At 47.8% G+C, this 70,694-nt stretch overlaps 4 protein-coding genes and 2 long non-coding RNA genes across 6 annotated transcripts in view; 3 read left to right on the top strand and 3 right to left on the bottom strand.

Annotated features, from left to right (window-relative positions):
* LOC120651076 overlaps positions 1–973 on the bottom strand; it is a 1,719-nt gene extending 746 nt beyond the window's left edge. Inside the window, exon 1 of the long non-coding RNA XR_005665919.1 lies at positions 1–973. This exon is cut by the window's left edge and continues 161 nt beyond it. This is a non-coding gene — a long non-coding RNA (uncharacterized LOC120651076).
* Positions 974–7,355: 6,382 nt separating this feature from the next.
* LOC120648102 (RING-H2 finger protein ATL73-like) lies at positions 7,356–7,782 on the top strand. Its single transcript, XM_039924863.1, has 2 exons — positions 7,356–7,480; positions 7,533–7,782. The coding sequence occupies exons 1-2, from the start codon at positions 7,356–7,358 to the stop codon at positions 7,780–7,782; spliced, it is 375 nt and encodes a 124-aa protein (XP_039780797.1).
* Positions 7,783–42,871: 35,089 nt separating this feature from the next.
* On the bottom strand, positions 42,872–48,004 carry LOC120656567 (T-complex protein 1 subunit eta-like). The gene is made up of 14 exons (XM_039934733.1): positions 47,852–48,004; positions 47,475–47,735; positions 46,414–46,539; positions 46,119–46,322; positions 45,223–45,392; positions 44,971–45,106; positions 44,770–44,886; positions 44,545–44,664; positions 44,368–44,466; positions 44,198–44,287; positions 43,716–43,797; positions 43,513–43,601; positions 43,351–43,425; positions 42,872–43,242 (listed from the first exon to the last, which is right to left on the bottom strand). The coding sequence occupies exons 1-14, from the start codon at positions 47,996–47,998 to the stop codon at positions 43,144–43,146; spliced, it is 1,815 nt and encodes a 604-aa protein (XP_039790667.1). The 5' UTR covers positions 47,999–48,004; the 3' UTR covers positions 42,872–43,143.
* A 3,409-nt stretch (positions 48,005–51,413) lies between these two features.
* On the top strand, positions 51,414–55,885 carry LOC120656487 (EH domain-containing protein 1-like). Its single transcript, XM_039934621.1, has 16 exons — positions 51,414–51,616; positions 51,718–51,797; positions 51,927–51,995; positions 52,099–52,156; positions 52,251–52,303; positions 52,389–52,431; positions 52,507–52,568; positions 52,699–52,818; positions 52,945–53,047; positions 53,152–53,201; positions 53,630–53,758; positions 53,835–54,086; positions 54,203–54,282; positions 54,865–54,991; positions 55,069–55,212; positions 55,430–55,885. Exons 1-16 carry the CDS (start codon positions 51,529–51,531, stop codon positions 55,613–55,615), a joined length of 1,644 nt encoding a protein of 547 aa, XP_039790555.1. The 5' UTR covers positions 51,414–51,528; the 3' UTR covers positions 55,616–55,885.
* A 948-nt stretch (positions 55,886–56,833) lies between these two features.
* Positions 56,834–57,951, top strand: LOC120656352 (ethylene-responsive transcription factor 3-like). Its single transcript, XM_039934452.1, has one exon. It carries the CDS (start codon positions 57,001–57,003, stop codon positions 57,592–57,594), a length of 594 nt encoding a protein of 197 aa, XP_039790386.1. The 5' UTR covers positions 56,834–57,000; the 3' UTR covers positions 57,595–57,951.
* A 619-nt stretch (positions 57,952–58,570) lies between these two features.
* Positions 58,571–61,881, bottom strand: LOC120656436. Its single transcript, XR_005667922.1, has 2 exons — positions 60,298–61,881; positions 58,571–59,239 (listed from the first exon to the last, which is right to left on the bottom strand). It is a non-coding gene; the product is annotated as an uncharacterized LOC120656436 (long non-coding RNA).
* Between the last annotated feature and the right edge of the window lie 8,813 nt (positions 61,882–70,694).

Below are 70,694 nucleotides of genomic sequence, written 5' to 3'. Positions count from 1 at the left end.
TAGCATCATTTCACAAATCCAGCCAAAAATGGGGAACACATAAAAATTTCAAGTGAAGGCATCTTAATTGTATAGTTTTTAGACGAAGCAGAAACATAGCAAGCAATGATTTTTTGTGCCAATCAATCAGGCAGACCCAATGCAGAAAGCCAACGCTTGACACAAGTAAGATGTGCAAGCAAAAAAACTCAGAATTGTGTGAGGCAAACGTTCGAACATGCCTTGTGCATAGGTTATAGGGGCGATTGACGGCATCCAGAGGACTTGAATCCACCAGATCAGCTGAAGGCTGAAACACAACGTACCAGATCAGCACGTCTACCGCCTCCTCCATCCTTCCTGCCTTCCATGCAGAGCTGCAGCTGGGTTGCAGCGGCGGAGTCCGCATCGGGGGTGGCGGAGATGGGGAGCACAGAGCTGGGCCTGTTGTGGCAGCGTGTGGGAGGAGCCGATCAGGCTGAGGCCGTGTCGGGTGCAGAAGGGGAGGACGGAGGCGACGTCTGTGTCCAAACTCGGAAGAGACCGGCGCAGACGTTGCGTCGGCAGCAAGGATGGATCGGACTGTGGCCGGCCAAGGCTCCGCGTGGCACCGAGCAGCGGGGCTTTGCCGTCACTCCACACGGCGTCGATGCGAGGTGGGCCGGGAGGCGCTTCGATCGAACGCGGCGGGGATGGCGTCGACCCGTGCGTCGTCAATGGGAAGGCGGCCGGGCGGCGCTCCGCACGCGACGGCGATGTCGTCGATGGAACGGAGGCCGGCAACGCTCCGCTCGTGGTAGGGATCAGGGATGACGTCTCGTCGCCAGGGAGAATGCGGTGGTGAGGAGCAACCGCGGAGGGAGGAGAAGCTCACCGCATTTGAGGGTAATGTCGGAGGGAGGCGGGCGTAGACGGCCAGGCAGGCTGCGCCGCAGTCGTGCGGAACGTGGGGAGCGGAACCGGGGATCGGCGGGCTGCGCTGCAGTCGTGCGGATCCTGGGAATAGGACGTCCAGCGTCACGAGTTGGCGATACGAAAACCACCGGACGAAAGGAAACAAAGAAAAGTATACCCCAATTGTTCCTTTTAGGAGTGGAGATTTGACAAATGCAATGTCTAACCATGGTTTTAAATAGCGGGCCTAGCCCGCTATAGCTCCGCTATAGCTTTTTTAGAAGATCCTTGCTACGCTATTTTTATTTGTGCCGCTATGGTAGCTATAGACGCTAAGTTGGGCTATAGCTGCGCTAAATGACATAGCTTTAGCGCCGCTATAGCTTTTTTCTTATCCCAGTGCTGCTCCTTTAGCCTTTTTGACAACTGGATATTTAATTATGTGAATTCTGTTGTATTTTCAACTTAAGTAATGTTCCCATAACCCTAGAAACATATTTATATTTATGAATTTTGTTAATTACTATATTTTTGTGCAACTATTACTTGTATTTTTCATGATTTAGTAGTAAACCACTATTTGTCATAGCCCGCTATAGCTTCTTAGTCTTGGGAAAAAATACGCCGCTATTTGTGATGTTCGAATAGCCTTGGGAAAAAATACGCCACTATATAAAGAGTTCACATATCTAATTTTTTTTACACAAATTAACATGTTATAAAATAACTTGTGCAAAAAGGTGACTAGCATGTCACAAATCTTATCTCAAATTACATCATTCTTGAGTAACACAATCAATTTGCTGCTTTTACCTTCTTGTGAAATGATCTGAAAGGCATTGAAAACAGAAAAACCAGGTTGTTTGAAGGCAGAGAAAAAAGCTGTAGTGGACGCTATGCTAGAAATTTCTTTACCACCAGAATAACAGCCATGACCGCAATCAACTCTTCGAAAGCAATGCTAGAAACTTCTTTACCACTAGAAGATTATGGCTGAGGTTCAACGTCTGCATAAATATCAAACAATAAACCACACAATAGACAAAAAGAGCATCAAATAGGCCATCAAAATACACATTCGCTGAGAAATACTGACAAAACCATGACAGAAGAAGTATGATTTTCATTGCACAAGTTTCAAAGATCATTACTTGTGAGAAGCTTCTAGAAGATTAGAGAGTATGCATGAACTATATGATTGTCATGCTTCATGGTAAAATATAGAATACTCTAGAAATATGCTTCATGGTAAAATATGGAATACTCTAGAAACTAGATATTTATATGGTGAGATAAGAATGAGAAAAATTTTAAAGTAAAATATTTTGTAGCAAGTGTCTAGATGATGGTATGCCAAAACTATATATGAGCCATGGAGTCCTGTAAATAGGGGTGCCCCCTCCCCCTTGCCATACAATGGTATAAAGGGTCACAAGTAGTAGATGACAATATTGCCATGTAGTATAGTGATATCATTGTAGGATAGCCACATAAAGAGTGTAAGTGTCTTCTCGTGTTGAATCAAGTTAAGTTGTGAATAAAAAATTGAGTTTCCTTGTAGAGAGTTGGTCTCCCATATTAGCGTTGGTGTGAAGGTATCCACAGAAAGTAGTGTGGCCAAGAATACACATAAGGAGTTCGTGCTAAGATTAGGGGTGTCAATTTCTCAATAGGAACAAATGTATAACTTACTATACAAAGCATAAGAGAGGTATGAAAAGCCAAGCTCAAAATGTTATGCAAGCGCCTTTATCAATGCTTCCTCATAAATTTCAGAACCTAAAAGCATATTTGTGAAAAGTAATTAGAGAGATACATAATTTTTCAACATAATTCCAAATAGCTCATCACAATAATATAATAAAACAAACAAATGAGTGAAATATCTAATGGACCAAATAATAAAATTCGGCGATTTGAGAAGAAATTTCTTGTAAACATTTCGTGAACTCCTTTTCAAGGCGCACAAATACAAATGACAAGTGCATTTCATTTGCAATCCCACTGCAAGATACAAACAATGATTAATATGAGAGAAGGTAATGTAACAAAAATAATGTTAGGGTTACTTTGCACCGAAGCTCGTTCTAGAATTTTGTGAGAAATATCGAGATAATAGAATACATGTTAAAGAAAAATCATGGATCATTATTTAGAACAATATATTACCTGACATAATACGGGGAGCTAGTAACTACAACTTCAAGTGGGCTAAGTATTTCTTATTGTCCATACTTAAAGGATTTCCGTCTTTCATCATTGAACAGAGGAGTAGCCTAGAGTTAACAAAAACACCAAAGCAGCTTGGCCGATTCCCCTCAATCTTTAACAACACCGTCCACACCCACACCAATAATCACCAGGAAACTTCAATCCCAACACAGATATTGCATTGTACAGCCTAATCACCCAAACAATGGAGGAATTCCTGATAACCAAATGCCAAGAACATTTAAGAAACTACACACTTCCCTTACTGAACCCAATAAGAAAGCTCAACGTGGTACCCCCAAGAACCCAAACGCCGAATCGTTTATCGACTGAACCACTATCAAATAGAATCATTGAAGCAGAATAATCTGATACAGGGGAGATGCGAAAAAGCACTAGCAACCAATAAACCCCCTCAAGAACCGCTGGAGATGTACCAGCGGGTACTACGATCGCTTCCTCGCCCAATCCCGCTGGGGCTGCTGTCGTTTCTGCAGTAAATGCTCCCCCACCACCATGGGCCCCGAACTCTCCGCCGATGCCGCGGCTGGCGCATTCTGCTTGGGCTCGGACGCCTCAGCCTGCATTATGCAAGCCATCCAGATCAATACGAACCGATATAGATTCCCGAGGAGGACGAGAAGGAGGAAGACGTCGATGAGGAGGAGGAGGACGATGACGACGGCGAGGTCCTTGGGGAGGCCGACGGGCGCCCCCTATCAATTCTCGCCGGGGCTGCTGTCGTTTCTGCAGTAAATGCTCTCCCACCACCATGGGCCCCGAACTCTCCACCGCTGCCGCTGCTTGGGCTCGGATGCCTCAGCCTGCATTATCAAAGCCATCTAGATCAATACGAACTGATATAGATTCCCGAAAAGGACGAGAAGGAGGAGGACAGCAACGAGGAGGAGGACGACGACGATGACGACGGCGAGATCCTTGGGGGGTGGGGGGGGGGGGGGGCGACGGGCGCTCCCCCTGGTGCACCAGCCCTTTAATACTCTATAGTTTCCATCGCCGCCCGGGATGCTGCTGCGGCGCTCTAGCAACTCGGCACCACCATGCTAGGAGAGCGGTTATGCTTTTCGAAAAAGGGAAGGAAGTCGAAGCAGAAGCCGGCAAGGATATGTTTTTTCTTTTAGAAAAATAGCGTAAGGGGACACTTTATTTATTGGGCGTGGGGTGGGCCCAAGCATGAATTCAGTCTGTTTGAGCGGATCACCGTGGCCTGAACTTTGTTTGGCCTAGAACCCTTGTGTTATACTCTCCATTCTGTGTTTTAATAGATATATTTCACCTTGATACAATAACCAAAGAAAATAATCTTAATTATCACATAATAAATGCAACACAAACTTTTTTGTAGGCCCTCCAATATTTTAACTTGGAACTCTTATATTTAGTAGTGCTACTTATTGTTACAGCCCATGCTAATAGCAAATATAGCTATCATTTATGAATATTTGAGTTTTTGAAATATAGCTATCAAAAGAGAATGGAGGGTTAAGAGACTATTTTTAATCAATCATCAGAAAGAATCAAATTGGGGATTAGAGTAATTTCTTCCACCGACTTTGGCGGTGTTTGTGCCGTAGGATCTTTACTAAAGTTTAGTACATTAACCTTTCAAAATCAGTTATTAAGAGATAGTTTTTAGAAATGGATTGCAAAATACCCTCTCCAATATTATCACATTGCCGTGTGAGCTTGTTTCATCGGTATAAGCGACTTTTCTCACTACTATAACTAAAGTTTAGCTTATATATCCAAATAGAACAGAACCAGCTAAAATTAGACATCTAAACTTTAGCCATACCATTAGACCTAAACTTTAGTTCATTAGACGATCCAAATAAAAGATAAAAGATGGACAAAACATTAATCGCACCCCAACTAGCCATTAGTTCACTAATTCTCCAAACCATCTAATTCACACTAAAAACAGCTAAAAGGTGCCATCCATCCTAGAAATAATTAAATATCCATCCACATCATTCCTTCACGTATATGCCAAAAAAGAAAAATGATCTATCTGTGTCTCCTAGCTACCTTTTAGTTGTAGAACTTAAACAATATATGGACTACTTTAGTCATGTAACCCTGAAGATCTGCAGTTCTCTAAAACATATAGACTATTTTAGTCACGTAACCCTGAAGATTTGCAATTCTCTAGAAACCCGACCGAGGAGGGCAGGGGGCGCGCGTTATTTTATTAAGAGAAGGAAAAGTACATGTATACTCTGAAAATGCATACATGTACTTTGCAAGAATGTACTATAATGTCCATACCATACAGTCATGGTGTATATATACACTTAGATCTTGTGGGCGTATGACCCGAGGAGGGAGATTATATATTTTCTAGGTATTCTTATAATACATGCATACTTTGAAAATTTTATGCGGTGATACTTTTCTGAAAGTATCTAGAAGACGGTATACTCTAATTTGGAAAATGTATATTTAGTGAACCATTGACATTTATCCTCCCAGAACTGTCTGAAGAATATTATCAATAAATATTAGGATAAACTTCTTCATGTATGGAGAAAATATAGCATTCATGAAACACGCAGGTCTTATTTATTGAGATGATTTTTTGATTTTTATAAAAATTTGTTTAGATTGAATCAGACAGTGTTTCGAATGGAAAAGAAGAATATTTTATCAATTGAATAAATATATTATGGATTAGGAATACAAATCAGACAGTGTTTCAAATCAGACAGTGTTTTGGTTGAAAAGGAAGTTTGAAATGTATTTAAATTCAAATAGGATTCATTCAAATCTCAAGAATCATGTAAAATTTACAAATCTAAAAACCTACTATGTTTTCCCCCTTTTCTCTCTTGTTCACAAGGACAAAATCAAGCCCAGCCCCATTTGAAAATTTAGCAAAAACAGGCCTCTCTCAGCCAGGCCATACCCTTCTCCATCTCTGATTTTTTTTATTCACTCTTATACCATAAGTAAATGTCCCGTTGTAAATTTAGCAAAAACAGGCCTCTCTCAAAATCTTTACGGGTGACATAAATGTCACCACGTGAAATGGCTATAAATGAATGACGCGGTGAAGTCGTGACGCATTTTTTTTTTGTATGTGTATTGGTGTGGACATGGTTGTAGGACATATAGCCATCTCAGGTGGGCATGAATATTTCTAGTCAATTCTATTTGATGTTTTGAAACAATTTTCTCTACATTAGTAAAGTTCATAAAAAGAGAGGCTACTTTTGCAGATGTTTGAATAGGGGCATTTATGTTTGCAAAAAGGAAAAGGAAAAAAATTAAAATGTCCCCACGTCTACATGGGCCGCTAAAGCCCAGTTCGGACAGAGCGCCAGGCGTCCCCCTGGCATTTTTTGGGGGAAATCTATATATCGCATATGCGATTTGCTATCGATCCATCACAGAAGAGGAGGGCGGCGGCGCGGTGGCTCCTGTTCATCTTCTCCGTTGAGGTAAGCGGCGGCCGGAGCTTGGGGAGGGGGAGGGGGTGGTCGGGGAGGGGTGGTAGGTGGGGGGGGGGGGAGCGGCCGCCGGCGAGGTCGCCGGCGGCCGGGGTGGTGGAGGGAGGCGGTGGAGCTTAGGGTTCCGGGTTACCTGGGTTCGGGGAGCTCCATGGCCGCCGGCGTTAGAAGAGGAGGGGCCCCGGGTGGCGGAGGACGGGCGGCGGCGACGGTTCGGCCGGCGGAGGGCGAGGCGGCGCGGGAGCGCCGCCGGCCGGGCGGGGTAGGACCCCCGGTGGGCGGCGGCCGGCGGCGGGGGCGAGAAGAAGCCGGCGGCGCGGTGGCGACGAGCTTGGTTAGGGTTGGAGGCGGTGGAGGGCGGCGGCGGAGGCGCCGGGGGCGGCGCCGGAGCTTGGGGAGGCAGCGGATGGCGGGGGAGCAGTGGCGAATGCTTCTGCGATGCGTTTGTCGCCGCTCGCATATGCGGGGAATAGACTCCCCCATTTTTTGCCATCTGGTCTCGGTTTGTCAGTCTACGCTGTCCTCCTGACCCGCGGGTCCCAGAAGTCGGCGTCATCCTCCTCTACCATCTCGTCCCCCTCCCTGGCTGGCATCAGTTGCCGTTGAGCAATCGGAATCGAATGGAGCAGTCGTACGAGCTGCCGCCGGCGGCGGCTATAGATGCAAGTGGTAAACATCTTGATCCATCCATCCATCGATCCCTCCCATTGCGTTGCTGCTCCACTCGTTCCAGCGATACATAGATAGATCCGGCAGGCCGGCCGTCTTCAATTCTTCGAGCTCCTTTCCTCCGATGGAGCCATGGAGGTCGAGCTGTCGCAAGCCCAAAGCCCCATGCGGGTTATCGTTCTTGCGCCTGGCGAGCCTAATCCCTTCTCCGTCGCCGACGACCCGGACGTCACGCCCGCATGGGTGTCAATGGGGCTGTTTCTCCCCCTGGTTGTCAACAAGAACCCCGGACACCGATGATCATCGCAGCAGCAAGCGTGCTCGTGTCGCCGCCGCCAGCGAGGCCATCCTGCCGGAGGTGTCGGGTCGCTCCCGCGAGGGGGAGGAGTGCGCCATCTGCCTGCAGGACTTCGCCGCCGAGGAGACGCTGGGAGCGATGCCCTGCTCCCACGCCTTCCACCGCCACTGCATCTCCAAGTGGCTCTGCCGTAGCGCCGCCAGCTACCCGCCACTCCCGAGCCCGAGGAGCACGGCGACGACGAGGTGGTGGAATGGGTGACCACCAGAGACGAAGAGAGGAGAGGGGGATGTTGTAATCCGAAGAGAAATTAAGACAGGCGGCCTGTTTGTCATCTTCAGTTCAAAGCCTGAAATTCATGCTTGTGCCAGCATCGTGTTGTCTTCATTCAATTGATGATCTTCTTCATGTTAGAAACATGGCCTGTTTTGGAACGGAGGGGCCGGGGTAGCCTCGATGAATCCATTCGTATGTCCAACAAATGGGTTGCACAGTTAGAGACATGGTCTGTTTTGTGCCATGGATTCGACGGAGTAGCAGCAGCTCATCGTGCGGGCTCCTATCTATCTTCTGGATAGGTCATCCATCTTTAGAGCCTACTTTAACTTAATTATCTACTACAAACTGTTCAAAATTTTGATAGGATTAGCTCAATATTTTGTTAAACATATTCAATATTTTTCTTTTAAAATGTTAAAATAGTAAAGACAAAATGTTAAAATTGAAAACATAAAATGTTGAAAATACTAAGATGAAAATGTCGAACAGGGTTACTTCTCCGGCGGTGGCGTGCAGCAGGCGCAGTGGCGCAGCGCGCGGCAGGCGGCGGCGGCGGCGCATGGTGAGGAAGGAAGGAGGAAGAAGAAAGTTAGAGTTGAGGAGATCTAGTGGACGAGATAATTTATACGAATCGAAAAAAATTCTTGCGGAAGATTTATATGATTTCCTGCTCATCGGCACCATCTTGCAAACAAGAGATTTTCTGGTGGCAACTCGTGGCAGCTTTTTATTCTCATTCGTGGGCTGTCGATCGTTTCCTCGGGGCTCGGGCCGTTCTTTTGGTTGGCCGTTTTTTTTTGGAGTAATTACTAACAAGAGATTTTCCCTCTAAAAAAAAGAGAATTTTTATTCTATTAGCTTTAGTCAAAAGAAAATTTTGGTCATATGCCTTCTTAGTTCCTAACACAAATTTCATGTTATTGTAAAGTTATATCTAATATATGAACCACAAATTTTAAAATTGGATGGTGCGGAAATTAAACCGAATGTCATCAGGAGCCCCCTAAAGCACCTAGGATTTTTGCATAGACAATGTCCTTTAACCTGTTCTCTCTTCTAAGACAAGCATGCATACTGAGTGCACAGGCAGCTAAATTCAATGGTGGCTTTCCGGTAAAGGGCCACTGGATTGAAGAATTGCAGTGCCCAAAAGTTGTACAGATTCCAGATAGATTGGTGGACAGACAATTTTTTACTGAAGTGGGAAATTAGTAGTTTAGTATATGAAGCAGTAGACGCCCGCTGAAACCACACGTCGTCCAAGTCTTGAGTAAAAGGCAGTATGCTTGTTGGTGAGCACGAATTTTCTTGAAAGTTACCAGTGCTCGCCTTTAGTTGTTAGTTTAATGGGTCTTACACCAAAGTCGTTTTGGAACCGCGCATCATGAATCTTTCTTAGAGCAAGTTTCGTAGCAATTTCATTCCCATTAAATTATTTACATGTTGTTGTCGTCGAGGGAGGAACTACCGTACGTGCTCGATGCATTGCTCCAGTGGCTAGTGAGAACTGAGAAAGCGTGAGCTCCCGACTCTCGCTCAACCGGGCCTCACGACCTCACCTCATGCACGCAATGGCGGCGCAGGTGCAGCAACGCAGGCCCCATCCGTGGATACGCCTCCTCCTGCCACTCCTCATCGTGACGGCCGCCTCCGCGGCGGGAGCCTCGCCGGTGATGGGCGGCGACCTGTACGCGCTCTCCAAGCTCAAGTCCTCCCTACTCTCCCGCAGCGCCCGCGACAGCGCCTCGCTCGCTGACTGGGACGTCGCGACGCCGCCGCCATCGTCCCCAGCGAGCCATCATTATTATGCGAAAACACCATTCCACATGCCCATGCGACCACAGGTGCTATCGTGACCATCCATTGCATGTGTGGGCCCGGATATGATGTTCCTCCAACTACATCACGGTGGTTGAGATGTGTTCTTTTGACCGGGTTCTCGCAGGGGCATTTATGGGAATCAAAGGAGTACACGGGAACCTTATCCTTCCGAGACAGACTTTTCCCCAACGCGGCTTTCTTCTCCCTCTCGCTTTTGCGCCGCCTGCTATGCCAAGGCGTGCACCTCGCCCTCCCGCTCGGCGCGGGCCCTAGTGGCGGCGATGGAGACCGCCCGCAGCTTGTGCCACGCCGCGACGAGCGTGGCGGCGGACTGCTGGTTGTCGACGAGCAGCTCCTGGATGCCCAGATCCCAGTTGACGAGGCACTACTCTATAGCTCCGCCGTCCGCGCCGCCCATGCGCGCGCCCGCCCTGGAGCTCGCCGGAGCCCTCTTCTTCCCCAACTCCGGCGGGTTTAGAAGAGAAGGGGTTCGGGGAGGTCGGCCGACCAGGCAGTGGGGATGGCAGTAGGGCGTCTTTAGGGTTCTGGCGGTGGGGGAGGCGGTTGGGCCAGGTTGGGGCGGGGGCGCCCATGGCCGGAGCTCTGCGCGGAGGAGTACGAAGAAAGAGAGCTCGCTACATTTTCGTTTGAGGAGAAAGAACCAAGGAAGAAGAAAGAGAGCTGGGTACATTTCCGATTTTGCCCTTTCAGGCTTGTGCCGCACCGGACACCACCAAATACTGCGTGAGTCCATCTTGTTTCCCGAATCGCCATACAGAGCCAGCCTCCTGCGGTCACGATAAGCCTGGCGACCGCAGGGGCATCGGGAAAATCCTGGCCGAACTCGGCAACCTCAAAAACCTCGTGAGCATCGACCTCTCCTTTAACAAGCTTACCGGCGAGATACCTGCAAGCTTCGCCAATCTAACCAGATTGAAACTGCTCAATCTATTTGCGAACGAACTCCAAGGTGTGCTTCCAGAGTTCGTTGGGGAATTATCTCAGCTGGAAATTGTAACGTCCCGCCTCCCCGAGGCCGGGCCCGCTTACATCTGGCAGCTTTATAGGACATAGACTACCCTCACAGACCAATACAAGTTTTTTCTGCGCACTTTGTCCTCACTCGTGCGCACCCGGGAAGCTTCCCGGTCGGTCACCCATCCCGAAATTGCTCCAGGCCAAGCACGCTTAACTTTGGAGTTCTTTCGAGATCGTCTTCCGAAAAAGAAGTTGCAACTTGTTGACATGAGTATTCTATCAATCCTATTAAGTCCTGGGCCGGGATATCACATACCCACCCCCTTAAGAGACCGACGTCCTCGTCGGTCAATCCCAAACCAGGAACGTCATCTCTTGGCCACGTCCCGTACGTCCAGTGGCAACGGCCCATGTGCGACGTTCGTGTGTCCAGTGCCAACGGTCCCTGTGCCACGTCCGTGCGTCCAGTGCCAACGACGCATCCCAGATGCCCGCGCACTGACCCGCCACGCGCCCGTCCACATGCTGGTGGCATTTGCGCCCACACGCGCCCGTGCTCATGCCCGTGCACTTACGCCCATACGTGCCCGTGAAACCGCGAGAGTCGGCTCTGATACCATTCTGTAACGTCCCGCCTCCCCGAGGCCGGGCCCGCTTACATCTGGCAGCTTTATAGGACATAGACTACCCTCACAGACCAACACAAGTTTTTTCTGCGCACTTTGTCCTCACTCGTGCGCACCCGGGAAGAACTTCCCGGTCGGTCACCCATCCCGAAATTGCTCCAGGCCAAGCGCGCTTAACTTTGGAGTTCTTTCGAGATCGGCTTCCGAAAAAGAAGTTGCAACTTGTTGACATGAGTATTCTATCAATACTATTAAGTCCTGGGCCGGGATATCACAGAAATCCTACAAGCATGGGAAAACAATCTCACCGGAGAGCTCCCTGCCAACCTGGGCAAGAACGGTAGGCTATTGACGCTGGATGTCACGGACAACCAGCTCACCGGCGCCATATCGCCCGGGCCTCTGCGACGGGAGGCGGCTTCAGTTTCTCTTTCTGATGCGGAACAAGCTCTCCGGGCCAATCCCCGAAGACCTCGGCAACTGCAAGACGCTTGCAAAAGTTTGCCTGAACAGCAACTTCATGTCAGGGATCAGCTACCAGAGAATAGGCTGATGACAAGCAAGAGGCCAGGAAGCCCAAGACAAGATAGGAAACGAGTTGCCTGCGTGCACATACTTGGACCCAGCCCATGTAATCGTCTATAAAAGTGTTCCAATCGAGAGGAGAGGGATATGAAATAATTATGAACAAACACTTCTTCCTCATCAAGAACAAGCGGTCCTCGTGTCGTTCCTCTTTTGCTCCTGATCCCCAATTCCTGCTATTCTTCCCCAATTCCAATTCTCCCTTCTACTCCCCGCTACCCTGCTGCTAACAATTGGTATTAGAGGCATCGATCCCTGAATTTCACCTCTATCCTCCTTCCACAAATTCATCTGGACCTCGTGCCCAGACGACCACCACCTCCACCTGCCGGCGCCATGTCTCTCGACACCCAGCTCCTGCTAGACGAGATGAACAAGCTCGGTGACCGCTTTCACATTGGATTCCTGGAGTTTCTGCAGTGGGAGGTCAGGTTTGAGCAAGGGGAACAACCGTCAGATGAGTGCCCACAACCTGTTCGATGAAATGACCAAAAGCGATTTCGAGGAGTTGCGGTCACCAAGTTGCATCCTCGAGGTCACCATTCACAAGGTTTGCTACCCTATTACTAAATTTGTTCTTCTCCAAGTTTTTGGTTCATTTGGAGTGGTGGAGCAAGTACATGTGTTTGGGGGGCAACAGATGTTGTGTTGGCTCGAGTTGTGTTTGAGTCCAAGGAGGTTGCAGCATATGCTTTTGGGGAGTTGCATGGCCGAAACATCTATGATGGTTGTTGTCAGATGGAGATCAAGTGGGGATTATACCAAGAGTGCGAAGCAAGTCCAGACATAAGCTGTGGCACCATGGAGAGCTATTCTTCCAAGGTTGTTCCTGAGCTGCATTCATCTCCGGCGGGTTTCAGTGCGTCTGAGACATCCCCATCATCGTCCTCGACTCCGATCCCAACACCAGCGGCTTGAGGTGTAGAGGAGAGGACTTCCACTGCCATGCCCACAAGGTGTTCGAGTGAGTGCCTCTGCCACGACATCGACTTGTTGAAGCCCATCAGTGCTGCGACAATTTCCACCCCCGCACCTGTTGCTCCTCCGAGTACAGAGGAGGAGACCCCTGCCATCTCGCCCACAAGGTGTTCGTCAGATGCCACTGCGCACAAGCTGGTTAAGCAGGACATTCCCAAGCAGGTCAAGCACGTGCCAGTCACCAGGATGGCCATTTCAGCCGAGCTTTCATCCACTTTCATGGACGCTCAAGTGGTGTTTGAGGAAATGCCACAAAGATATATCAACAAGAGTACATTTGTGACGGAACCGCCAAATTAAAACTCTAAATTAATCTTAATGGCCGTCATTTGAACACATCGGGCGCATTAGCTTAATGGTTTAATTTGACGGTCCTTTCTCAACCCATGGCCCGATCGAAACAACACCGGTAGTCCCACGCGAAGGCGGTCGCATATGATACAAGCACGACAAAGACTTGAAAATATATCAAGGTGACAAACTAGGATACAAGAGTTTTCACAAACCGAGCTCAAATACACAATAGCTTACATAATGTACATAAATTACATGGTTTACAAATTTTACATCAGAAATAACCAAGTTCCAAAGGAAAAAGGACCTACAACTACATGAGTGTGCTGCCTCTGCCCAACCGGTCAGACCGGTTCCTCCAACCGGTCAGACCGGTCTGCATGGAAACCCTGCGCGAACACCGGTCAGACCGGTACACAGACCGGTCCGGCAAAAATAGAGGGCTGCACACTTAGCCCTCAAGTGTGCAACCCGCCGAGTCCCTAACCTAAGGGTCTCGCTCCACGACCTGCCACCCCTTTGTATACCGGCGAATGAACTTGACACAACAGGGACAGAAGTCGACGTCCTGGGGTCCTGAAATAATTTGGGTAGCAACAAACCCTGAGCATCTAATACTCAGCAAGACTTACTCGACCAGTGGGTATAACTTAGCTGAAGCGTCCCCTCATAAGAGAAGACTTAAATGTGATACAAAGCACCAGTCCCAGGAGGCTGATGCCACATTTATTACATCAGATGGTTCAAAACCGTACAAACCTTGGTGGACACTCGATACAGATGATAATAATAATTAACCAAGCTACGACGTAACACCAGACCGCAAACCACATGGGGTCTACCACGGGCTCAGAGTACTGTGACAGCGGAGGCATCTCAACAGGGCCGGTTCCACAGGCAAGGTTGGGTGTAGAACGGTAACCCTACTCGGCGTCGTCTGGTACGAAGTCTGGGTCTTCTTCTATAAAAAGTAAGAGTGGGGTGAGTACAAACGTACTCAGCAAGTCCAACCACACCCACGGAGGGGGGTTATAACAGAATAATATGCGTAGGTAAATCAAGGGTAAGGTTACGGTTTAATTTGCAGAAAAACGACATTTTATGCAGGGGTTTATTTTTCGGAAAACCTTTTAGAAATCAGTTTTTGCAGCAACACAAAGTTCAGGTTTTAAAACTGCTACCGGACTCCCCGTCCGTCGTAGCACACGGCACAACTGCCGGACACAATTCCAAAACAACTCACACCAGCCCATCCCAAAGAAACACTAGTTATGTGACCACACCGTAACTCGCCCAATACCGTGGGCACGGACTATTCGAATAGATTCTTAACTCTGCAGAGGTGTGCAACTTTACCCACAAGTAGGATACCACAACTCAAACACCGTCGTGTCGGTGTAGATCCCAACATAGCCATTACCCACCATAGCTAAGCCTGACTAGCCATCACGGGATGCACCAAGGGGTCATTGACCATTCACTTAGGTATAACCGGGCATAAGTCACTCGGGGCTTATCCCTTTTCCTTAGTCACCCGTTGCTCTCAGCTCTCCTGATGGCTATCACACCAACTAGTGGGATTTATGCTACGCCGTTGCCCATTCAACGGTCGAGTGGTTTGCACGATAGTGGAGTTAGGTGAGATGACACACCAACTCGGTCCTTAGACACGACAAGATGGATATCTCCCTTCTTTGCCCTGCCACACAGGCATAAGCACACCAATCGGCAATTCACACAGAAATGCCGTCCATCCCGTCCATACTCATCTTTCGAAAATCCACCTTTTATCCCTTCCCACACACACGCATTTCTTTTATAAAATAAATCGTGTGATGAGTAAAGTCCTGAGCGTTCTAATATTGATTAATGTCCAAGCAAAATCAGACATTAATTTGGGTGGTCAAGGCATGGTCGTCACAAATCAAGGGGTGGCTATCCAACCGTGTTTGTATGCAAGAAAAACATATGCAATTTTATAAAGCAGGCCATTGGGTTGTGTTTTTTTTAAAAAAAAACTAGGACCGAAACATGCATCAAAGGATGGGATTGAACTTGCCGTCTTCGTAGCCTTCGGGGAAGTCCTGTCCTTCGGGCTCGGGGTCGCGGAACTAGTCCTCGTTCTCCTGCTCACAATACTGCTCGTCGACGGGCTCTCCTTCGTTCACTCCGCGGTCTACAGCGCACACAAACAAGCACACAATCAAAACACAGAAAATAAAGATTTGTCGTCGAGCTCGAAACGGGGACACATAAAATATAGGGCATGGAGTGATATTTTTGGGTGTGCTTCTAATGGCATGGCTGGAACTAAGTTAAAAGAGGCGTGGTAAAGTTTCGGGTTGATCCGAGGTCATTTGGCGCATGAAATGATGGATTAATCAAAGGTTTAGGGGTTAAACAGGGGTCCAGGGACCTAATTGTAATTAAGTTTAAGAAGGCAGGGGTTTGGTTTGCATTTTAGAAATTACTTGGGTTAATCTAAAAGAGTCAGGGGCTTATTTATAAATATTTTTATAAGGTGGAAGGGTCTGTTTGGAAATATAATAAAAGAAGAGGTTTCTTTAGTAAAATGATCAAAAGGTGGGAGGTTCCTTTGCTGATTATAGGAAAAGGGAGGGGGTTTTGGGCTAAATGGCCCCTTTCTTCCTCCTCTCTCCACGGGAAAACAGGGGAGGAGCCGAGCGGCGCCGGCGGCGGCCCGATTCGGGCGCTCCGCGCCTCGGCGGCGGCCCGGAGTAGAGGAGAAAGGGGAAGGGTGAGGCGGCGGTTCAATTCCCCCACCTTTCTCGGCTCGAGATGGAGCGAGGCGGCGGGTCGTCGAGACCAGGCGGCGGCGGCGGCGCTAAGCAACTCCGGTGGCGAGGTCAGGGGGCTCGGGGAGAGGCGGCAAGGGGTTGCGAAGCTTGCTGAGGAGCTCGGGGGTGGGTGTGGGGTGCGGAGGAGCGGCGCCGGGGTCCTTTATAAGCGCGAGAGGCGGTTGGGGGTTCAGCGGGACGCGGCGGAGGCCGGCGACTGAGTTAAAGGCGGTGGGGCTGGCTTGGCGCTGTGCGGCCGTCAACGGGGGGGGGGGGGGGCGTACGGTGAGGTGACGCGACGCTGCGGCCAGGCGGCAACCGCTGCAGGCGGCGCTGTGCTGGAGTCGCTGCCGCTGTGCAGCGTCAACGACGGCGGTGTGCGCGCGGCAGGCGGGCCGGTGCCGTGGCTCGACGCGTCGCGGCTCGGCGAGCGCGTGCACGCGTGCGCACGACCGGCCCGGGGCGCGGGCACGCGGCCAGGGAGCAGCTCGGGTGCAGCAGGGCGCAGGCGAGCGGGTCCTGGCGGCGGTGTGCGCGTCGCGGCGGGCGCGGGCTGGGCACGGCCGGGGCGCGCGCGGCCGTGGGGCTGCCCTGCAGCGTGGGTGCGTGCGGCAGGGGTGGCGCCGAGCTAGTGCGGCCGTGGCGCAGACCGGGGGGGCGTGCTCGGTGGGGAGGAAGGGAGGGCCGAGCGGGCGGCGCTCGGGAGCGGCAGAGCAGAGAGGGAGGGGGGCCAAGCGCGCGGGGTAGGAGAAGAGAGAGAGGGAGAGGGAAGGAGAGAAAAAGAAAAGAGAAAAAGAAAAAGAAAAAGGAGGGGAGAGGGAAATGGAGAGAGAGGGCGGGATTCGCGTCGTGATCGCGGCGCCTGGGCGCGCGGGTCGAGGGGGAAAAACAGGGTGCTGGATACGGGTGTCGGGACAAGTTTTTCGGGAATCGGAAAATCGGAACAGGGAGGTACCCGAAAAGCTGGGGTTAGGGTTTTGAGGAGGGATCGAGCTCAACGACGAGAAACAAAAATTAGCGCACGATTTAAGTTGGTGAACTTTCGGGATGTTACATTAGCCCACATATCTAGACATGCAAGGCTTTTGGCTGGTGGTTATTTTGCATAAAAGCGACTAAAGTAATTCCTTACTTTCATTATTTTAGCCCCAGATTCTATGTAAATTATCTCTGATCTAATATTTGCATGAACCAACTATAGCAAATATGGTGGTGCAATCAATAATAATTCAATGTGTTCAACATCATATATGTATAATTATCATTCTATCATGGACTACGATGTGACTCGGTGATCAAGGTGCTCATATCTGAGAGCGACTGACGGCGAATCGATCCGATTTAACCTTGCAAGGTGGACCTAACCAACACGGCACGTATTTGCCCCGTCGAACTATACATGCCAACCATTCCCCTCCCCGCCTCGAACTACAGGAACCAGCCCAACGACATATGGTCAGCTGAACTCAACGTGAGATCGTCAAAAGTAAACAATGCATCCCCATTTCTCCGCGACTACTCGACTACCCCAGGAGTTGGGTGCGGGTTCCTGTACTTTCGAAGCAAGGCAGTACTCAGCTTACCGGTTTTGACTACCTCCTACTCCCAGTATGCGGTTAGTACAATTCAAACATGATCAGCAGGGCCAACAACGGTATGGTCCTCAATCGACTCGGGCGGGGCTAAGACACCCAGGAACCCTGTCCTGCTGCCATACCTATACATCATCATCATTCCCTGCCCGGTCTCACATTTCCATGTCAATTTCAACAACTCTGGTACTGTATATAAGCATATAACCTATATCTCGCGAGTAACCGAAAATTACTCGACTTCTAAGTATCCTATATCTCGCGAGTGCAAGAAGTCACTCGACTTCTATCGAGAAGTATTAAGTATAGCATTTCTATCGTTCTATACATGCTAGTATAATTCAGGGAAACATAGGGATCATGCAACTAGGGTTTCAATCAACTCCTGAAATGTAATGCACAAGTAATAAATACATATATAGGTGTCATAATTTCAAATAATAAGATGTGCACCGGGGCATGCCTTGAGTCTGCTGCTCAGCGCTAGGGTGAGATGGGCCTTGGGATTGACTCCCCACGGACCTCCTGCTGCGGGGCTTGCCCCCGTGGCTCCTGTGGCTCCGCAACCACCTCGTATACCACCTCCTCCGCCGCGGCAGCTACACGTGTGCATATGCATATGATATGAGAGAATGCATGCATGATTTGCAAAAATTACAAGTACACAATAACCAAACCAATTTAAAAACTAATTGCACCAAATACTCCCTACGAAACCCTCTCAGCCACTGCCACACAGGTCAGACCGGTCCACCAGACCGGCCTGACCAGTCACCCTTAACTCAGTCACACCACCTGTCAGACCGGTCCCAACCAGAGCAAAAACTAGACCCCAAGTCGCGGCTAAACTAGCCCACCAAAACTCAATCCCTTCTAGGCACTAGTTCAGAGGTGCATATAAATGATCTTGACCCAAGGGATTCGACTAAAACCTCCTAGAAAGATGGATTCACCCAACCCTAGGTGAAATACCTTGGATGAGTTAAACTAGCCCTCAACTTCTAAATCCCTTCTAGCCCTTAGTTCATGGATCCACTTGGACGTTTTTGACCAGAGGGAATCACCTAAGATCACCTAGAAAAGGAGATCGAACCAACCCTAGTTGCTTACCTTGAATGGGCTCCTCCCCCACAAAGAACTTGGAATCCACAGCACCCCAGGAAGGAGCACATGGAGGAGATGATCACCTACGCCAATACAAAGCTCCCATGGCCTTGAAACCAAAGAAAGAGGGATGATTGAAGAGCTTAGGACTTGGGAAGAAAATGAGAGGGAGAGAGCTCGGGCAGGAGCTGAGCTGGGCGAGGCGAGGATGAGGAAGTGGTTGGGAGAGAAAGAGAGCAGTTTAAATGATGTGGGCCCAAGAAAACGGTTGGCCCAGCTTCAACCGGTCAGACCGGTTGCCCCGACCGGTCAGACCGGTCTGGTTCAGATTGACAGAACAACTTGATTTGGTGAATTGTCGCGGAAGTTAGAGCTAATGGCCGAAATTAATTCTTAATTACAGGTGATTAATACCTGAAGTGTTACAACATTGCTCAGTGACACTGTTAAGTCATATTTCAGTTTAGGCCTGTCATTCTGTTTTGGTCAGGATGTTGTTAAGCATAGACCACCATGGCCTCCTCCCTTGTCGTGCTCTAAAAAATTACCCTCTGATACTGCTCAACGTTGCTTGGGATCATGGCAGTCATTTATTTGTGGTTTGGCCAATGGGCAGCTGAGGAAACCGTCGTCTCCGCCTATCCTGATTGAGGTGATGTGTGACAGTGTTCGCCTTCGGCCGACACTTGGGCCATCCTGCATTAGACTTACAACAGTAGTGCAAGTTGTTGGGTTCATCAGAAAAGAGGCTATTGCTTGGGTGCAGCTGACTCATGGTGCTATTTTCTTTGTCTATGAAGCATGCAAGTGGAATTGCACATGGTTAATGGCAGTTTTCCTTCAGTACCCTTTCTGGAATGTCCATTATGCTAGCTGCCAGCAACATAAGAAGGATAGGGATTTTGTGCTATGGATTCCTTGGAAAATTCATCGGTTATTTTCTGTATTGGTGAATTGGAATTCAGTTGCTCTTGCTAAAGTGGCAGTGATCACAAGTGCGCCCATGCTATTTCAGTTCTCTTCAAGCAGAATTGAATTGCACTTCAATGGCCTGTAATACCATCTGGCGCCTGTCACATTAGCTGGGTTCAGGCATCTCTTTCAATGGTAATGACTGCTTCAGTGAGTAAATGCATGAGGTTTTTCATTGATGAATTCATTCCCAAGTGTTCATGGCAGTGGCTTCAGTTCATGGAAAAGGAATTATCAGCAGCAAGTGACTGCATCCCAAGCAGTAAAATTCAAAAGAAGTAATGCTGGATATGTTATGACAAGATTCTTCTTTTGACTCTGATTCAGTGCTATGAGTGGGATGTAATGGCGCATCTCCCCTGGCAATACCTTGGGCTCCCTGAATATTGTGATTATGAAGCGGGCAGCACTCTACTTCAGCTTAGTCTTGATGGCAATATGCCTACCCTTCTGTTTTCTATCAGCTGTCTGACCAAAGTGCAAGTGATAGACTGGCTTCCATTGCTGGTTGTCGAATCTATGTTCAGACTGCACGTGCTTCTTCTAGTAGCCTTTTCTTATGTGGCGATTAAGATGAAGAATGTGACAAACACAAAGTACTTTGAAACCTCCTGGGATCCCGGCTGAATTGATATTATGCATCGGCTTGGGGGCAAGACGAATCTTAAGAGGGGGAGAATGTCAGGGATCAGCTACCAGAGAATAGGCCGATGACAAGCAAGAGGCCAGGAAGCCTGAAGCGTCCCCTCATAAGAGAAGACTTAAATGTGATACAAAACACCAGTCCCAGGAGGCTGATGCCACATTTATTACATCAGATGGTTCAAAACCGTACAAACCTTGGAGGACACTCGATACAGATAATGATAATAAGTAACCAAGCTACGACATAACACCAGACCGCAACCCACATGGGGTCTAACTCGGGCTCAGAGTACTGCGACAGCGAAAACATCTCGAACAGGGCCGGTCCACAGGCAAGGTTGGGTGTAGAACGATAACCCTACTCGGCGTCGTCTGGCACGAAGTCTGGGTCTTCTTCTATAAAAAGTAAGAGTGGGGTGAGTACAAACGTACTCAGCAAGTCCAACCACACCCACGGAGGGGTTAAATCAGAATAATATGCATAGGTAAATCAAGAATAAGGTTACAGTTTAATTTGCAGAAAAATGATATTTTATGCAGGGGTTTATTTAACATAAAACCTTTGAGAAATCAGTTTTTGTAGTAACACAGAGTTCAAGTTTTTAAACTGCTACCGGACTCCCCGTCCGTCATAGCACACGGCACCACTGCCGGACACAATTCCAAAACAACTCACACCAGCCCATCCCAATGAAACACTAGTTATGTGACCACACCGTAACTCGCCCAATACCGTGGGCACGGCTATTCGAATAGCTTTTAACTCTGCAGAGGTGTGCAACTTTACCCACAAGTAGGATACCACAACTCGAACACCGTCGTGTCGGTGTAGATCCCAACATAGCCATTACCCACCTTAGCTAAGCCTGACTAGCCATCACGGGATTCACCAAGGGGTCATCGACCTAACTCTGAGGTATAACCGGGGTATAAGTCACACTGAGCATATCCCTTCTCCTTGGTCACCCGTTGCTCTCAGCCCTCCTGATGGCTATCACACCAACTAGTGGGATTCATGCTACGCCGTTGCCCATTCAACGGTCGAGTGGTTTGCACGATAGTGGAGTTAGGTGAGATGACACACCAACTCGGTCCTTAGACACGACAAGATGGATATCTCCCTTCTTTGCCCTGCCACATTGGCACGAGCACACCAAATGGCAAATCCGTAGAAATGCCATCCATCCCGTCTAAACTTTCTTTACAAAAACACCACATTTATCCCATCCCACACGCACACATTTTCTTTATAAAATAAATCGTATTATGAGTAGAGTCCTAAGCGTTCTAATATCGATTAACGTCCAAGCAAAATCAGATATTAATCTAGGTGGTCAAGGAATGGTCATCACAAATCAAGGGGTGGCTATCCAACCGTGTTTTCATGCAAGCAAAACATATGCAATTTTATAAAGCAGGCCATTGGGTTGTGTTTATAAAAACTAGGACAGAAACATGCATCAAAGGATGGGATTGAACTTGCCGTCTTCGTAGCCTTCGGGGAGGTCCTGTCCTTCGGGTTCGGGGTCGCGGAACGGGTCCTCGTTCTCCTGCTCACAGTACTGCTCGTTGACGGGCTCTCCTTCGTTCACTCCGTGGTCTACAGCGCACACAAACAAGCATCCAATCAATACAAAGATCTATCGTTAAGCTCGAATCGGGAACACATAAGATATGGAGCACGAAGTAATATTTTCGAGTGGTTTCCTAATGGCATGGCCGAAACTGAGTTAAGAGATACTTGGTAAAGTTTCGGTTTGATCAGAGGTCGTTTGGTTCATGAAATAATAGGTTTAGTAAAGGTTCGGGGTCGGGTAAGGGGTCAGGGACCTAGTTGTAATTAACCTTGAGGAGGTAGGGGCCTGGTTAAAATTTTTTTGGACATATCTGGGTCATTTTGAAAAAGGGCAGGGCTCTATTTAAAAATGTTTGTATACGGTGGAGGAAAAATAATAAAAGAAGGGGTTTTATTTGAAAGAAACATAATGGTGGAGGGGCTCTTTAAGAACTAAAGGAAAGGGGAGGGGCTTTTGGGCTAAATGCCCTTTCCTTCCCCTTCCTCCATCCCGCAGAGCAGGGGAGGCGGCCTAGGGCGTCGGCGATGCCGATTCCGGCGGCCCTGGGCCTCGGGGAGTGGCGGAGAGGAGGGGAAAGGGGCTCGGGTGTGCGGGAGATCGATTCCCCAGGTCACCTCGGCTCGGGGTGCTGCGAGGGAGCGGGGCAACGCGGGCCGGTGGCAGCGGTGCTAATCAGAGTGCGGCGGCGGCGCTGGCACTGGGGAGGGGAGGCGGTGGTGGCCGGGGAGGCTTGGGTGTGGAGGAGCGGCGCCGGTGGGGGCCTTTTATAGCCCAAATAGGTCGGTGGGGTGGTGGAGGTAGGTGGCCGGCTTCGCGAGGTCCGCGGCGACCATTAATGGCGCCCGGCCGGTCTTGCGTGTCGTGGAGTGGTGCACGGGCGGCGAGGCGGTGCAGGGGTGACGGGACTCGAGCGGCAGCGGCGAGCACAGGGCGGTGGCGCAGGCGGCGAGGCGGCGAGTAATGCCGCTCGGAGCGGGGCAGCGGCGGGCGACGCGCCGTGGTCAGGCGAGCACGTGGCTCAGCGGCGAGCGGGGCCGGGGCGGCCAGCGAGCGGCGTGGCCACGCGGGTGTGCGCACGCCGAGACGGCGAGCGGCTCAGGGGAGTGGCGCTGGCGCGGTCCGGCGGGCAGTGCGGGCACGGGGGCGTGGCAGCGGCGAGCGGCATGGCGTGCGGCGCGGGCACGCGGTGCGCATGCACGTGGCTCGGTTCGGCGCGCCGGGTGCGCGTGCGAGCAAGGCCGTGGCGTGGCGTGGGCGCGCGCAGTGCTTGGTGCGTCGTGGTGCGCATGTCCGTGCGCAAGCGCGGGCGGCGGTGGGTCGGGGTGTGCGCGCGGGCGGCCGGCGGCTGAGCGGCGTTCGGGGCCGGTGTCGCGTGCGTGAACGCGGCTCTGCAGCGTGGTGAGGTCGGGGCCGAGCCGGGCGGTGTGCGCGAACGGGGTGCACGGCCGGGGTGGGGAGCGGCTCAGGCGCGTGATGGGGAAGAAAGGAAGAGAGGAGAAGGAAGAAAGGAAAAGAAAGAAAAAGGGAAAAAGGAAAAGGGTGAAGGAAAAAGGAAAAAATAGGAAAAAGAAATGAAGAAAAAGAAAATGGGGAAAAGGGAAAGAGGGAAAGGAGAAGGAGGGGGGCGGTGCGCGCCAGCGGCGACCGCGGCCGCGGTCGGCCACGCGTGGCGTCGTCACGCGCGAGCGGGCCACGGGAGATGGGGCACGCGGCCAGGAGGGGAGGGAGGAAAAAAGGAGAGAGGGAAAAAGAGGGGCGAGATTTGCGGCGGCCGGACGCGGCGCGTCGCGCTGGATGGAAAAAAAAGATGGGACGTGAATTGAATTCGGGTGTCGGGTTGTTCAGGAGAAACCCTGGGAATTAGGGTTCGGGGTTTAAGGTGGGGTCGAGCTCAACGACGAAAAACGGTTTTAGCGCACGATTTAATTTAGTGAGTTTTTAGGGTGTTACAAAGCCCAAGACAAGATAGGAAACGAGTTGCTGTACAGAGTATAAAACTGAATTATTATTACAAACCGAGTTTAAATTCATAAAAGTATAACAGAGTTCAAGTTTGACGAAAAATGAACGATAGTCTAGCGACGAAACCAGACGTCATGATGAAGCCCGTACATGACGTCATCCACCATTATCTCAGATGTACCACCTGAAAAACAAAGCCACAAGTAAGGCTGAGTATACTAATACTCATCAAGGCTTACCCGACTAAGGGTATACTTAGCCCTTTATCTAGACATGTAAGGCTTTTGGCTTGAGGGGTTTGGTTTGCCGAAAAGCAGTAAGAGTAGACCCATATAAGGCCCTCGTTTTCGTTGTAGCATTGCCGGTCGTTACTAATAACACCACTACCGAACATATCTCTAACCATAATCTCCCGGGTAGTATAGAGAAATAATGTATGGACGAGCATTATGAAAAAATGGATAGCAAAGAGGTGATCCAAATACAAGGTATGGTATATGAGTGGTAGAGATTAATCGTGCCACTGTGTGAACTAATCAATTGTTTTTCCACACTAAAAAGCTCCAGGGCTTCAGTTTTTGCAGCAAGAGTCTGTGGATAATATATGTGAACACAATCACCATCAAAGACGGCTGTAAAGGACCGGTGGACTATTCTAGTACTAACATATAGCAGGATTTTGCATAGAAGAGAGGATCTAAGTCCTGGAAGAAACAATTTCTCAATCTGGTGGTGAATCTAGATAGAAAAGATATCAAAGTGAGTTTTTGGTCAAGGACATTCTTGCTCAAACTATTGTTTCAATTAAATGGTATGATACGAGATACATATGCTCGATAACCATGATAGTGATGCACTCTTGAGATGTATGATTGCAATGCTAGTGCAATACAATGATGGAATTTTCCATGCGAATGAAATGGTGAATATGACATGATGCAAATGCCATGATGCTGGACCAATGATGCAGACATCATGATGCAATGATGACAATGTTCTTTGACGTATGCATGTAGGAGAGGCATAAAGTATGATGCGTACACACATGAGTTGATGCACATGATTCACACCTCATGACCATTCTCTCATGACTAACACCTTGTTAGCTCTATACTTTTGAGAAAGGACAAAAAGTTAGGACACTTAAGGGTTACATAGAAGGGGATTGCAGTGAGTTACGTCACACATACATAGACACCAGCGCGCTCCTAGTAGCTCAATCATGTGGTTACAGCGCACACAAGAGTCTAGGTTCCGTCGCGGCATCAAGGTCACATGACTAAACACCACCACAAGAGAAATCAAGAGCAGCAACCCATGCCAGCAACCGCAAGATAGGTTAGAGGGAACTGAAGACAACCCACGATGTTATACTCGGACACATTCCCGTTAAGCAATCTACGGATTCCCGATGACGATGCAACACCATGCATTGACCAATGACATGAAATGATGTGATGCATAATTGTTATATCAAGGACTGTATTTCCAAAAGTTATTATTATCATGAATCTTTTTAATTTATCCAAAATTAACTGAACAAGAATGAAAATACAAATTTTTAAATGTTGGAATCAAGGTAGCCAGCAATATAGATTACAACATCAAGAAAAGATAGACCGATCATTGAATGATGAATCGAAGGACTTTATTGACAAAAACCAAGGCTTAGTCATGAAAGGAAAAGCAACAAGGATTTTGTTGGAATAGATTCAAGGCATGGATCAAGGGTTAGATTGATTGACAGGTTAAGATCAACGGTAAGGTTCACGCAAGACCCAAAGCCACTAACTTACAAAAGACCTTCTCAACTCAAGATCAGACTAATAGATTACGTCGGTCACACTACTACAATAGAAAACCTAGGAGGACATTCAGGTAAAAGCAAGACATTTTAGTAAAACAACATAACAAGCAAGGCGATCAACCAAACCATGATATGCCATGATGCATGCACGTTCTATACGTCCTCACAAAACAAAACAACTGCCAAATAGCTTTGGACTTACGAGGTTAGAGCCGGTGGCACGGCACAATTTACGTCTCTTCCTATATATAACTAGCCGAATTCTATTCGTTCTTAACTTTTGCAATCGTGGTTAGCGTACCTGCAGAAAATTGACAATACATATATATATATATTGTCAATTTCCATTGAACTTTTCATGCCAGCACTCATGAAAGCGTCCACATACATTACCGGTCACTATAGAAACGGCAACCATACAATTTTCCTCCGTATGGCCAATGTTAACATACGCCACCGAGATAGCGTATTCACGAGTTCCTTTACTCCCAATATAATCGACTGATGGTCGGTATATTGGCAGCAGCTCAAGTAGGCCACTGCTTGAGCACAGCGTTCGGTTCGCATCACCGACGGGAAGCTCAGACTCCCTCAGCTGACTGAGTATACTTTACTCCCAATATAGTCAACCGATAGTTGGTATATTGGCAGCACCTCAAGTAAGCCACTGCTTGAGGGCAGCGTTCGGCTCGCATCACCGACGGGAAGGTCAGACTCCCTCGGCTGGCTGAGGATCCTTACCTTCTTACCTTAGCGTAGGTGCGTCGTTACAGAAATTAAGGGTTGATTGTGCACAAAAGTAAGATTTGACAGAAATGTAAAATGCTGGAAGTCAGATATAAATAAACCATAAGTAAATAGCCACCAAACAATACTCCCATAATTCCCCTAGGGCTTTACGAACTATGCACAATCCTTAACGAACCAACGCATTTGCAAATGCGATTTTTGTGGTCAAGTTTTTAAGAAACCAGATTTTTAAGGTATGTTGCCCTCCATGAAGTATGCTTTGCAGCTCTGATACCAGCTGTGGCAGTCCCGCCTAAATTAATCCTGCTTAAGTGCGCTAACTATCTCCGAAACGGCAACCAGGGTTAACACACACTTAAAACGGAGTAATCCGGCAGTGCTGTCGGGTAAAATCCCGATTAAACCACTTGAAACAAGATCGACAAAGCAGTTCAGAGAATACAACATTCCGCAAATTTTACTGTATAGAGTATAAAACTGAATTATTATTACAAACCGAGTTTGAATTCATAAAAGTATAACAGAGTTCAAGTTTGACGAAAAACGAATGATAGTCTAGCGACGGAACCAGACGTCATGATGAAGCCCGTACATGATGTCATCCACCATAATCTCATATGTACCACCTGAAAAACAAAGCCACAAGCAAGACTGAGTATACTAATACTCAGTAAGGCTTACCCGACTAAGGGTATACTTAGCCCTTTATCTAGACATGCAAGGCTTTTGGCTTGAGGGGTTTGGTTTGCCGAAAAGCTGTAAGAGTAGATCCTTAATTGCAGGTTTTAGCTTTCAGGTTCTAGTTCAATTAGCCATTTTAGGTGAGCATCTATCCAATAGCATACATGGTGGAAACAATTATATTTCATCATCCAACCAACCATATTCATCATCATCATCATCATCATCATCTTTCACTTCTTACTCTATGTGGCAAAAGGGTTAAGCAGTCCCAAACCATGAGAAGCGGACGATTCGAATCGAAGTTGTTAACCTGGCCAAGCAGACCTAACACACACGCATGGGGATCGACGTCTCGCTTCGCCCACGCGACTTTTCCCTTCAATTCCCGCTTCACGGAACAGGCCCACCACGCTCGACTACAAGAATCCACGCCACGGTACGACGCCGGGTCGTGAGCCTCCTTGCACCCGCATGTGGCCGCATGAGAACAACGTTGAAAGACGGTGGGGAGGTATGTTCCGGCCTCGGTGCAATCCAGTACTTAAGTTTACCGATTACCATATTTCTCGGCATGTGGTTAGTACGTTCAAAAGCTTAACCACCACTACCACATACTGCGGCCTTATCCATTTTCACTAAACAGACGGGGTATCACAAGCACCATAACCCCGCCCGTGAACCTTATAGATGCAGTATGTAGTAAACATTCAACTCCTATAATTCTCGCGAGTGACGGGAAATCACTCGACTTCTACCGAACCATTAGCCTAGCCATCTAGCGACCTACATATACTAGTGTTCAAGCATAGGTACCTAGGAATCATGCAGCTAAGGTTCCAAGCAACTCCTTTAAACTTAAATGCGCAAGTAGATCGGAAAATAAGTTGCATAAATTTAAAATAGATAGGACATGCTCTGTGGCTTGCCTGGGATTAACACTAGTTTAGTGTTAGTTAGACGATCATTGCTCGGCGAGCATCTTCCTTCGGTCGTGCACATCGGGATCCATCCATCCATCTTCTAGATGTGTCCATCTTTCACTATCTTCTGGCTCGGCTCCAACGTCACATCCTTCACGTGGTTCATCTATCGTACCTAACTGGAATGCGACAATGCATATGTATGAATGCAAAGTTCCAAGTTGCTTAGCGATTTAGGTGTTATTATTTTTCCTTCACGATAAAGTTGGAGTCCACCTAAAGTGAGTTTGGATGTGAAACTTCTTAATTAACATTTCCTGGGCAGTCATTTATAGAGTAATAATTTAACACAATTTAGTTCATAAAGGAACTAGGAGTGAGTTTCAAAATCTTGCTAAGTCATGTAAAACCACATCACAAGATTAAATTGTACAGGTCGAATCATACAAGCACTGGTAATGAAATTTTAACTGAGTGTTGATGACCCGATGATGAGCCTATTGTACACTTTTCAAATTTAAAGGAGCACTACACAGGGCATCAAAAATAAATCAAGTTATAGTGGCATAGATCAAGATTAATTTATGCAGACCATTCTACTAAGATTCTGTTAAGTAATAAACCCTAAACTTTTTGTGGAGCATCTACACAACTAGGATATGATTCCGTGCAACTTTCATCTACAAATATGTAGTATAATGACTAGTGCAAAAATAAAAATCTAGACATAGGAATAACATGAGCTAAAAATTATCTCTGCTTATACTAGGTAGTTGACCTTCAAATTTTTCCTGCAGGTTTATCTACTCAAATATAGCAACCGGTAAAAGTTTCGTAATTTTCCAAGTACCAGAACTATTTATCAGGAGATAGCACTATTAACCATGGATTTAAATCAAAGCCAAAGCGAGAGTTGTGATGGCTCCTAAACTTTTACCCTATTGTTCATTTAGCATCTAAAGCATACTGGAAGAGTTTTATTTGAAAATACCAAGTAAAGCATCAAGAGCAAATTACAGTATTTATTCCTAGCCTAGAACAAGATCTAATAAAAATCCATAGCTACACTTATCTTCTGAGCCTACAAATTTTGCACAGGGTTCAACTTTCAGGTACACAGCTGCTGTCCAAAAATCATATGCAGGTCATGTATACAACTCCTAGAATAATTATGAGCTATTATTTCTAATCTTTATCCTAGATTAAAAACTAAGCAAAATCTGAGTATGTGCATGTAATGAAAGTTGTAGAGTTTGTCAAAGGATTACAGAACAGTTGGATTTGCATTTTTATGATTTTTCTATCAATTGTTATGTATTTTCAAATTTCACAGCATGAGCTCATGTATAATTTGCAAACTAGCCCGTGGAATCTTTTACTTCCTTGCATCCAGGTCCATGGCCGGACTGGAAACAGAGGAGGGCGACAGGGGGTGGCGCCGGCCGGTTTCCGGCGACTACACTACTAGGATCCTAACTTTAGGCGAGAGTTCTGTGAATTTGCCGAGCACCCCTCGGGAACCCTATTATTTGCCGATGGTTTGGTATTGGCCGACTGTGCAACAAAGTACCCTTGGAAATTTGATAAAATGGCCAACTGTTTCCATGATAACCAACGGTTATAATAATACGGTCGGCAATGGTTAGAATTGGCCGACGGTTCTTCCTCCTGTATCCCCGTTGGTAACTAGGTAGCAGACTCCAGGATAAGCCCAATGCCCACGTCGAGGATAAAATGTGGTGGTTACCACTGACCCTCTCTTAGTTATTAACACATTACAGATCTGAAAGCCACCGCGCAAGACAAACAACCAAGCTACGATTACAGATCTGGCCGCCGCCGCCGCTCGTGCATATTGAAAATCGACCGAGCAGTATCGTTGTAGCGGGAGCCGGCGCCATCATTGCAAGGAGGACGACGTCCACTGCTTTCACTGCAACTGCAGGTATCCAATTCTAGCCTCACTGCATCAGGAATCGGAAGTCTGATCTGCATCACTTTCCTCATTAATTACTAGTCTGCAGATGCAGTCGGTTGGCCGGATGTCTCGTTCGAGAGGAGCGTCATGCATAGATACATATGGGAGACAAGGGCATTTGAGAATTGAGATCTAGGTGCTTGCGTCATGTTATATAGATGGGACATGGGTACGCGTATCTTGAATGGTGAGAGCAGCTTTCGTATGCATATTATTATAATCTAATACAATATTTTTTCTACCTCTTCTCCCGAATCTCTTATTCCAATTACTTCATTCTCTGCAGATCAGTTTGAGGTCTAATCTGATATTGTTACTTCCCTCCGAATCCAGATTAATCTGTTCCAAATGGAGACGGGATAAAAGCACAAAGGATTCTACAATTCATAGAAGGAGCAGCTTAAATTATAGATTTGTGTTTATCTCTGTAGATTTTGTATACTACTATCTGGCAAATGTACTTACCTACTTGTGTACTATTTCTTTCACTTAACAAGATGTTAGACACAAAATCGCGCCAACACACTCGAATGCGCTAGAACACGCGAACATCGTCAAAACGATCAACACCTGCGAAACCCTGGGCGGACCGGTCTGACCGGTTTCGCCGACCGGTCTAACCGGTGCAGGCAGAGGCTCGCTGGAAACCTAGAACAACGAGCTCGGGAGGGACCCCGTCGGAGCTCGTGATTGTAGGATTGCTCTGAGGTCGGCAGGGCACTCAGAACGTCTTCAAACGCCGCCGGGACGAAGGAAGAAAGCAATCTAGGGTTGGAAAAGGCTAGGGTTTAAGAGATAAAAGTAATGCGATTTTTTGTATTGATTCGATTGGGAATAACCTCAATCGGCCTTAGCCTTTATATTTATAGGCCGGGGAAGACGTACCCATTCACGAGTAGGATTACATGAGGACTCTTTACAAAAAATCTAATTCTACTCGGACTGTACAGACCTGACCGGTCTGACTGGTCGGCCCGACCGGTCAGACCAGTCGACCTCAGCAGATGTCAAATTTGGCTGTCAACATATGCCCCCCCTGCTTTTTGGTGAGTTTCACAAGCCAAAAAACAAGAACTATCTTGATGTATATGTTTTACACAGGACATACAACTCTAAAAAACAAAACTAAGGGCGATATACAATACCGGCCGTCTTTGTCTTCATGCACTTTGCCATATGCTAGGATAAAATTTCTTCAAGTATCTCCCGTTGATAGCTCTAGGTAGACGCTCACCTTGCAACGTCTCCATCATATATGAATTACCGGAGATAACCTTGATAATCTTGTAGGGACCCTCCCAACTTGGCGACCATTTGCCAAACTTGTTGCTTTTCATCCCAAGAGGCAAAATTGTCTTCCAAACTAAATCTCCAACCTGAAAAGACTTAAGTTTTACCTTCTTATTGTAGGCCCTAGCCACCCGAAGCTTGTCCTTCTCAATTTCCTTCAAAGCCTTCAAACGCTTATCGGTTATCTCATCAATATTATCCATCATCATATCATGATAATCAACAGCGGAGAGGTCATTCTGTTTTGCTAATCTATATGCGTCCAGATTTACCTCAACAGGTAAAACGGCCTCTTGACCATACATAAGCTCAAAAGGAGTAACCTTAGTAGCACCATGTCTAGATATACGATGAGCCCATAACGCTTCGGATAACACTTCATGCCATCTCCTAGGATTTTCTTCTATCTTCTTCTTGACAAGTTTGATCAAAATCTTATTACTAGACTCGGCTTGCCCATTGGCCTGAGCATAATATGGAGATGAATTGAGCAATTTAATCTTGTAAGATTCGGCAAAGGCACGCACCTCTTTTGATATAAATAAAGTACCTTGATCCGTTGTTAAAGTTTGTGGAATGCCGAATCTATGAATAATATGCTCAGTAATAAACTCAATTACCTCTTTATGCGTCATATTCTTCAAAGGAACCGCTTCGGTCCATTTAGTGAAATAATCCGTAGCAACCAGCACGAAGCGATGCCCCTTTGAAGATGGAGGATTAATTTGTCCAATGAAACCCAACCCCCAACCTCAGAACGGCCGTGGCTTAATAATAGGATGCATCAGCGCAGCAGGCACCAATTGCAAATCACCAAACCGCTGACATTCTTCACATCCTTTATAGTACTTGAAACAATCGGATAGCATGGTGGGCCAATAAAAACCGGCTCTTCTAAGTAACCACTTCATCTTAGGAGCCGATTGATGAGTACCACAAATACCTTCATGAACCTCACCCATAGCAATCCGGGCCTGATCCGAGTCTAAACATTTGAGGAGCAAATCTTCGGCAGTTCGACGATAAAGTTTGTCGTCAATTAAAATATACTTGAAAGTCAAACGCCGAATATTTCTCTCTGCACCACGACCAGGATCTCTCAAATATGATATAAGAGGGACCCTCCAATCCTGAGCTTCGGCCGAAACAATTGAATCAACTTTTTTAGCCGAATCAGAATTAACAGCTGCATCATCGGTTAGACCGGTCTCTGGACCGGTCAGACCGGTCTGGGCGGTCAGACCGGTATCGCCGACCAGTCGGACCGGTGTGTCCAGAACCAGAAACTCGGCTTTCGTTTGCATCGGCTTGCGAATGTTGAAATATTTTTTCGTAACATTATAACCAGATGCTTGCTGAGCCAGAGCATTTGCCTTTCCATTTTCTTCCCTCGGTATATGTTTAATAATAAATTCATCGAAGGAGGAAATAATATCAAGGCATTTATGAAGATATGCATTTAGAGAACCATTATAACACTGGCATATCTTAGATAATTGCTGCACCACCAGAAGAGAATCTCCAAAGGCTTCAACATGCTTCACGCCCATGGATTGCAAGAATTCCAAACCAAATAGAAGAGCCTCATATTCAACTTGGTTATTTGTGCATTCTTCTTCCAATCGGTTTGAAAATTCAAAAACAGCACCATTCGGAGAAATAAGAACATCACCAATCCCTTGACCATCATCACAAACCGATCCATCAAAGTACAACTTCCATGGTGTGCAAGTAATATAGCCGACTTTTAAATCATGCTTGTCATTAATCCGATGCTCAACAATAAAATCCGCTACAATTTGGCCTCATAGATTTTAAAGGTTCACAAGCCAAATCATACTCAACTAAAGCATAAGCCCACTTACCGATTCTACCACTCAAAATCGGTTTTTGTAACATATGTTTGATCACATCGGTTTGACACACTACTATGCAAGTACTAGATAATAGATAATGTCTCAATTTGGTACAAGCATAATAAAGAGACAAACATAACTTCTCAATAAATGTATACCTCGTCTCCGCATCAATAAGTCATCGGCTTAAATATGCAATAATATATTCCTTCCCTTCGGTCTCTTGAGTCAAAACAGCACCAATAACCTTGTCTTCAGCAGCCACATAAAGTCTGAAAGGTACTCCTCTCTTAGGTGCTTTGAGTACAGGTGGTGAAGACAAATAAATCTTGATCTTCTCGAATGCTTCTTGCTGTTTTGCCCCCCAAGTAAATTCGGTTTCATCTTTTAACCGAAGAATAGGAGTAAAAGCATCAATCTTCCCGGACAAGTTAGATATAAATCTTCTCAAGAAATTCACCTTGCCCAAGAACTTCTGTAAATCTTTCTTGCATGTAGGGGCTTCAACCTTCTTCATGGCTTCAACTCTCTTAGGATCAATCTCTATTCCCTTCTCATGAATAATGAAGCCAAGAAACTTTCCAGCCGATACACCAAAAGAACATTTGAGTGGATTCATTTTCAAACCATACCGGCGCATCCTCTCAAGAGCAAGTCTCAAATCGGCTAAATGATGATCTAAACCGGCCGATTTAATAACAATATCATCAATGTACACTTCCAAGATGACACCAATCAAATCATGAAAGATTAAATTCATAGCTCTTTGATAAGTAGCACCCGCATTTTTCAAACCGAAAGTCATAACCACCCACTCAAACAAACCGACAAATCCTGGACATCTAAAGGCCGTTTTAGATATATCTTCTTCGGCCATAAATATTTGATTATAACCGGCATTACCATCAAGAAAACTAATGACACGATGTCCGGAAGCCTCATTAATCAACATATCGGCTATAGGCATAGGATATTTATCTTTGGGAGTAGCTTTATTAAGATCTCTAAATCAATGCACACTCTAATTTTCCCCGAATCCTTTTTCTCAACAGGCACAATATTAGAGATCCAATCAGCATAACGACAAGACCGAATAAATCCAGCATCAAGTAAACGATTAATTTCAGTTTTAATTCGGTCATAAATAATGGGATTGAAACGCCTAACCGGCTGTTTATAAGGTCTAAAACCGGCTTTAATTGGCAAACGATGCTTAACAAGATCACGACTCAAACCAGGCATTTCATGATACTCCCAAGCAAAACAATCAACATATTCCTTTAATAAATTAACCAAATCGGCTTTATATTCAGCCGATAAATTTTTGTTTACAAAAGTCGGCCTAGGAATTGTTCCATCACCAATATCTACCTTCTCTAAAGGATCAGCCGATGCAAACCCTTGGCCCAACTTATCTAGATCACCAGAATCTTCAATGGCTTCACACATATCGTTCGTGCGCGCCCGATATTGATATAGCCTCTGCTGCAGCCATTCTGCGTTGGACCGGTCTGACCGGTCGGGGTGCCCGGTCTGACCGGTAGGCCCTGTGCGCTGAACGAGACAGGACCGGTCTGACCGGTCGGCACTGGCGGTCTGACCGGTCTCCTCTGGAATTTCTGTTGAACTCATCTGATTTACATTAAATGATTTAGCCGATTATTCATCGGCTTTAGCACAGCAGAAACAAAACCATCCTTAGTGCAACTAATCAAATCATAATCGGACAGATCCACGCCCGATAAACACTTGACGTTGTCGTGTGCACTAATGGAATCCGAATCGGCTAAAGCAACAAAGGATGAAGTGTCCCCATGGACAATCTCAACCTCATCGCCGATCCACTGAACAAGAAACTGATGCAAGGTAGAAGGAACACACTGATTTGCATGAATCCAATCCCTCCCAAGAATCAAATTGTAATTACCTTGCACTTCTGTGACGAAGAAAGCTGTAGCAAGCGTCTTACTTCCAATGGTGAGCTCCATGGAAGCAACTCCTTTGGCGCTAAGGGGCTCGCTCCCTCCAACACCACTGACGGTCATGTTCGTCTTGATCAGGTCTTCGTCTTGGCCACCGAGCTTCTTGTACAGCGAGTAGGGCATAAGATTTACAATGGCCCCACCATCTATTAGCATGCGAGTCACCGGTTTCCCGTTGATGTGTCCCCTCATATAAAGAGCCTTCAAATGATTGTCCTCTTCGCTTGGCTTCTGGAACACAGCTTCACGGGGCCCGAACTGAAGATGAGCCAAATCCTCCTCCGGAACTACGAAGTAATCCGAAGATAAGTGCACTACATTGATCTCCATATTGGTGCGCTTTGGAGACACTTCGTAGTCTACCAATTCCTCGTCTTCAGCTGTCGGAGGAACTTTTGGGGCCTCATCAACAGAAGGAACCAAAACGGGCAGCACCGATTCGGCCGTTACCTCTGCACTGGGCTCAACCGGTCTGACCGGTTGGTCAGAGCGGTCTGACCGGTCCTCATGACCGGTCTGACCGGTAGGCTGTGGCGATCCGACCGGTCTGTCTGGCTGGTCAGCTGCCTTAGCTTTCCACACCCTGTTTTGAGGGAACATAGGTCTGTATCTGTTGAATTCCTCATCCCTCATCTTCTCCTTCTCATGTTCCTTCTTTTCTTTGCTGCGGAGGCGCTGCAATTTCCTTTTTTGAGTATGAGTTAATCCTGAAGGACACCATCTAGGCTGATGGTACTTATCCGCTGTGCTTTTGCTGCTACCAGCCTCATGATCATTGGCCATGACCGGCTTTTGCGAAGGAACGTCAACCGATGCATCTACATCCATCGGTTTCTTGCCCGTATCTCTTATGGGCACTTCGATTTCACCGATTTGAATAACATCCGCTTTGGACTTTTCTGAATCAACCACGGTCTTCTGCTCCCCCCTCTTTTCCTTGACGCGATATTCAAACCTTGGAACAGGAGCTTGACTCGGCTTCTGATGAGACCGGTCTGACCGGTCAGTGTGTACCGGTCTGACCGGTGTAACCTGCTGCCCTAGACCGGATTGGCGTGGTCCCAATCGGTCATGCACTGGCATCCTGGAGCTTTCCCCTTCATAATGTGGAGGATAAGGCATCGGGAAACACTGCATCCATATCCCCCCATGTTCCCATGCCGGATTTGTTGCATTTGAGGCCGGTGGCATCCATGGCATGGTAGCATACATCTTCTGAGGAGGATATAACGTGACAACATCACCTCTGCGCCTGCTGGATTCCCTTCTTGGGGACGCCGGACGATCTTGACGCGGCGGTGAACGCGGTCTCTTTTTTAACGGCCGATCGTTTTGAACGGCCTTTGTATACTTGTTCAACAACTGGTTGAAGGTGGGCTTTTGATTAGCAGTTCTTCCCTGCACCTTCACTTCGTTGGTCTTCCAAGTACCCACTTCCGGACGTTTCGGCTTGAAGGTCCGGGGACGGTCACCAGGGCGGTCTGACCGGTTGGAAGAACCGGTCTGACCGGTCTGACCGGTCGTGCCTGATCTGCAGACCGATTTTCTGATGGAGAACTCCCTTGCCCCCCGAGTCTGGGATTTCTGACAATGATCTTCAGAGTACTCTTACCATCATCAGTTTTCTCTTTGATAACTTCTCGGGCAAGGATTTTGTCACTTGTGTTCATCGGTCTTGGATCACCGATGACAACATGCTTTCCCTTAGCTCCTTCGGCTTGTTCCGGCCGAATGAGCACCTTTGGATTGTTCAATTCCAGCGTATGAACAGGGAAAGGAGCTTTGTCAATCTGCATCTCAGAAAGTACCAATCGTCCTTCATTAATGGCCGATTGTACCTGTCGACGAAAAACATTACAATCGTTAGTAGCATGAGATGTAGAGTTATGCCACTTACAATATGCATGTCGTTTAAGCCCGTCGGGAGATGGAATAGCATGCAATAATCGGATGTTACCATTCTTAAGCAATTCATCAAAAATCCGATCACACTTAGAAACATCAAAAGTAAACTTCGGCTCATCCTGCCGATTCTTTTGAATCGGCTTGAGAGACGGAACCGAACCGGGTTTGGCCTTTGATGGCCAAACAAATTCGGCGGCATATACTTCCTTACTATCATCGTCCGAACCATCCGAATCATGATCAAGAATGTGTGTGTTGGACCGATGAGGCTTGAAAGTATCTTTGGCATTTTTAAGTTTAAATTCTAAACCCATGACTTTGACTTGCAAGAAATTCACGGTATGATATTCAAAGCCCTCAAGTTTCTCTTTCAAATAAGAACGTAAACCATTAAATGCCAAATCCGCCAAATCTTTTTCGGAAATTGTCAAACTAAAACACCAATTTTTAATCTCTTTAAATCTTTTGAAATAATCCGAAGAAGATTCATCACGTCCTTGCCTAATCGATGTTAAATCCAACAATTTCGCTTCGGTTTCCCCACTAAAGAAGTGATCGTGAAATTTACGCTCCAATTGAGCCCAATTGCGAATAGAGTTAGGAGCAAGTGAAGAAAACCAAGAGAAAGTTGTTCCAGTCAAAGATAAAGAAAATAAACGCACACGTAAAGCATCATTAAAACCAGCTTCCCCTAACTGCAATACATATTGACTAACGTGTTCCCAAGTTGTACGAGAATCATCACCATTAAATTTAGTAAACTCAGAAATACGCTAACCAGCAGGAAAAGGAGTGAAATCAAACTCAACGGGGTAAGGTTTTTGATATAAACGTGTAGTACCCATATCCACCCCAAGCTTATTCTTAATCGTGTTTGCCAGATCCTCTTTGAACTTAAGAAGATCGGCTTGATAGTGCTGGCTGGTATAGAACTCAGAAAACCGATGTGCATTAGGATTTCCATGTGCCATCGTCTGTAACAAAGTTGGGATCGGTCCTTGATTAGGTCCAGATCCCTGCGATACTCCCGCTACAGCAGCAATGCGGGGCAGTGTATAAAGTGACAATTCATTAGTTCGGCTAGGGGCAGCCGAACCTGGAATTGTCTCGAGAGGCGTCGGCGACGGCACTGAGTAACCGGTCTGACCGGTCTGGTAACCGGTCTGACCGGTCGTACCGGTCTGACCGGTCTGCGGGACCGGTCCGACCGGTGCTGTGTGCACGGTCGATGGTGGCGGGGTTTGCCCTGAAAACGAGTTCGGCGGTATACCATAAAGTGGTTCAGATGTGAACTCAGGGGTGGCCGAACTCGGATCTGATGAGTTAGGATATGACATAGGTTGTTTACCTTTAAGCGCATCAACATCAGTACTCAATTTAACTAACATGTCACCTGTGGCAGCTTGTGCAGCAATAATCTTCTGATCCATTAAAGATGACATCCTATCAAACATATCAGATGGAGAAAGGCTTACATTGGGGATCTCTTCAATCTTATCCTGGTTAAGCTTGAGAGACGGCAGCACGAACTCCTCCACTCTTTTGACGAGGCCACCACGATCCTTCTTGAAGCCCTTCAAGAATTGTGCCTTGACGTGCTCCTCCACAAGAAGGTAAGCCTTGCGTTCCTCCTCGGTGAGCTCCTCCATGGTAGCCGTGATGATGTTTTCCTTGTTGATTTCTGAAGAGCCCATCTTCTTCAGGGAGTAGATCATATCGGTTTTAAAACCAGATTAATCTATTCCCAGCGGAGTCGCCAAAAAGTATGTTGACACAAAATCGCGCCAACACACTCGAATGCGTTAGAACACGCGAACGATCGTCAAAACGATCAACACCTGCGAAACCCTGGGCGGACCGGTCTGACCGGTTTCGCCGACCGGTCTAACCGGTGCAGGCAGAGGCTCGCTGGAAACCTAGAACCGCGAGCTCGGGAGGGACCCCGTCGGAGCTCGTGATTGTAGGATTGCTCTGAGGTCGGCAGGCCACTCAGAACGTCTTCAAACGCCGCCGGGACGAAGGAAGAAAGCAATCTAGGGTTGGAAAAGGCTAGGGTTTAAGAGATAAAAGTAATGCGATTTTTTGTATTGATTCGATTGGGAATAACCTCAATCGGCCTTAGCCTTTATATTTATAGGCCGGGGAAGACGTACCCCTTCACGAGTAGGATTACATGAGGACTCTTTACAAAAAATCTAATTCTACTCGGACTGTACAGACCTGACCGGTCGGCTCGACCGGTCAGACCGGTCGACCTCAGCAGATGCCAAATTTGGCTGTCAACACAAGAGATACGTTTGATTGTATGAAAGTTACACCTTATCAAATGCAGCAGAAAAGTTTATTCCAGCAGTGTTATATCATTTTAGTATTCTATTCCCCTATGTCCAGAATATACGCAGGAGCATGACAATTGAATGCCACAACAGAATGTCTCAAACTTCAAAACAAATAAAATAAGTAATATATGAAATTAAAAGGTTCAGAATATTTTTATTTTAAAATTTTGGACCAAATGGCGAGAGTATTGAAACCATCAGGAAATGAAATGATTGTTCGTATACCTATTAGCCTGGTCATAAAATGGCCAACAATGTACCGTTGGGTTTTTCCCGTTGGGAACTCAGTGGCCGACATCCCGTCAGCTATTGGTCGAATGCCCGACCAAGGATGGCCGACATCCCGTCAGCTATTGGTCGAATGCCCGACCAAGGATGGCCGAGGGGAAATGGCCGACGGTATACTCTTGGCTATTTGCTTTCCCGACTGTACATGTTAATGGCCGACTGTATTAAAACGCTCGGGTATTATTTAGATTCTAGTAGTGCTAGGCTCGCCGGCGGCGAGGGCTAGGGGGTGGAGGAGCTAGAGGGGGTCGGGAGCTACCTCGGGGTGGCTTCGGTTGAGCGCGGGACGACTGGAGGCGGGCTCGCCGCGTAAGGGGGCGGCGGCGGCTGCTCTGCGCTACGGGGGTGGCTCGCCGGCGGCGAGTGGGGTGGGGCGGCCGGGCTTGGTAGCTTCGGTAGGAGGTGGGGGTCATGCTGGGGTTATCTATTTGGAAGGGAGAGTGCCGAGAAGGGGGTCTCCACGAGAGCAATGGTGACCGGCGGCGAGGTTGGCCGCGCCGGCGGTGGTCCGGCGAGGGGAAGGGCCAAAGGCTGGGTCTGCGAGGCTCGTGGGGAGGCGAGGAAGGCTGCTGGGGGTTCAATTTGGGGAAATAGGGATCAGAGGGGGCGATGCCACGACGAGCCGAGCTCGGCGGCCATGGCGACGACGGGCGGCGCCTCTGGCGCAGGGAGCTCGAGCTCTGGCTCTAGCGCGAGAAGAGGAAGAGGCGAACTCGGGTTTGGCATCGTGAACCGATGAGGACAGCTTGAGCAGCGGCGAGAGCAGTGGCACGGCGACGCGTGGACACGAACGTCGAGAGCGGCGACGGTGTTCGGCTGCGTGTCGCACGGAGAGGCTGCGGGGCGCGTGGCAGCTGCACGCGACGCCAGGAGGGAGCGGTTTGGAGCGATACCGGGGCGGAGGAGGTGGTTTTGGCCTGGGCACGGCGCGTGGGCGGCCAGACGGCGACGAACGGCGTGAGCAGAGAAGAAGATGGAGGTGATGGCAGTTTTGTAAATAATTCAAAGTTCAAACTTTCATTTTGTAAACTCATTTTTTCTCCATTTTCATGGCCTCAAATGAAAAACTTTTGAATACGAAAGTTGTTCAAAATTTTGAGATCTTCAACTTTTGTTTTAGGCAAAACTTCATTTGAGGTTTTACTTGAAAGTTAAATTTAAATTCTTTACATAAAAGCCAAATTCGAGTTCAAACTCGAATTTTTCTTCATTTTTTGTATAGCAACTTGAAAATATTTGAACATAAAAGTTGTTTTCTTTTCAAAACCCTACAACTTTAGTTTTGGACAAAAGTTCATTTGAACAACAGTTTAAAATTTATTTTTAAAACCTGTTTGTTACAATTGAAAGATAATTTTATTGTTTTATAAAAAAAACAGTCATTTGAAGAACTCGTCATTTCATGTGCAAAATTTCATACACACATAAACACACATACATACACATGCATGCACACATAAATGTATTCAATTCCAATTTTCTTGGTTGATTATGCATGAAATCATATTTAATTTTTCTTATTTAGCATTTTAAAACTCTGGGATGTCACAATCAAGAACAAGCGGTCCTCGTGCCGTTCCTCTTCTGCTCGTGATCCCCAATTCCTGCTATTCTTCCCCAATTCCAATTCTCCCTTCTACTCCCGGCTACCCTGCTGCTAACACTTCATCAATGGCTCCATTCCGGCCGGCCTTCTTGATCTCCCCATGAACACCATGCTGGACTTGAGCGGCAACTTACTCTCAGGCGTGCTCCCGGAGGTGATCCCCAGTGCCGGGCTGCGCTTTCTGTCAGTGGCGTCCAACAGGTTATCCGGTCCTGTGCCGCCGGAAATCGGCCACCTCAAGAAGCTGTCCTTGCTCAACTTGAGCGCCAACGCGCTCACCGCCGGCGTCCCGGGAGAGCTCAGCCACTGCGAGTCGCTGACCGTGCTGGACCTCAGCCGCGACCAGCTCACCGGTGAGATACCGACAGAGATCACGAATCTGAAGTTTCTGACGATGCTGAACCTGTCGAGGAACAGCATCTCCGGTGAGCTTCCCCTGGAGATCAGTAAGATGATCAGCCTTGGGGTTCTTGACGTGTCGTACAATAACCTCAGTGGCCGCGTGTCGCAGTCGCAACTTCAGGGGGTGTTCGCCATCTCAGACGCGGCAGATTTTGAAGGCAACCCTGGCCTCTGCGTGGAGCGCGTCACTGCCGCCTCCTGCTACCGTCTGCAGCGTTCGCGGGGGCGCCGCGTCAAGGCGAGGTCGATGCTGCTGTGGCTTGTGCCGGCCGTCAGCAGCAGGGGTGGTCTTTAAATTTTTTAGCTCAAAATTGCATAAGATTAAAGTCCGATCTCTTTAGAGCCCGGCTCTTAGATTTTCTAATTCAAAATGTTGAGCCCTTTTACCACCCCTAGCCATCAATGCCGTGGTGGTGGTGGCGGCCATGGCCTCGTACCTTGGGCGGCTAAGCTGGCGGCGAAGCGGCGGCCGGCGGCTTGGAAGATGACGCGGTTCCAGAACCTGGACTTGGAAATGGAGGACGTGCTCGGGTGCCTCAGGGAGGAGAACGTCGTCGGCAGAGGCGGCGCCGGCACCGTGTACCGCTGCGCGACACGGGGCGGCGAGGAGGTCGCCGTCAAGCGTCTCTCTGGCCCCGGCCGCCGCGACCACGGCTTCCGGGCGGAGGTGGCCACGCTCGGCGGCATCCGGCACAGCAACATCGTGCGGCTGCTCCGTCGGGCGCGGAGGGGAACCTGCTGCTGTACGGCCTGTACGAGTACATGCCGGCGGGGTCGCTGGGCGCGGCCCTGCGCGGCGAGCTGCTGGACTGGGGCGCGAGGTTCCGCGTCGCGCCGCGTCGCCACCGAGGTGGCGCGCGCGCTGTGCTACCTGCACCACGAGTTCAAGCCGGCCTCGCCAAGTTCCTCAACCGCGGCGCGTCCGGCTCCGGTGCCGTGACGAGAAGACGGACGTGTACAGCTTTGGCGTGGTGCTGCTGGAGCTCGTCACAGGGCGCCGCCCGCTCGGCGACGAGATCGACCTTGTCCACTGGGCCCGTAGCGCCGTGACGAGGCCGTCGGACGCCACCGCTGCCCTGGCCTGCAGGCCTGATCACCCGCCTCTTCAGGGTGGGTATATCGTGCGTGCGCGAGAGCAGCCAGGCGCGACCCACCATGCGTGAGGTCGTGCACGTCCTCTCTAGCTTCGTAACACCAGTTGACGACCCAGCCTGCTCAACTCATTAGCGTCTAGCACGCTCATCCTGGAACACAGTTTCCACTATGAGTTTGTGCCCACAAACTCATCCAGCGTTCCAAAAGTAACAGATGTTTCACGCTTTAGCGCATGACAAGAATAACAAGAGGCTACATTCTTGCATCAAAAAATTCGGAGCAAACAAACGATCGAAGGCTCCGACCTGCTAGTATATCACAACACGGCAGCAGATACCTGATAAATGCTTGGCGTATCTCTGCTGCTCTGAAACAAAAGGGCTACCACTGCTTCTAAAACAAACATTACACACGCAGTGTCTGAAAACACACGTTACACGTGCAGAATGGCACAAGATCTGACCCACAGGTGATTAAAACATGAAGCTACAGGGTTGGAGTGACTCGGTTTACCGCCTGCGCATGCCCCTCCCACCACGGCCTCGCATTGCCCCTCCACCACGACCAGCCATTGCACCAGCTGCAGCCTCACCTTGTGCACTCTCCGACTAAGTACCACACAGTTTACATAAAGGAAATGGGCCAATTAGATTAAATTGAAGAATTTATTACCTTGAACAAAACATCAAGAAATTGTTTGCAAGGAGCATCCTTACCTTTGGGTTTTTCACAGTTTCGTCGACGCTTAGAATAAGGCACGAAGCTTCAGTTGCGGCATTTATAGCATTGATCTGAACAAAGGTTTCCAGACATCAAGATGTGAGATTAAACTACATGGATTGTCAAACACAAATGAATTTGACCTAATGCACAGTTACCTTTACAACAGCAGGTTCCCACACAAAGTTAGCAAAGGAATCAGTAATTCCGCCAGTGTTTATGTCTACACCATAATTAGCACCTTCACCTAATACAAACGAACCATGCATCAGACATCAGTAAAAAAAATAAATAGCTGATGCTTCAGAACTGTGAAAATGTACACACTAAATTGAAAATAATAAAGCTTAAAGGAACCAACCAGATGCATGCTTCTGCCTGAGCTTATTAAGCACATCAGTTGCGTCAAATCCAGCATTATCACAAAGTTGTCGTGGGATAACCTGCAGAAGATTTCTATGAGTTGACTTCACATTGTAAAATGTCAGAGCAACACATGTAAGTTAATAAAATCAAACAATAAATCAACATAGCCCTTCCTGACAGAACAACAAATGCAATAATTTAGAAGATAACAGACAAGTAGTGCCAGTACTGCACTGACATGAAACATCATGGTGCATATATTCTTGATTTCATCAGAACTTAAAATAAACGGCAGCACATTCAAATTATCCTTAGAAGTTACAAGAACAAAAGGAAAAAACAAGTATCTGTTCTGTTCATTGTGGATTTAGCAATGGCGATTTCTTGCTCTAGTTGAAAAGCTGCTAGTTTGGTATATAAAATATGCACAGCCCTGAATAAGGTAAGGAAATAAAAGTATGGAACAGGAATATGTACCTCAAGGGCTTTAGCAAACGAATTAACAAAGAACTGAGACTTCCCAGCAATGGTCCGTGCATGCTGCCTGAGATATTTGCTTATTTCCATCTACAAAGGACATAAAAGATTAGCCTAAGTTTAGGGAAAAGCTGAATCAATCATCTTGACAATTTGAGAACTAGGCATACATCAATAGCACCACCACCCGGTACAACTGTAGAGTTCTTAAGAGCTCTCCTCACAATCATGATGGCGTCATGGAGACTTCGTTCAGCTTCCTCGATGAACTAGCATAAAAACATGATGTAAGCACATCCATTTCAGTTTGTTAAAAATAGGTAACGAGATGTGTATAGATAGAAGACCTGGTCTGCGCCACCACGGAGGACAATGGTTGCTGTCTGCCCGGAAGGGCAGCCACTAAATATGTTGAATCTTTCATTACCTACTTGTTTTTCTTCAAATACCTCACAAGAACCAAGTACCTTTCAAAAAGTACAGAAACCAGCTTGCATTCAGCACCAAGCAACTACTATAAACACACTGGTAACGATCAACAGATCACAAGCAAACTGCAATTGCATTTTCACCTCATCGATGACATTATTTACAGAAGTTTGAACCATTCCACCGGTTGCTGCAGCCACACGTTGCAAATCCTCTTCTGTAACACGACCGGCACAGAAAATGTCTCGATCTGCAAAATACTGTATAAAACCAAATTATCTAAGATAGGCTGCAGAAGTAAAAGATAGAAAAGCAGGATGATTACAATTGAAACATTAGGATACCTGTGTTGCAAGATCACCAATAGCTAGCCGGGATAGAACTATCTTTGCCCCGCTTTTTACACATTTATCCAGTTTGTCATAAATAATGTTCCATTCAGCATCAACAATTGATTGGTATTGTAGGGGATCTGATAATCTACAGGCATGGTAGAAGCATAGAGGAATATAAGCAAAAGAGTAAAAAGCGCACAGGAGCATGTGCAAAGATTCAGATGTATTTCTGGTGGGGCTTGAGTGAATCAGTAAGGATACCTGATCTCTGCATTTTCCTTCTCAGATTTTAATTCTAGTTCAATGTTCAACAAAAGAATCTTTGGATTTAGGAACTTCTTTGGTTGTTGCTCAAATCCAGCATATGAAAATGTCTTCTTGAATGCAACACCATTCACCAGGAATGAATCTCTCATGGTACCTCCAGGAACCTAATGTACATCATAATATCAAGATTCAATGTCTAGTGAAAAACACTACACATCGTGTGTGCAATACTAAGATTTAGGGCCTGTTTGGTTGTTATACTAAGATTGACAATGTTTGCCACATTTTCTTCCAAGATTTGACTAAGGTTAGTTCAAATTGTCAGCCACGCATTAGCTAGCCTAGGAGAATCTTGCCACACTTTTCTTACTCACTGACAGTTTTTGGCTGCAACCAAACAGAAAGTTGGTCAAACTCATCTAACCTTAGGCGAGTCGAAGTGTGGCATGGTTTGGCTTCAAACCAAATAGGCCCTAAATCTATGGGGATGGTAAATCTATATGCCTCAAAGATAGCAAAAACTAACGGCAATTGGGGATGGGTGTATCCATAAATTCGATAAAATATATCCTAGCACACGGGTTTTTTTTTCTTAAAAGAATCCCTTTCAGTCTGTGTAATAAAGCCTTTGCTGTAGGGCTGATCCCCTGAGAGTCTCGCAGAACAAAGTCATCAACTAAATGGTTATCTTGTTGTTCCTGAATCCGATGTATGCTCATTCTACAGCTCAAAACTGATAGAATGGCACAATCCTTCTAGAAAGAAAGATCTCAGGTAATCAATCCTTAACATATCAGTCCTAAAGTCAAAATGATTATACATCAACAACTAATTTCTCGAGACTATTCAACTCAGAATAACGTTATGAAAGTGAACATTGCAATAATTACCTTTTTAATCCCGATAAGATTAAGCCTGTCATCATTGCCAATGGCAAGGACAGCATCCACAACCATAGAAGCAAAGAATTCCTTTTCACCGCCTATAAGTTTTGATGACAATGTTGTGGCAGCACACTTGGCTAGCAATGATTTCTTCTCTTCCAGGCTTTTCCCTTCAATGCTAACTGCCAGTTCTTTAACCCTTTGAATTGCCTGGCAGAAATTGATGTAAATCATAAACAGCTTTGGAAAGTTGCAGAGAACGAGTAGGGAGACTGTTCAAAGAAAGCTGGTAGTTACAGACCATATTGCCCGCAGTCCTATAGCTGCGGATTAGACTGTGGGGGTGCACTCCATCCTCAACATAAGGTTTTGCTTCCTTCAAGAACTCTGCAGCTAGAAGCACCACAGTAGTTGTCCCATCACCAACCTGAGTTAATGAGAAATTTCAGGTCAGGATGTCACAGTTCCATAGTAGAGCAGATTGATGAACCAAAGGGTCCAACCCTCTTCAGTTCAATTGATAATACTGTTTTTTATAAAGGTGGGCTCATTCCAAGAAACTAGTCAAATTTGAATTAACTAAAGAGGTTCAATGGGCATCCTTAAGTACTACTTCCTATGTTTACAGTCCTATTCCATAGTCTAACGAGAATCAGTCCGACACAAAATAATATAGCTGAAACAGGTTGCTCAATCAGATAGCATAACTTTACACGAGAACCAGCAGAGCGGATGTAAAAGTCAACTGCTGTGATACATAAAACTTTGATATGAAAAAGATCCTGCCCAGTAAAAACTGCAAGCCCTACTTTAACTTCGAGGAATGCCAGGATCATCCCCTTAGTAAGCTATTCAGTAAGCTTGTCGGCAGAGAGATTCATATAGCTCAAAATGAAGCAATGAACTTCTTGCTCGTGCAGGCAAAGAAAAATCAGACCAAATTGAATAAGCAAAATAAACAATAGAACAAATCTTTAAGATGCCCTTTGTTCATGCCAAAGGCCAAGAAAACAATGGACATATCTAGTTCAAACAGCACATCAGAAATCAGAAATTTGGACAGTGGATTCAGATCATCCACTATCCACATAGCAATTCTACAACATATAGGTCAACTTCGCAGCCTATCCACGACTAAATTATGAATTCATAAGCCATTCCCCAAAATTGTGAACCAATCACACACTAGCAAATGGATCCTACTTCACTAAGATTAAATGGCAGGACATCATACACCAATACTTCAAAGTTCCTAACTGCCGCCTGCTAACAGTGGCAACCCATAGCCCAAAGAAATGCATCTAGCAGATCACAGAGAGGAGGGTTTCCTCTCTGATCAATGATTTGTAGTTAGATGGGTACCTCGGAGTCCTGTGACTTGGCGATGTCGACGAGGATCTTGGCCGCGGGGTGCACGATGTCGAGGAGGCGCATGATGGTGGCGCCGTCGTTGGAGATGGTGACGCCGCCCTTGTCGTCGTGGATGAGCTTGTCCATGCCCCGGGGCCCCAGCGTGGTCCGCACGGTGTCCGCCACCGCCGTGCACGCGTTGATGTTGCTCACCACCTGCGCGCGCCCCTGCGACGTGTCCGTGCCCTCCTTGAGCAGGATGATCTGCGGTTGCTGCGGGACAAAAACGGGAACGAGAAGATGGACATCAGGATCAGGGAACCGGAGCTTGATCGGTAGCGGCGGCGCGAATGGACTGAGGGTTAGGGTTCGATGGGGGTGCCGCTTACCATCATCGACGCCATGGTTGGGGGCTGGGCGAAGCTAGGGTTTGGAGTGTGAGGGAGAGTGGGAGGAGATCTGGGAGAAGGGAAGGGAAGGGTTTTGTTCCGGGCGCCGCCGCACCAACACGAGGTGGGGTTCGTATATATCTTCATAGCACGGCCCGTCAAAACACTGTATCATGGCCCAATGAAGCAATTACGCAACGGCCCAAACCAGCTCTGCCAACAAACATGCACTCACATCACAGGTGGCGGGTATATGCTTTCATTCTCTTTTCTTTTTATTTTTTCTTGCTGCGCTAACAACTCATTATCTTTGTTGGAGTTTTCACGATCTGTATGTTCAGAATATTTTTAATCCAATATAGTCAGCACTTTAAAAGACTAGGTTCAACATTTATACAAACTTAGTTCAATATTTCAGACAAACTAGTTCAATATTTTAAAAGAAAAGGATGAAACCGTGTATTCAAAATGTTGGAGATGTATATTCAAATGTCTAAAGAGTGTATTTTGAATGTTGATTTTTAGAAAATAAATGAATAAATTATAATTTATTCATTTTTTGTCTTATTTTATTGCATAAATTCTCAGCAACATCATGGTTTAAAAATAAATTCGAAATGCATTTACAATTTGAAAGAAAAATGAGATTAAAATTTCAAATCCAAAAGGAATCTATCCTCCATACACAGCAGCCACCCCACAATGCGACAAGTAGGGGTGGTAATGAGCCATGGTCTTAGTGACATCTTCACAGCTTATCAAGGTCTTTAAATTTTTTAACTCAAAATTGTATATGATTAGATCCTAGCCTTTTTAGGCCCCGTCTTTTAGATTTTCTAGTTCAAAATTTTGAGTCCTTTACCAACCCTAGCGACATGTGTCCACCTCCACCCTAAATCCATTCATGCGCACTCCAGGTTGCCCTCCGGCCAGGTGGAACCTGATTGTGATTGGTCGCTTGCAGTTCGCTTCAGACTGATTTTTTAAGTTGTTGTTCTGTCAAATATTTAGATGTCAATTTCAATGTTCAAATGCTAATTTAATATAAAACTAATTGCATAATTTACAATTAGGGCACTAGACGAATCTATTAAGTATAATTAATACAAAATTACTAGATGGTTATTGTACCAATTAGTGGTCAAATTATGAATTAATTAGGCTTAATAGATTCATCTCGTGATTAAGACACGACTTATGAAATTAGTTTTATAATAAGTCTATATTTAGTACTCCTAATTGGTGTGTAAACTTGCGATGTGACGGAGCTCATAACTTAAATTGAAAAAAAAACAAACGAGGCCTCAGTTTGCACAATCTCAAACAGTGGAAGACAAGATAAATAATTTCTTCTGGAAGATAGGAATTCCGCCAACACGAGTACACGACTAGTGTCGATTCTAACTGATGCTGGCCCAATGGGCCCTCCACAGTTTTCATTTGGCCCGTTGATTTTTTAATTTTAATATTTGAAGTGTGTGATCAAACTAGGTCAAGAAATATAAATCCTCTAGCAGATTCAGCTTTTGCAATTTTATCTCCATATATAATGGTGTTAGATTTGCACCTTGTCATTCCACTAGACCTACAATTTGAAACAAAGAGAATATAAATAAAGGCATAGTATATTGCATCTGAGAACGTCTACCGAGAGTTAACCCAATCTTTCTTTCTATTTTTTTACCAAGCGAGCCCCGCAGCGATGCTTGAACATTGCAACATAGCAAGTGTAATACCAGTTTTTGTACTGTGGGATCCATTTTGTTCTAGGCACCACTCCAGGCGGTGGAGGGCCTGAAGGGATTGGAAAATGACACGGCTCTAGAAGTCGATGACAATTGCGAAGGATAATAACCTTGCTCTGTAGTCCACACTTTTCGAACAACTTCTATAGCAGAGGTAGTGGCGTGCCAAGTCATGTACAATTCCACTCATCGACGCCTACGATTTCTCTCTATGATTTACGGTGTAAGTGCTATACGAGAGACTAGTTTGTAGCAAGTGCATGAATATGGTCATGGTGTGCGTGCACGCGTAGTATTAGCATCGTGTGCACTGTCTCTGTGGTTGAGGAAAAAACAAAGATACTAGTTTGTAGCAAGTGCATGAATATGAATGTGTCATCTTTTTTTTTAGGGGGAATTGAATCTGTCTTCCGAATCTGAATTCCCCAAACAGGTCTGCAAAGTGGGGAAAAATAATCCCACACAACACACAAAAAGGGTGAAAGGGCAATGATGGCATTGTTGGGCCATCTGGGCCAAAATTTAGGCCCATGCTTCTTTTCCCTATTAGTATTATTATTATTATAGAGAGCAGACATTTTCTTTTCAAAAATTTTTGAATCCAGGTTTAGCCCTCTTAACAAGGGTTATCCTCCTCCAAATTCCTATCCAGATCAGGCCGTCGGGGAGCGTCCATTCCTATGGCTGGGCATTCGGGTAGCCCGAAAATTTCGAGTCGGGCTTTTCGGGTATTTGAAATTTCGGGTTTTGAAAATCGATACCCGAAATTTGCCCGAAATAACAAAAACCCGACATTTCGGGTACCCGAAAATTCGGGTTCGGGTAATCCCCGAACTACCCGATATCAAGAGGGCCGATAAGGGCGGGGCGTCGGCGGCGTGGCCGGGGGTGAAGCGTCGGCGGCGCGGTGGGGGCGGGCTACGGGGCGGCGGCGGCGCGGTGAGGGCGGGCCGCGAGGGCGTCGGCGGCGTGGTGGGGGCGGGCTGCGGGGGCGTCGACGGGCCATGGGGGCATCCGTGGCGTGGCGGGGGGCGACGGCACCTGCGGGGTAGGGGTGGCGGACCGTCGTGGGTGGAGGCGCCGCGGGAGACGGGCCGGGCGGAGGCGTCAGCGGGGGCGGGGGCAGGGCGGGACCATGCCGTCGAGCGCCGGCGGGGGCGGGGGCGGGGCGAGGACCGAGGAAGGTCGGGGTCGGGCTGACGGCGGTCGGCGCGCGAGGGGCGGACGGGACGGGGACAAGGGGCCTCGGCGCCTTGCTGCGGCGCCTTGGGGGTAGGCCGGGAGGGGGCCTGCACCCTGCAGATGGGCGGCGTGAGCCGGTGACGGGCTGACGGCGGACGGCGCGCGAGGGGCGGACGGGACGGGCGACTCGTGACTTGTGAGGGGCGCAGTGGCTTGTGGCGGCGTTGGGGTGGGGCGGTGGGGGACTGGCCGATTGGGGTGCCAGGGTTGGGTTAGGGTTAGGAGGATTCATGGGCTGGCCTGGGCTGATTTCATACAATGAGTAACACATCTATGGGCTGGGCTGATTTCGGGTAGTTCGGGTAATTCGAGTACTGTAGCCCAATACCCGAACTACCCGTAATAATTTCGGGTACCGTGGGTTAGAACCCGAATTGGGGTTCGGGTTTTTCGGGTTCGGGTTTTTCGGGTTCGGACTCTGATTTTTCAGGTTCGGGCTTCGGGTTTCCAGTATTTTGCCCAGCCATATCCATTCCCATTAAAAAAACTAAAAAAATCACAGGGGGAGCGTCTCCGTGAAGTGGGCTCCCCCGTTTCAAAATGGCACCCCATCCGACGCTGACCAGAGGGAGAGGGAAAACCGAAGGGAGGCGGCCCGTCAGGTTCCTGTCTCACAAGCGCTGCAGCTGCTGCTCCTGCTCCTCCCCGCGGCGGCGGCGGCGGCCTAGCACTTCGTTGGGGCGGCGAGAGATGGAGATCGCGCGAGCCGCGGCCGGCGTGGCCTGCTCCAAGGAGCACCAGAGGATCTACGCGGAGTGGTTCGCCCTCGCCGACCCAGGTAAGGCGCTCCCGCGCGCCCCCGCCCCCGTCCCGCGCCACCCCCGGAAACCCGCGGAGGTTTTGATGCTTGCTGCTCCGCCGGGGTGGGCTCTGCTGCAGATGGCGACGGCCGCGTCACGGGCGCCGACGCCACCAGCTTCTTCGGCATGTCCGGGCTCTCGCGCGCCGATCTCAAGCAGGTGAGCACTGAGCACGGGGCCGCTCGGCTCCTCTACAATCCTCCTCTTCTCCGGGCCGTTTATTCGTCTCGGGTTGTTGTTGGTGAACGGATGTTTGATGTTTCCCTGTTTGTGGATTTGCGTGCGAAGGTATGGGCGATCGCGGATTCCAAGCGGCAGGGGTACCTCGGATTCGCCGAGTTCGTCACAGCAATGCAGGTTCGTCCCCACTCTTATGCATCAGTCCTTGCGTCTGCTTCTGATAATGAATGGAGCGGTTGCGCTGATGGATTGATGGTCTGAACCGAATTTCAAAATGCAGCTCGTTTCTCTGGCCCAAGGGGCGAACGAGATCACACAGGACAGCCTCAAACGTGAAGGTAGTGTGCTGTGAACTGAACACCTGTTTTCCCCCTTGGGTGAGTTCATTTGGGTGTGGATGTTAAAACTGGACTATTCATGTTGTCCGTGCAGACCTCAGCACCTTGGACCCGCCTGTGATGGAAGGTGTCGATGAGCTAGTTGCTGTAAGTCTGAAATCTTCAGATTCTGTGTCACTCTAATGACTTTGCCCCTGTCAACACGTTATTATGCTGCATTGTTGTTTTTCAGAGATCCAAGGTTGTTGTGAAGAAAGTTCACCCAGATGACAATGGTAATCGATATGTTTGCCCCTAGTTATAACCATTTCAGCGAATCATCTTTGACGCTACCTATATCTGTTCTTCAGGTACCTCTCAGGTCCAAGCTCCTTCCGTATATCACTGGTTTGGCTCAAAATCAGCACAGAAGGTATTATATTAACGTGTCGATTTGTAAAACCTTGTACAAAACATGTGGTCCCTGTATTCAATTTGCTTTTGATGTACAACATTGTGGTTGACCAATTCACTGATTTTGCATTTCATTTGGCACTCTGCAGGCCCAGATGCCTTTGACTGCTGTTACCTCTGTAATTGATGGCTTGAAAAGACTGTATGTTGAGAAACTGAAGCCTTTGGAAGTCGCATACAGATTCAATGATTTTGCTAACCCATTATTGGTAAATTCTATTCACAGTTTGGTTTTGCTTGATGCTATAGGTGATAGTGTCCTCAAGTCCTTTCATGCTAATTGTGCTCTTCTGTCAATGTTGACATGTTCCTGCTTTGCTTCTACCATTTTCCAGACAAGCAATGATTTTGATGCAAAGCCAATGGTTATGCTCTTGGGTCAGTATTCTACAGGGAAAACAACATTCATTAAGCATCTGCTGAAGACAAGCTACCCAGGTTTGATGCTCTATCAGTCTTATTGTTATTGGCCCTACCATCCATTTTGGTTTTTTCCTCTGAATGCATGAAAATTTAACGCCAGTTGTCTGTTTCAATCGCAGGAGCTCATGTTGGACCAGAGCCAACTACTGATAGATTTGTAGTTGTCATGGTAAATGTTAGCCTGAATATTGTATTTACATACAGAATGGATATGGGATCTGACAGCTTGTGTACTGTGGGTGCTTCCTTTATATTGGCTAAACTAATATAGTTGGTCTTTGCTATTGTGCTATGATTTTAAGAACTGCTATGGTGCCGATGGTTAGCTATTACCATGAACTGGTGATTAGTGAAAATAAACCTTTATTAATATCTAACTGATAGGATTATTGTTGTGTTATTTTGTCTAACCTGCTTCTAGGCTTCGTTAATTCTATACAGCATACCTATGGGATATTTCTTGGTTCATTTTCACTTATTCAAAACAAAATTTTGCTGCTGACCTTAAAAATATTATCAGTTTGCATTACCTTCTGGCTGCCGCTGTTAGTGTATGCATTCTTGTTTCTTCTCAAATTATTTTTGTTTCCACTTCAGTCTGGATCCGATGGAAGGACTATCCCTGGCAATACTATTGCTATTCAAGCCGACATGCCATTCACTGGTCTTACAACATTTGGGGGAGCATTTTTGTCAAAGTTTGAATGCTCTCAGATGCCACATCCAGTAAGCTTTAATTGTAATACAGGTACATGGAAAATGCATTCATTTGAGAAACTGAAACCTTCTTTGTTTTATGAAGTTACTAGAGCATATCACCTTTGTAGACACTCCTGGAGTTCTCTCTGGTGAAAAGCAGCGGACCCAACGCAGCTATGATTTCACTGGTGTCACTTCATGGTTTGCTGCCAAGTGTGACCTTATCCTCCTTCTGTTTGACCCTCACAAGCTTGATATAAGTGATGAATTCAAACGTGTCATTTCATCGTTACGTGGGCATGATGACAAAATACGTGTAGTGTTGAACAAGGCAGACCAAGTTGACACTCAGCAGGTAATGGCTTTAGTTGCGATCAATTTGTTTGTTGCCTGCTATGCTTATGCTTTGTTTACTTTGTCAGAAATACAGTATCATGTGATGAACAATTTTTCTTCCTATTCATGTTACAGCTTATGAGAGTGTATGGTGCGCTGATGTGGTCTCTTGGAAAAGTGCTAAATACTCCTGAGGTTGTGCGTGTGTATATCGGGTAATTTCTTATGGCTATTCTTTGCTACTTTACCCTTCGCTTTAATTCTGGTGGTTGTATACTTGTATTAGTCTTATACACTAAAAAAAGGGCGTACCCAGTGCCGTAGGCTTCCCGCACTGTGCGGGGTCTGGGGAAGTGTTGTTTTTAAGCCCCAAGTCTTACCCACACAAATATGCAGAGGCTGGGGCTCGAACCCGGGACCTTCCGGTTACAGACGGTAGGCTCTACCGCTGCACCAGGCCCGCCCTTCTATTAGTCTTATATAAAAAGGGCGTACCCAGTGCCGTAGGCTTCCCGCACTGTGCGGGGTCTGGGGAAGGGTTGTCTTTAAGCCCCAAGCCTTACCCACACAAATGTGCAGAGGCTGGGGTCTATTAGTCTTATACACTAATGATAAAAAAATCCATGCTGATGAGGGTCCAAAATGGCAAAATACAAGTTTGATTTGCTTGGGTTTCAGCTTCACCTTGCAGCTCTTAACAGTTGATCATTGAAGTATGAATCAAATGTCAGAACCATGAATGAATTCGTCATTGCTGCTTTAACTGGATGCTCACTTTTAAACTAATTTTCACACAGGTCATTCAATGATAAACCAGTGAATGACTCAGCTGTAGGCCCAATTGGAAAAGATTTGTTTGAGAGGGAACAAGATGACCTCCTCTGTGACCTGAAAGATATTCCAAAGAAGGCCTGTGACCGCCGAGTAAGTTGAATCACTTGTTTGTCCGAATTCTTCCTTTATGTACTGTACATTTAAACAAACGCCTACATTCACTGCAGGTCAATGAGTTTGTCAAGCGCGCTCGAGCCGCCAAGATTCATGCTTACATAATTGGCCATCTGAAGAAGGAGATGCCCGCAATGATGGGAAAAGCTAAGGCTCAACAGCGACTCATAGACAACTTGGAAGATGAGTTTGCAAAGGTACTCACCGACAACTTAATTGCCTGGATGTTTATGTCTGCCCAATAGGAAAAAGAATAATCATTTAGATCTCTTCGGTGTAGTTTTGGGCAAGCATAATAACTCATTTACGAGTAACCTTCATTTGTTTGCATCTAAGATCAAAGTTACAGCAATTATTCTACTCGTTTTTGCGCAACATCCATGGTTGACTGATACACGCGATCTGGTGGAACAGGTGCAGAGGGAGTATCATCTCCCCGCCGGAGACTTCCCAGACGTGGAGCACTTCAAGCAGGTGTTGGGTGGGTACAGCATCGACAAGTTCGAGAAGCTCAAGCCCAAGATGGTGCAGGCGGTGGACGACATGCTCGCGTACGACATCCCGGAGCTCCTCAAGAACTTCAGGAACCCCTACGAGTGAACCGAACTGACCTCTCGTCGGTTGTAAAGATTACCTTGAGCCGTCACGTCTGGTGATGGAGGAGGGACTAGGGAAGGTAGGAGGCGAAAGATATGTGAGAGATGCAGACGGTTTTACCAGCAGTCCCCGTCGTGTTAGAACAGAGAGGATGTGCGAGGAATTGAGGGTTCAGAGAGGCATAGCGCCTGTGCTCTCTACAGCTACTGTACGCGCAGGACTTGTGGTATCGTTCGCCGTCTCGCTGTGATACATTTTTTTGCCCCCTTGTGAGACTTGCTAGTGGCGATGCGATAGCATGCTGAAACGATAACTTGGGGACCATATGATGTTGCTGGGCGCGGGCGGCGCACGGCGCATGAATGAGGCAGCAGCGCCGCGCCGCAACCTCCCAGCCCCTGTGGCCGTGCAGTCAGCCGCGTTTCCCGTTTGAGTGCTCGGCACATCGTTTGGACCTGGATGGACGGTGCCGGGGTGAGTTGGTGACTCCACACACATGATAATGTCTCGCCCATGAAGTCGGGCCGACCGTGTGTCCCATGGCCTTGCTTGCCTCGAAATTTATTTTAAAATCGTAGATGAACAAAAAGATTGAGATATGAGATTTATATTCATATGTAAATCCTAGGCGAGCACGTAACAGGCAAATCGTTCTCGTTTGCCGAACTAGCTAATTTTACCCACGAATAGCACTGGTCAGTTCGGCACTTGCTGGAACGGTCTCGGATGCCGCTCACGTTTGCTTCCACTCCCGTGCTCCACCACCGATCCTCTCCACAGCCACAAGCCGGCACCGGCGCGCCCGCCGCGAATATGCCGCGCCCCGCACTAGTGGCGCCGCGGCTACCACCACGACACCCATCGCCGAACGAATCGCAAAAATCCCCCCGCGCCCAAACCACACCACACCACCGGTCTGGTGCGAGGTGGAGAGAGAGAGAGAGCGCGCGCATCAGCGTGAGGCGAATGCGATGCGGGTGAGGAGGGGCGGCCTGCACCCTGCCGGCTGCAGCCTGCAGCGGGAGAGAGAGAGAGAGAGGCAGCCGACCGAGACCGACTGACCGACCCCGGGACGTGGACGTGGTGACGCGGTCGGGGCGGAGACCAACCAGCAAACCGACGCGGCTCCCGGGGCGTGGGCGGCCCCCCGCGTCAGCCCCCCGCGGCGCCGGGCTGACCAAACAGGCGGGCAGGCGCGGGAGGGGAGGGGAGGGGAGGGGGAGAGGAAAGGGAAGGAAAGGGAAGGGCGAAAGGCTCTACTCGGGCCAGGCCAAACGCGGAGTCGCCGAGGACAGGAGGAGGACGGCAGAGGAGGAGGAGGAGGAGAGGGGGAGGAGGGAGGGGCGCAGCGCGCGCGCGGAGGGGGAGGGGAGGAGGAGAGGAGGGCGATGCGGCGGGCGAGGCCGCCGCCGGTGCCGGCGCCGGCGGGGGACGCGGAGGTGAAGTACCGCGGGGTGCGGAGGCGGCCGTCGGGGCGGTACGCGGCCGAGATCCGGGACCCGGCCCGGAAGACTCCGATCTGGCTCGGCACCTTCGACTCCGCCGAGGCCGCCGCGCGCGCCTACGACGCCGCCGCCAGGTCCATCCGCGGCGCCGCCGCGCGGACCAACTTCCCTCCCTCGGGCCCCGCGGCCGCGCCCCCGCTGCCGCCGCTGCCGCCGCACCCCGCCACGTCCCCCGCCGCGGCGACGTCCAGCCACAGCAGCACCGTCGAGTCCTGGAGCGGCGGCGCCGCGCCGGGCCCCGCCGCGGTCACGGCAGCAGGGGTTCCCCGCGGCGCCGCCCCGGCCGCCGAGGAGGACTGCCGCAGCTACTGTGGGTCCTCCTCCTCGGTCCTCTGCGAGGAAGGCGCATCGGGCGCCGGCGGCGACGAGGCCGCCGCGCCGCCGCGGTGCTCGCCGCTGCCCTTCGATCTGAACGTGCCGGACGCGGAGGCGGCCGACGAGATGGACTGGCGCTGCGACACGCTGCTCCGCCTCTAGCCGCCGCGAACCAGCCACGACCATGAGCCAGCTGCAACTGCAAGCACCCTCCCGGAACTGGTACCGGATCGCGCTCCGTGTTCTCGGGCTCGCTCATCCGGTGAGCAATGCTTGCTGCCGACTGCCGAGTGCTATCTCGATAGAAATTGATAATTTTTTCCCTGCTCTTTTTTAGTCTCTTTTACCGCTCTAAAGATTCGGCAATACGCTTTGTGATAATGTGAATAACTTCATCATGTACTCCGTGGAGAGGATCTCTTCCTGTAATCTTATCACTTATATAGTATGATGTCTGTATCCACGGCCTCTTGCTGTATTACTGAAGGAGATAATGGAATTAAGAGAAATTTACACAGACCTTGCTTCTGCTGAATCCCTGTTAGCTCCTGGCTGTTGCTTGTACGTCAGTTTTAAGCACAAGTTTGGAAAGTGAAACATTACCGCTAACTTGACACGATCACGTCCCTAATTCAGATTGCCGGAGTGTTATCTTCAGTTCAGAGGGAGCCAGCTGAAAACAGCCGATCTCTCTGAAGATGCTTGGCGGCATTGTGTGCCATAAGTAGAAGCCATTGAGATCAACAGTTGCATGCTCTGCAAAATAGAAATACCATGATCCTCCTTGCACTTCATTTCAAGCTTCATCATTTTCATCCACTAATCACTTGCTCAAAAGTGGGCCAGGGGCACGGAGTTTTTGGGCTACCAGGATTCAGGAGCATGGCAGTTCACAGGTTCAAGCTAAACCTACGCAAACTGCAGTGTCACGCCACGCCTGAACGTGCGAGCAACAATCGATGTGCCCGGGCAAGGATCACCGTTGTGGCGTGGGCAAGAAATGCGGTGTTTGGTTGACAGGTGATGCGGTGAGTCCGCTGCCCGTGCTAACGTTACGATTAAATTTCAGATGTACACCAAACAACATATTAGATCATAGTTACCACGTCACAAACAAATTAATGACGGCTTGTACAAGTAGACATAAAACTGGTTTGTTCTTCGTACATATCAACAGAGCAGTCATCAAGTAAATATATTACACATTTTTAGATATTTAACAAAATCAAGATCTAATTGTTCACACAGGCATTGAAAGCACTTCCTCCTCTTGAGGCCTTGATACAACACAAGAAGTAGCTCTGAAACTTGTTCCCTCCCCGTGTCAACAAATTTTGGATCAGTACAATGGTGCAGATTAGTGTTATGGCAAAAATAACTGAGTAATATTTGAGGAATATAGCCAAAGCGTATAGTGATGCAGCAACACTATTTCAGTCTTTCAAAAAAAAACACAATTTCAGAGTTCAGAGCAACAATAGAACACATGATTTGCTGTTATTTTTACAGCATGGTTAAACCTTTGAACAAAAGAACTCTTACAAAATGTTAATTATGACCAACCTTGTACAGAAACCCTAATAATCTCATACAATCCCAAAGATCAGAATTGTATTTTCCCACAAACTTGCATTAGTTAACATTCTAAAAAGATCACACAGCGAGTGCTAATTCATCATCCAACAATCAAAACCCTCTCAATGAGACTTAATGCTACCGGCTTCGCCACATTCGAAGTCTCAACCTTCTGCTTTGGACGCCCATTATAAGAACTACAAGATATGCTACAGAAATTCAAACCAAAAATCTGAAAGATTATAGCAAGACTGAGTTAAAATGAACATAAAAGAACTGAGTAAAAACTGCAGACCCAATTATTAGATGCCATGTTCTAGTTAAGTTGTTCATGTACTTTTACTGAATATGCAGCCAATTTTACTGCACACCCAAGCATGACAAGTATCACAGTTGAAGAGAAAAAGCATCCATAGTTTGCATTGGACATAGGCAGGACATGGAAATATTGTACGTTAAGGTTCAGAATCAAGGGACATTCTGCAACATATACTAGATTGTCTCAAAGATAAAAAACAGACAAACATAGTTGGATGAAACAAAAATGGCATGCTACTGGATATGCTATTCTTGGCCTTTATAATAGATAAGGTTCCATTTTAGAGATTCTATGACCAGAAAAGATGGCACCAATCAACAAAGCAAAATTATAGCCAGACAAACATAGTTGGATGAAACAAAAATGGCATTGGCATGCTACTGAATATGCTATTCTTGGCCTTTATAATAGATAAGGTTCCATTTTAGAGATTCTCTGACCAGAAAAGATGGCACCAATCAACAAAGCAAAATTATAGCATTGCATTATTGCAGTAGGCCAATAGTAAGCAAGCAAAATGGAATTGGGCCTTTGTTTTTTTTTCTAGCTGGCATTAGAAAGAACATGCAAAATGTTTCAGATAGACACAATGTCAATGGTTCAGACTAATGCTATATTTTCTCTGCAGTACAATGCCAATGGTTCAGACTAATGCTATACCTGGCAAGCTAAAATAGTCTACTTAACATTTCAGCTTTCAGACTAATGCCAATGGTTCAGACTAATCCCAATTCTCCCCCCTGTCCCAGGCCCGTCACCAGCACACCCTTGTGCTTGTCCAAGCTGCCTCTCCATGAAAATTGTACTAAAGGCTTAATACGATTTCATCTGAATCAGATGATTTTATCCATCTACGCATAACTCAGAAGCAAGCAATCTAACTCATGATGTACAAGAGGAAATACAGAAAATTACAAGAGGAAATACAGGAAATCATCTCCTTGCAGTAATTTGAATGATGCGGTCTTCACCTGATGAGCTACTTCACCACTTGATGGGCTTGGAAAGAAAGGTGCTTGCACAGGCTAGTCACCTGTCGGCGGATGCCAACCTCCTGCACAAGCAGGTCCTGGGAATCCAGGGGAGGAAGCGGCCGCGCGCTACTGCGTGACGTGGCGCGGGGGCCACCGCCGGCCAACCGTCCCCGGCCGCGGCGCGTGCCCGGAGGCAGCACGGAGCCTCGCCGGCCATGGACGCCGCCGCCGGAGCTCAGCCCGGCGCGTGCGAGCTTTCGCTGCCGCGGCGAGGCGAGCTGGCGGCCGCGCATGGCCAGAGGAGGGCGCGCCGGCCATGGACCCCGCCGGCCAGGGAGGGGTGAGGGAGGAGGGCCTCGCAGGCCATGGATGCCATGGACCCGAGCCGGCCAGGGAGGAAGCGGATCCACACCGCCGGCGACTGCGGTGAGGGCGAGATCCGGAGCGCGGGGACGCCGGCGAGGGGGCGCCGCGAGGACGCGCGGCAGGGGCGCCCGCCACTTGGCCCCGCAGGCGAGGGACCATGCCGCGGGCCGCGCCTGGCGGAGCCCCGCCGCGCCGCTGCCCCGCCGCTAGGCTGCCGCCTGTTGCTCGCGGCTACTGTCCACGACACAGGGGAGGGCCCGCGTCGCCGGAGCTCGAAGCTCGATCCGCCGACGTCCTGCCCCGATCCGCTCGTGGGAAGAGCGGATTCGCGCCGCGGCGGAGCCGAGGCGGTGGCGGCGGATGCAACCCGTGGCGTCCGGCGTACAGGCCAGCCTCGGCAACGACGACATGGACCGGTGGACGACAGCCGCGTGCGAGAAGGCCTTGGCCCTCGGCAACGCGGGGCATAGCGGCTTGGGGCCCCGCCCGCCGCCGGTCCTCTTGTCCGCAGCGGGGTGGGACGCGAGGGGCCGGCCCAAGCGGAGCGGAGCGGAGCGAGCTGAGCGGGCGGTGGATGTGGCTGTGCGTCGTCCGCGCCTCCTCGAGCCGCGCCGCCACTTGCTGACCCGCCCAAGGGAGAGGGGGCAAGGACAAGAACGCCCGCCAGGGGCCCCGAGCGAGAACGCAGGCCGCCCATGGGTGAGCGACAGCATTCCCCAAACGGGAGCGGCCAGATCCGGCGAGAGCGAGGCCGGATCCGACGAGGGCGAGCCCGGAGCCAGCCCCGGCGGTCGGTGGCGAACGCCGTCAAGCAAGTCAAGCTTTGGGGGTCCCGTTGGCTGCGCGTGGAGGCGTGGGCCGCCGTCGGCTCTTGGCCAGCGCGGAGTCCGGGCGCGGCGCCCGCAGGAGCCGGCTCCCGGCGCGGATGACGGCTGCGGCCGCCGGAGTACGGAGTACGGATGAGGACGACGCCGGGATTGATGGAGGCTGCCGCACCCGTGCTCCCGGTTCGATTCACGCCGTCGGGTCGCGGGGGTCCGCGCCGGGGATGGGAGGGGCGGCGGCCGCCGGAGTCCGCGGCCTGCGAGGATGACGACGGGATTGCTGGCGCGGCTGCCGCACCGGTGCTCCCGGGTTGATTCACTCCGGCGGGTCGGGGGGTCCGCGTTAGCAGCGCGGGAGGCGGGCGGTCGATTTTGACGAGAGGAAAAGAAGGTCACGGCTTATTTTAGGGAATTGAGAGTTGGAGCGGACGCCAGGTTTCGAACGCACGTCTCCCGGGTGCGCGGCGGTGGGGAAGCGTCGCGGGGTGGAGGAGTTGAAGTGTTGAAGCGCCTGATCCTTAAAACCTGGGCCGTCAGATCGGGTTGAATCGTTTTGGTAGTATTTTGAGCCGTTGATTTGTTACAGAGGTGAGTTTCTGGGTACAATTTGGTTGGTGCACACCCTGACGAGGCTCTCAGCGGGGGGCGTTTTTTGGAGTGGCTTTAGCTTTGTTTGATCGGTGCATTTAGGGGTAATATAATAATAAGATGTAGAGAGAGTCCAAGAGCTCAGAAAGAAGCTGAAGCCTGGGCGTGGGCCGTTTCCATCAGATATACCAACCTCCGTTTCAAAATACATGTCACTCCTTGTTTACCGTGTCAACTTTGACCAATTATTTTTTCTGTAGAATGTTTATTAATGTTTAATGTTTATATATCACTAAATTTGTTATGAAATAGACTTTATTATTATAATATATTTTTAAGTATTTACAAAACTTTTTTTAGAAAAAAACATTTAGTCAAAGTTGGCACGATAAATAAAGAGTGACAAGTATTTTGAAACAGAAGTTAGTAGATACGAGGAAATCCAAATCCTAGACGCTGCGGATCCAGACTGCGATTGGGATGGTGCCATGGCTGTCGGTGCTAGTGTTTGCAGATGTTGCACCCTGCACGATGATATCCCATTATGCATGGTATGCATACAGGCTTATCCTGTTCGCGTGGTGTGCGGACGCTGCGGCTGAGAAGAACCGCCATCTTCTTGTACAGTAATATCCTCCCAAGCTCCAGGCTCCAGCCAGCCAGCCTAGAGAAGAAAGAGCTCCGCAATGAAGTTTCAGTCTGGTAGGGGACGTTCCGATCAGATTAGCCTGCGCGCTGCGGATCGGGGTTGGCCGTCGAGTCAGGGAGAGGGAGCTGCAGACTGTCAGCCGCAGCGATTGGGACTCCCACTCCAATCCAACGGTTCTGCTCCTATCCTGATCGAGCGGCACGCGAGAACGGACCACGGGAACGAACCCCGTGTGTGCGTCAGCACCTGGACTCTGGTTGTCACGTACCGTACCGTGCACCAGCGTTGCACCGCGTAGTACATGTACATCTGGTATCCGCGAGGGGGCAGGCTCGAGAAAGACCAGTGGATGGCATGGCAGCGCGTGGCGCTGGACGGCTGGCTAGAGCCTTCAAATGGCGCGGCGGTGGGGCGCCGCGGTGCTAGATTACGCAATCTGAGAAAAAAAATCTCGTATATATGTAGTGCTAAATGAAGCCTATTTGTAAAAAAAATTTAGAGATAGATATAATTTTTCGCGATGAATCTAATAACAGTAATTAATTGATGATTGGATACAGTGATGTAACAGTAACTATCCTTTAATCACGCGGTTAAAAACCTCATTAGATTCTTCAGGATCCTACCTCAGAGTTCTTGAGTTGATTTTGTAAACTGGTTTTTTTTAATATTATAATTAACTGTTAAAATTTTCTAATACTCTAGTACAGAAAAACAAACAGGCCCCTGCTCGGGTCGCGCGGGCTGCCGCTGTCCTGGCCCACGCTCGGCCGAGCAACGGCCTCACAGCTCCAGGCCAGCTCAGAACGGCTCATTTTACTCGAACGCATGGCAGGTTCGAGACGGGTCGAGAAGGTCTGAAGGTGGGTGAATCCGACGAGGATCCGGTGGGAAGACAACGACCCACCCAGAGCTTGCCGATTGGATGGGCGCGGCGCCGGTGGCCTGCGGCAACCACGGCGGTGGCGTTCTCGCCGGCGTGAACAAAGGGCATGTCTTTGATGGGCCGGGCAGCGAGAGCGAATGAATCCAGTAGCTTTGTGCGCTGGGCCGTCTCCAGCCCAGTCCGCTGTAACAAGGCACTTGGGCCCGCACGCCTATGAATGAATCATACTACTTGACTGCAATTTGACAAGTCGTAACAGTGGTAAGGCCTTAGTTCCAAAAAAAAATTATAGTATCCATCACATTAAATTTTCGCACACATACATAGAATATTTGTACTAAAAAAACATACATAGAGCATTAAATTAAATGTAGTTAAAAAATAACTAATTACACAGTCTAACTGATTACCACGAGATGAATATTTTAAGCCTAATTAATTCATAATTGGAAATTATTTGTTAAATAACAACGAAATGTACTATAGTACCAAAATTCAATTTTTTCACCAACTAAACACACCCTAAGTCGCTCAACTGAAGCCTTTGCCACTTTTGGTTTGCTGGCGGTCCATTGTGTTTCACCTTTGAACAACTCTTTTTCTTTGCCATCTAACTATTGTGGAAGTGAATTTTTTAGGATTTAACGATATTTGTGTTTTTAGTGGTAGGCGACGATTCCATCGTCAGCCGTGGTGACTTCGTCAATTTCGAGGATTTGTCGGCTCAATCTTTTGGAAGTGATCATTGAGGTAGGGTTATGTGCGTGTATCCATAGAGATGAATGTGCGTATGTGTTTGTGAGCGTCTACGTCTGTACTGTATTATTCAAAAAAAATCTATCAACCTTGGCCAAGTGCTACTTCTCGAGTTCTAGATCTGAAAAGAGTCCAAGTTTCATTCAGACGTGGATGGGGAATCTAACTGCTCCTGCTGAGACCTGGAGGGGCACACGGACGAGGGGAGAAGCGTGCCCGAGAGGTGGCGGTCAGGCGGTGGCTGGTTATGGGCTCGTGACGGTGAGCCTGTTTCGACTGACCCCATAAATATTATAGGGCTGATAAATAAATAGTATTTTGTGAAAAAAAAATAAATTGAAATAAATCGAGATAAGCTAAGAGAAGACAAGCCGAACAACCTCGGTGAGCCGATGTAGAAATTGGCGACCCAGTGCCGCGTCCCGCCGGCAACAAGGTGCGTCGTGGCAGCGACGCAACGTGATTCGGTAGCGCTGCACCATCCTAGAGACGGTCCGGACAGAAGGAGGTCATCACACCTCTACTACCCTAGCCGCCGGAGGTACCGTAGAGGGAGGGAGCGAGTCGGCGAGACGACAATTTTTTAATTATTTGTTAGGGGTGATCGATCGGGTCCTCACAGCGATTAAATAAATTACCAAAAAATGACACCTTGTGATATTTTTTTTTCGAAATATCTCGTGATTAAAAAGTTTTTGATGGACGGTAAAAGGAAAACTCAATCTTTTTTGCTAGAAAAAAAGGCTTGGACTTTATCAAAAAACATTGTCAAATTGGATATAACCCAAATTACAAGAAAATTTGCATATAAATCCTACTCCGGTCATCAAGCAAGCTTCAGCATCGCCGATCAACGTTGCTGCATTCCGGTTCTTCTCCGTCTTCTACAATAGAGAAGATAACCTAGATTGGAGCTCGCAGTCGCATCTCGAATCGACGAAGAGTCCATAAATTTTGAAATGCCCACCAGTGACACATGCCTTTGATCTGTTGAACACCCTAACAAATGGCAAGGGAGTATTCTAATCAGCGAGTGCGCCAGAACAGGTAGCGGCGATCAATTTAAGACAGGCGAGCAATTTAATGCCTTTGATCCTTTCCCTTTTTAGTTTCTGCGTCTGATATGTTTCTTTTATTTTTTACGCGTCCAGTCCAGTTTTCCTTCCCCTGCATCCCTGCTACCCGCCTTTTCCTTTCCCGCCATTTCCTATGCATGCTGTTTTAGGCCTACTTTGCTGCCATTTCTTTGCACGTAATTATGTAACATAAACTTCCATGTTATGTAACTAATGTACACAATTTTTATATAATTTTTTAAAAACACTTATCAGAGAAATTATGTTACACAAACTTCCATGATTACATAACTTGCTCACACAACTTTTATATATAACATTTGTCAGATAACTTATAAGAGTGTAATTTTGTAGCGTCACTTCCGTGATGCACAAAACTTGAATGCATAACTTAACACAACTTACACGCATAACTTTTTATAGAAAATTGTAACTGTCGGTACCCTGTAGTAGGGATACGCACTCCTACTGCAGTAAGGCATGACTCGTGTAGTCATCCGTAACTATGCCATAAGGGGCAGAGCAGCCGGGCCCCACGGGTCAGGCCCTTACCTCACCAGGCCAACGGCCCCGGACCCGCTCCCCACTCTGGGACGGGTCCGGTGACGCCACGTGTCCCTGAGGAGGGGAAGCTTCGAGCCAACAGCCGAGGGCTCGGACCCCCCATAGGGATCCGGGACCTCCCCGCGTCCGTCGGGACCTCCCACGTGCGTAGAACCAACATACCGCCGGGGCGGGGTCCGGGGGCGCCACGTGTCCCGCAGGCGCGGGCGCGAGTCCTCCGCTGGAAGACTTGCCCACCCACTGCATTCAATGCGGGTGCACACGGGGCAGCCTTTGTCAGGCCTCACGTTAGACCGCATATTACCGAGGTACACAGTGCAGCCGCATCCGCGCAGAGCCCGTCTGCCGCATTAAATGGATACGACGACACGACACCCTTTCATCATACCGCCTACGCCGCAAGTTACATGGCTCATTCAGTTACGATGCAGGCAACGCCGCAAGCTACTCCCTGGCGCCGTTTCGACAAGACAAGACATGGATATGCTGGACGGAGGATTCCCACGGGCAGAGCAAGAAAATCAAGGAATGAGATCTCCTTCGTCTGCAACGCCATAATGTCTGAACTGTATGTTATTTTACACTACATCGATGGGCCCACCTGTCGGGGACTCAACAGCCATGTACGCGCCTCCCTTGAGATATAAAAGGGAGGCGCTCGCTACACAGACACAGGCTCAGACACACGCTGGACTCAGCACTAGTCACGCCAAGGTTCTCATACTCTCTCGAGAGCGCAAGCAATACAACACACAGTGGACGTAGGGTATTACGCTCCGGCGGCCCGAACTACTCTAAACCTGCTGTGTTCATCGCGTTCCACCACCGAGATTGGGCTAATCCTACCTAACCCCCAAGTACTCACCCTCTGGGGTTAGACGGGTGCATTACGCCACCCGGCTGTGGGTTTGCACACCACGGCAGTAACTTATACACAATTCATATGCATAACTCTTCTTTCTGATAATTTTGTGCCACCACTTATACGTTATAACTTTTTATCTTTATGATTGTTGTTTAGAGAATATTATGTATAACTTGTCCACAATGTTTGTATTTGTACAAAATGGTATATAATACAAAAAAGATTGAATGGAAAAAAATGAAAAGGAGAGGGGGAAGAGCGTGGCGCCAGTCTTCACTGCCCCGGCAGGGCCGGCACCTGCACGTGGGTGTTGCACCCCATTGGACGGTTGGAGTGGGGTGCGTGAGGTATATCGCGCCAGCGCTTGTCAAATTGGATTTGCGAATGGCAAGCCATCTCTTCGTCGTCAGCAGGATCGGACATCGGTCACCCCACCTTTCAACCCCAATCAATAAGCAACAAATCCGCAAAGGAGGTCAAATATATATAGAAGTTTTTCAGGGTGCATGGGCATAGTTAATTGGTTATCTATTATTATTTATTTTAATACAATAGTATTAAAAGAAACCACCACGTTCGTCGAGAAGATCTAGAAATTCTCATATTAATCTAAAAAAGAGAAGAATTTGCACCGTTGGATTTTATGAAGATCTAACGGTACAGAATAGTCCTAAGAATCCATATCAACTACAACTCCCTTATTCAGTCTTCATATTATAGAGTAGTCCTAAGAATCCATATCAATTACAACTCCCTTATTTAGTCTCCGTATTAATATGATTCTCTCTTAAATCCAATGACACACCAAATGTAAATTCAGCCACCCACCTATATCACGGGAGAAGAAAAAAGATCACGGGAGTCTAAAGCATCTGTTTGCTTGCCCTCGCTGTCCTCCAAAAGCATTAAAATTTAAGTCCCGTGTTTACGTGAACAAATCATGGAAGCCAATAGATGATCACGGCCATAGAGTCGTGATAATTCTGGACTATCCTTCTGACATTGGAGCCAAGTAACACGTTATCAGGAGTCAAGTAACACGTTATCAGGTGACTAGCGACAAAAGCAACTCCCAACCTCCGTGAGCATGCAGGCATCAGGTGGCCACGCAACAAGTGCAGCGTTCCTGCACACAATAACAGATGCAGCTGAGATGGAGCACGTGATAGTTTTACAATAGTCATCTACTCCCTCCGTTCTAAATTATAAGTGAGTTCAATAATCTTGGAGAGTCAAATTTTTTTATATTTGACCAAATTTATATAATAGAATAATTACATTTATTATATAAACTCGTTCTGTTCGCTGCATCCAGTCAACAGTATTTTTCTCTCACACTAAACCAGCACCAGCCAACAGCCACCAGCCAGCCAGCAGTACTTTTCTCTCACAACAAATCAGCACCAGCCACCAGCCACAGCACACCGAACAGAGTGAGTACCATTAGATTTTTTATTAGTTATATTTTCATATTACATCAATTTGATATCATAAATCTTTATATTTCTCTCTATAATCTTGGTCAAATTTGAGATTGTTTTGACTCTCCAATATTCTTGGAATATCTTATAATTTGGAACGGACGGAGTATGTTGTAGTGATCTGAGGTAGCAACACTAATGACATATGAAGATCCGACTATCTCCAAGAAGAATCAACATTTAAAACGCCATGGAGCTACCATGATGATGAAGAAGATGCATATGATCAATATTAGTAGCTTTTTGATAATATAAATGAATCTGCATTATTCTTTTGAGATCATTACATTAAGTTGATACAACAGTTTTGAAAAAAAAATCTGGCTCTACCTCTGCATATCACCCAACCAAAATGAAATATATACTATCTATTATATTAATTAATTAAAGAGTGTTAAAAGAAACCGCCATGTTCTTCAAAAGATTCTACAAATTCTCACGTTAATCTAAAATAGAGAGAAATTTATATTATTGGATTTTATAAAGATCTAGCGATCTAAACTAACCCATAGAGTTCATATCAAATACAATTAATAATTAAAAAGTTCTTACCGAATACGATTAGTAACTGGCTAAATTTAGAATTTGAAAAATAAAAATAGGACTTAATCAAAGAGTACATGAAAAATACGATTAGAATACCTAAATTCAAAATAAATAAAAAAGAAAAAAATAGACAATGACAAAACAGTACATATTGAATATGATTAGTTAACGGTCTAGATTAACTCAAGAGTCCATATCAAATACGATTAATAAATAGCTAAGTTCAGAACTAAAAAATAAAAAATAGAATATGGTCAAAAAGTCCATACCAAGCAAAATTAGTAAATAGATAAATTTAGAATTAGAAAATAAGGAAACTCAAGAGTCCATATCAAATACAATTAATAAATAGCTAAGTTTGGAATAAAAAATTAAGAAAGTTAGAATATGACAAAAAAGTCCATGCCAAATACGATTAGTAAATAGATAAATTTGATCTGTGTTTAATAAAAACTCCATAAAAGTAAAGATTAGACAACACTTAATTGTTGCAAAGCATAATTAGATGATAGGGGAAGCATAACCGGTAGACTCAGTCGTAACCTCGGCAGAGTATGACAAGAAATCAATTAAGAGTGGACTGAATGCATTATGCCATTCTTTAATAAAACAAATATGTCGGTACCCCAGGACTGGGGTACCCCCTCTTGCTGTGACTAGGCAAGAGCCTTAGTAGTCATCCTTGACTACAACCAAACAGCCGGACCCCTGCAGTCCGAGGTCCTGTCCTCCCGACAAAGGTCCGAACCTGTTCCACGGCCGGGGAAGGTCTGGGAACGCCACGTGTCCCAGGAAAAACAGGCGCTCAAGCGCAAGCAGCCGGGGCTCCGGACCTCCCAAGGAATCCAGACCCCCGCGGGGTCCCGGACCCCTCATAGGGTCCTGGATAGCAACCGGACCCCTCTCAAAGGGAAAGTTTGGACGCCCCGCCTCAGGGTGGTCCGGGGCCGACACGTGTATGAGGCCCTTGGTCTCATATTGAGGTCCACCTACCTTCGCATTCATTGCAGTAGGTGGACGTCCACTTTGATATAGTGGAAGCCGAGGCGTTTGACTGACCAGGGGGCACTATTGATCGCGTATTACCAAGGCAGTGGAGCCGATGGCGCCGCCCATGCCGCGTCTGCCAGTCTGCCGTAACAGTCGGATACGACGGCTCGGCTTCACCCATTATGACGCTACATAATAGCCTCAGCAGGCCACGCCGCAAGCTACGCTACTCCAACGGGCGCCTCGCTGACGGGACAAGAGAAGGCCCCCTGTGTCAGAAGAGCAGCAGTACGCATATCGAAGGAAAGATTCGCTACCACTGTAGCCACAGTCACGTTGGGCCCACCTGTCGGGGCATCAACGTTCTATGTATCCGCCCCCCCTTGATCTATAAAAGGGGAGAGCGCCGTTAGAAAACCTCAGGCTGGGTAAGTGCCAAGACCAGCAGAGGATAGGTTCATACACACCACCAAGAACAATACATCTCCCAGTGGACGTAGGGTATTACGCTCCGGCGGCCCGAACCACTCTAAATCGTGTGTTCTTGAGTCCTTGTCTCAGCATAGATTCAGCCCCATCGCCTAGTACTTCCCGAGTACTCCCTCACGGGGAATAGGCGGGTGCGCTCCGCCACCCGGCTGTGGGTACCCCTAGAAACCCCACGACATTTTGGCGCCGTCCGTGGGGAAGACAGGCGTTGGCTGGATCTTCAGGCCTCTGGGCTGCGTTCTCCCTCTGCAACGACAAACTTGAAGATGAAGGAAAGCACACTCACTCTGCATGCTATGGCACCGGCGCTCCGA

The sequence above is a fragment of the Panicum virgatum genome, chromosome 1K, assembly GCF_016808335.1.
Source record: "Panicum virgatum strain AP13 chromosome 1K, P.virgatum_v5, whole genome shotgun sequence".
NCBI classification, from domain to species: Eukaryota; Viridiplantae; Streptophyta; class Magnoliopsida; order Poales; family Poaceae; genus Panicum; species Panicum virgatum.
Note: the sequence above shows the minus strand (reverse complement) of the source record. Positions and strands in the feature narration are given on the sequence as shown.

Bases quoted from the DNA above. Each gene is read 5' to 3' on its own strand.
- LOC120656487 (XM_039934621.1), top strand. From the start codon at position 51,529: ATGGAGATCGCGCGAGCCGCGGCCGGCGTGGCCTGCTCCAAGGAGCAC. The intron at 53,048-53,151 runs GTTTGATGCTCT...TTTCAATCGCAG, and splicing joins GCTGAAGACAAGCTACCCAG to GAGCTCATGTTGGACCAGAG. The intron at 55,213-55,429 runs GTACTCACCGAC...CTGGTGGAACAG, and splicing joins TGGAAGATGAGTTTGCAAAG to GTGCAGAGGGAGTATCATCT.
- LOC120648102 (XM_039924863.1), top strand. From the start codon at position 7,356: ATGGAGGTCGAGCTGTCGCAAGCCCAAAGCCCCATGCGGGTTATCGTT. The intron at 7,481-7,532 runs GTTTCTCCCCCT...TGATCATCGCAG, and splicing joins GCATGGGTGTCAATGGGGCT to CAGCAAGCGTGCTCGTGTCG.
- LOC120656352 (XM_039934452.1), top strand. From the start codon at position 57,001: ATGCGGCGGGCGAGGCCGCCGCCGGTGCCGGCGCCGGCGGGGGACGCG.
- LOC120656567 (XM_039934733.1), bottom strand. From the start codon at position 47,998: ATGAAGATATATACGAACCCCACCTCGTGTTGGTGCGGCGGCGCCCGG. The intron at 47,736-47,851 runs GTAAGCGGCACC...TTTGTCCCGCAG, and splicing joins CAACCATGGCGTCGATGATG to CAACCGCAGATCATCCTGCT. The intron at 44,887-44,970 runs GTATCCTAATGT...GGTTTTATACAG, and splicing joins TTGGTGATCTTGCAACACAG to TATTTTGCAGATCGAGACAT.